Consider the following 71,247-nt stretch of genomic DNA (forward strand, 5'->3'; position numbering starts at 1 on the left):
TTCCTTGGCAAGACACCTTATGAGTTGCTCAATGGGAAGAAGTCGGACGTCTCATTCTTTAGGGTGTTTGGTTGCAAATGCTATATCTACAAGAAGCGGCAACACCTAGAGAAGTTCCAAAGACGTTGTGATATTGGTTTTCTTGTTGGTTACTCATCAAAGTCCAAAGCATATAGAGTATTTAATCATGCCACCGGCTTGATTGAAGAAACATATGATGTGGAATTTGATGAATCTAACGGCTCCCAAGGAGCACATGAGAATCTTGATGATGTAGGTGATGAACCATTGAGGGAGGCTACGAAGAATATTCCGGTGGGAGACATCAAGCCAAAAGATGATGAAGATGATGTACAAGTCATTGATCAACCCTCTTCATCAAGCGTGCCACAAGATGGTGAAAAAGATGTGAGAGTAGAAAATGAAGATACTTATATCTCCCATGAGCAAATGGTGGTACAAGCACAAGATGTTGATGCTCCACAACCTCCTCCCCAAGTGGTCAATAGAAGAAATACACCTCTCCTACAAGATCATCCACAAGATCTCATCATAAGGAGTCCATCAAAGAGAGTAATGACTCGATCTCAAAAACTTACTTCATTTATTGCTCATCACTCTTTTGTCTCTTGCTATGAGCCTACCAAGGTAGAAGAAGCTCTAAAAGATCCGGATTGGATCAATGCCATGCATGAAGAGTTGAACAACTTCACTCGCAATGAAGTTTGGACTCTTGAAGAGCGACTAAAAGGTGCAAGAGTTATTGGAACGAAGTGGGTGTTCCACAACAAGCAAGATGATTAAGGTGTTGTTGTGAGGAACAAGGCAAGACTAGTTGCAAAGGGGTTCTCTCAAGTTGAAGGTTTGGATTTTGGAGAGACCTTTACACCGGTTGTAAGATTAGAAGCCATCCGTATCCTTCTTGCATATGCATCACATCATGAAATGAAACTATATCAAATGGATGTGAAAAGTGCATTTTTAAATGGCTTTATTAATGAACTAGTCTATGTTGATTAACCTCCCGGGTTTGAAGACCCTAGATATTCTAATCATATTTATAGGTTGTCCAAGGCATTATATGGGCTTAAGCAAGCCCCAAGAGCTTGGTATGAGCGCCTTCGGAACTTCCTCATTGAGAAGGGCTTCACCATTAGGAAGATCGACACCACACTATTCACCAAGAAGCTTGATGGGCATATCTTCATTTGTCAAGTATATGTTGATGATATCATCTTTGGATCATTAAATGAAGACTTATGCAAAGAATTTGGTGAATTGATGTCGAAGGAGTTCGAGATGTCCATGATTGGTGAGCTTATATTCTTTCTTGGTTTTCAAGTCAAGCAAATGAAAGAAGGCATCTTCATCTCTTAAGAGAAATACACAAAAGATCTTCTCAAGAGATTTAAGATGGATAAATGTAAGCCAATCAAGACACCAATGCCTATCAATGGACATCTCGCCTTAGATGAGGGAGGTAACCCGGTTGATCAAACTCTCTACCGCTCTATGATTGGTAGCTTATTATATTTAACCGCATCTAGGCCCGACATCATGTTTAGTGTGTGTATGTGTGCTAGATTTCAAGCTAGTCCTAAGGAAACACATTTAATTGCCATAAAAAGAATCCTTAGGTATCGTCCGGTCGACTCCAGCAGGGTCCGGTCAGTTCATTTGATCAACAGACTATGTTCGATGCGACCGGACGCTGGAGAGGTCAAGTGACCGGACGCGTTCGGTCAGTACTGACCGGACCCTGAGGGTTCAGCGTCCGGTCGAGTCCAGTAAGGTTCCAGTAAGGGTTTCATGCGACCGGACGTGTCCGGTCAGTGCTGGCCGAACCCTGATAGCGTTCGGTCAACTCATTTTTACTGGTTCGCGGGTTGAACTGACCGGAGCATCCGGTCAACTTGACTGGAGCATCCGGTCACCCCGCAGAACCTCATAACGGTTCGTTTTTTAGGCTGCCTTATAAATAGAAGCTCCACTCTTGTGTGGAGTCACTTTTGCTCATTCCAACAGCTGAGAAACATGTTTGTGAGTGCCAAGAAGAGCAAGGTCCTAGTGAGGTGATTGAGATTTGAGAATCCAAGAGAGTAGCCTCATTAGTGAATCAAGAGTAGTCAAGTGTGCATCCATCTTCTCATTAGGCTTCGCGTGGTCAAGTGAGAGTTCGTGCTTGTTACTCTTGGTGATCGCCATCACCTAGACGGCTTGGTGGTGATTGGGAGTTTGGTGATCACCCGGCGGAGCTTGTGGGTGACTCAACTCAAGTTGTGAGCGGCTTTGGTGATTCGCCGCGACGGAGTGTCGAAGAATCAACCCGTAGAGAGCACTTGATCCTTGCGTGGATCAAGGGGGAGCTACACCCTTACGCGGGTGCTCCAACGAGGACTAGTGGGGAGTGGCAACTCTCCGATACCTCGATAAAATATCACCGCGTTCCTCTCTCTTTACTTTGGGCATTTACTTTGAGTATTTACTTTGTGCAATTTAATACTTGTCTTTACATTCATAGAATTGCCATGCTAGAGTAAGTTTGGAACATAGGTTGCAAGTTCTTTATGCGTTAGTTTGATAGAAACACTTTTCTAGGCACAAGGGGTTAATTGGGCTATCCGTAGGATTTGATTATTGTAAGAAAATTTAGAATTAGCCCAATTCACCCCCCTCTTGGGCATCTTGATCCTTTCAGTCATCATGGTCTTGTGCCCACATCGCGGTAAGGTGTGGCATGGTGCCATTGTGCTGGTCATGGCAGCACTATTAGCATGATGCTGGTTCGCCAGCCGTCCTGTGCGATGTGGTTTCTGTCGTGGTCTTCGTCATCACCTTCTGATCTCCTGGGGCCGTCGTACAGTAGTTGGTAGCCACTCACAGGTCGTCGATCGCCGGGTTTGCTTGTGGAGTTGGTGGACACGATCACAGGCTCCGGGGTCATGGCTCCTGCCGGTTTGGGTGGTCTCTAAGTGAAGACCTTCGTCGTGGATCCCATCCCGTGGTGGGTAGAATCGTACATGCATCTTGTTGGACTGTATTTGAATGATGGGTCGCCGTACTAACGGGCACACGGACAAACGGGACAAGCTAATCAGCCTGGGCGTTTTTTACCGAAAACCGAACACCGAACCGAACCGAACCGAAAAGTCGGTAGTTCGGTTTTTCGGTTCGGTTTCGGTTTCCAGTTCTGTGAAGTTCGATGTTCGGCTTCGGCTTCGGTTTCTATGCCCATACCGAACCGAAATACGGAATAAACCGAAAAGTCTGGAACCTATTTTTTTTCCTGTTGTTTATCAAAACTGATGGAGTATTGTGGTTTATTATCAAGAATGAACTGCAAATTTGTAATATTTGATTTGAGCATTGAATTGTTAAGTTTGTAACAGTCTTGAGTCTTCAAATAATGTTTGTTGTTCTAAATCCTGTCAAGAATGAACTGCAGTCAATTCTAAATCCTGTCTGTTGTTTTATTGCATCGATTTATTCGGTTTTAACCGAAAAACCGAACTAAAAAACCGAACCAAAATTGGTCGGTTTTTGGAATTTCAGCAAACCGATCGGGGGTCATTTTTTGAAAACCGAAATTTTGGAAAACCCGAAAAACCGAACCGAACCGTCGGTTAAAACCGAACGCTAGGCTGACAAGCTAAAGGTCAGCCCAGCGTCGGCGGTGACCTCCAAAACCAACCTCCGCCGTGTCCAGACGGCCACCATCCTCTTCTGTCGTCGTCGTCCACCGCGGCAGCTTCCAATTGAAATGGTACAGCAAGCTCGCGAGGGCGAGCTCTACTCGTTCGCCACCCCGAACGCCAACCCAGGACACATCCGCCGCCCCGCCCCGAACGGCAGGAACTCCACGTCCGCGCCACGGAAGTCGACGCTGCTGCCTCGGAACCTCTCCGGCGCGTCCCAGTGTGCGGGCCTGCGGGGTCCCTGCCGACCGCCCACGTCCGCGTTCACCAGCACCGTGGCGCCCGCGGGGACGTAGAGCCCCAGCACTTGGCACGGCCTGCGGCACTCGCCGGATGCAGGCGGAGGGTCTCCTTGACGACGGGGCTCAGGTAGCGCAGCTCGCTCAGAGATGCTTCGGTTACTGGCTCCTGTGAATGTTGCCCACCGCCTTAAGACGGGCCTTCTTGTGATCAACCTTGCGACAGTAATGGTTTGGCCAAGTGCACATGTTGATTGCTACAGGAACTCTCTTGCTGATGCATCCAGACCCAGTCGGGCGTTGCATCCAGAATTCCAGACCCAGTCGGGCGTGGAGAATCGACTGGAGATTCTTTGTGATGATGCCCCAGAGTAGATGGGACAACTACCATTTTTTGAAAAGAAACTTTTATCCCACAGGAGTGGGTTCGAAGCAGCCTCTCCGTAGATTTTATGGGAGAAAGACTTGTCTCGGTTTATCCCTTTCCCAAACCCTCCTCACGTGGGAGCCTCCGGCACTGGTCTGCCCTTTTTTTATATATTTCAGACTCTTCTTATCTTTCTTGTTCAGCTCTGCAAGGAAGTCTACCCTCGGGCAAATTATCTTCATCTAACAAACATCTATTGTCCGTCTTCAGATCAAAAACATGCCTCTTGTTTTGATGATCGGATATTGGTTGGGAAGAGGCCTAGCTGATCGAAATAGAGCAGGACAAAATTTGAGATGTTCAATGAATTGATCCAACTTCTTCAAAACTAACGAACAGATCTTATCATGTATTTAATAGACTGAGCCTGCAGAATCGCTCTTTTTCCAAAACAGAGTCGGGTGACATTTTTTCAATTGGCAAAAGATGGTTCAAAAAGTTTTAGTATATTATTTATACGATTTAAAGATGTACAAGCAGCACGATAACTCATCTCATGTTGAAGACCACTGTAACACAAGCGGAGGACAGATTTCATCACAAGCTGGCTGGGCTCAATGTCTCAGCTCAGGCGTTCAATACACACAAAAAAAGACATCAATATCTTAGGTGCATACCTTGGTTCTTCATCATAATTCAAAATCGAGACATTTAAAATAGGTAGCTACTACAGCAAACTCCTTTTCTCGACACTTGAACAATTTTAACTAAGACATTTAAGCTTCCACAGTCTCGGTAGGGGCCTCGATCAAAAGACCCTTTGTCGGCTTAGCCAAAAGGTCGGTGAACTCCTGGAACGGGGTCTTGATATACTTAGTCTCAGTCCAGAACTCAGGAGTAAGGAAGCCATAGGTCTTCATCAGACAATCAAAGGTCGCCTGCAATTCACAAAAATGTGAGCGTGATAATAAGCTAGTGAGTAATGAAAATAGACAGTCTACATCCATACATTTACTAAAGCTATACTCAGATAGGGATCAAGTGATTAGCAATACCAGGACATTTAGGGATCAATTGATATGATATTCCACCTCAAAGATAGATATAAAAGAAACATGGAATCACAAACTTCATGGAACAAATAATTGTAAGCAACCAAGAGTTCATTGGAACGGTTAGGTAGCTTAAAATCATGAAAAGCAACATGTAGCTTACACACTGAAATTATCTTCAATGACCAAAAAACGAGCATCAAAACATGAATGGAGTCACAAAATAAGCAATGGTTGGAAAAGGTACAAAATTTGTGTACAAATATAACAGGGCATGATTTGCATTGTGCAGACATGGAAGGAATGAGTGCATAATTCAATATAAATTACAGATTGCACAGAACAAGAAATGCACACAAGAAACACAACTCTGTATCAGTCATTTACTGGTTTCAACACCATCTGTAATAAGTAGTGTTATGGTAAGCAACAAATAACAACTGCAAGAGTGCAGCACTGGGCAGAGCCAGCCCTGTTCCATGCTTTCACTGGACAGCAATTATTTTCTGTGATTTCCATTACAAATTGATGTTCATATGTGAAGGTGAGGCATGGTGTAGACGTGTAGTAGAGATGCAATCAATGGAACTTTGTGCTGAATCTGCCACTGTGCAACAGTGACCCAATAGCAATGCCACCTTATTACGAATTCTTTGTAACAAACCATTTCAAATCAACAGTTCAAATTTCCGAGTTACTAGAACAGAAGACTAATATAGGTGGATAGCTACACTAGGTAACTTGAGAGTTAGAAATCTGAATATACCAAGGGTACAAATCTAGAGCATAAATGGACACTAAAAATCGACGACAAGATGCGCAGATTACATAACTGCCGACGCATAGTATATGGAGCAACAAAGCCAGCAATAAGTAAACAATACAGAATTAGACAAAGATCTAAACCGGGGTATACCTTGACGAAGTTACCGAGTGTCTTGGTGGAGCCACGGGACGAGGTGAAGACGTCCTCAATGCCAGCGAACTGGAGGACCTTCTTGGGCACACGGGCGGCGACGATCCCGGACCCCCTAGGCGCCGGCACCATGCGCACGGTGACGGACCCACACTTGCCGGTGACCTTGCAGGGCACGGTGTGCGGCTGCCCGATCTTGTTCCCCCAGTACCCCCTCCTGACGGGCACGACCGAGAGCTTGGCGAGGATGATGGCGCCGCGGATGGCGGTGGCGACCTCCTTGGCGCACTTAACTCCGAGCCCGACGTGTCCGTCGCAGTCGCCGACGACGACGAAGGCCTTGAAGCGCGTGCGCTGCCCGGCGCGGGTCTGCTTCTGGACGGGCGTGATCTTCATCACCTCGTCCTTGAGCCCCGGGACGAGCTGCTCCACGATCTGGTGCTCCTTGACGGGGAGCGAGTGCAGGTAGATCTCCTCGATCTTGTTGATCCTGCCCTCCTTCACGAGCCGGCCGAGCTTGGTGACGGGCACCCACTTCTCCTCCTCCTGCTGGCGGCCGCTGCGCCGGCCGCCGCGGCGCCCGCCACGGTCGCCGCGCCCGCCGCGCCCGAACCCGCGGCCGAAACCGCCTCGGTCGCCGCCGCGCTGGCCGCCACGCTCGCCTCCGCGGTCCGCCATGGTTGGGTGGGTTGGGGGGAAGGGGTCTGTCGCCGGCGTGGCGCGCTGGGAGCGGTGTGCTGGGCAGCGGCTGCGGCGGCGGCGCGAAGGGTTTGGGAGGGCGGAGGGGTGGAAGCTGGCGGCGGCTTATATACACCGGGGTAGTGGATTAGGGTTTGGCGAATGAGAAGTTGGGCTGGGCCGTGAATTGTAGTAAGCTCCGGTGGGCCAAGAATGGATGGGATCGGGCCCAGAGTGCATTGGATATGTGGGCCAGATTGGTAAAGGCACAGATTATGGGCTGTTGGCATTTCGGTTACACGTGGACTCATTTGCCGAAGTGCACTGCCTGCGAGGTTGAATGGACCCGTGAGAGGATATATTGTGGGCCACAAGTGGGACCCCCAATGCGTCTCGGGTCAGGTGTGGTCGTTCAGTGCTTTCCCTTTTCACAACTGTTCAAGCAGTAATATAGCTTTGCAGAAGCAACTGCTTTACACAACATCATAAGACCATTTTTTTTCGTGGCGTAGCACGTTTTTCATTAAGTAGAAATAGAGTTTATTTAACAATATAAAGCTTGGATGGTAATTGGTGATTACCGAGCCAAACACGGTTGTGATTACAGAATAACTACTTAGCGACCATAACGAGGAACAAACATGGCGGCAAACACCAAAGCAGGCCCTGAACTAAGCAGCTAAAGAGCGTCTTGCTCCAAGCCAGTGAAATCCAACGCCATGGACATCAGAAGACCATCTATTGCTATTCTGAAGTTTGGCATCTGAATAAAAAGTGATAACCGTAGGCTGTCCGAATGCCATCCGGTTGCATTGGTCGATGATGGCATGCAGGCTGAGCTGATCATGCCATATCTTTGTGGATAAAATGGGAGCAAATCACGCTACTATTTCTCTGTCATGTGAGTGATTGTGACTGGTACGAGAGAGACCGAAGGAAAGCTCGTAACCGAATTGCCCTGTTTATCCAAGCTTTTGCTTTCTCGGGGAAACTGTCAAGTGTGGGCTGCCTGCCTGCCTGCCTGCCTGCCTGCTTCCTGAAAAAAAGTTGCAGGGGCGACCTGACGAAAGCTACTCCTACCTGAATGGCTGGATTTGTTGCTGTTCCGCGCAACGCAAGGTTTCTGAGTATAGAAGGCAATGTGCAACTAACCGTGCAAGTGATCATCAATCATAGTATGCTAGAATGAGACTGAATTAAAAAAAACATAAATCTTAGTCAATTCGGTTTCATCATCTATTTCTTTTTCTTCGAAAGCGGCCTCTTCGGATAAAAGGAAACTTTGAGCTTATTATAACAGAAATGGGCCAAACTCAAAAACTTGAAAAATACTCACCCCAATCATTCAGCTACCCAAGAAAAGGTTTGGGCTAAGCACCCAAGGTTTGTCAGGAGTCAAGAAACACCTAAGCAGTGCAAATGTCCTTGTGTTAGCATACAAGGACACGGTAGTTCATAACATTTTATTTGTCGATTTTAGTATGGGTATTCCTAGCGTCTGGATGTCCGGACACGGCGTCCATCCGGACGTAGGTCCCGTGTGCGTCCGACGAACACAGCTCCCTTTACTCCGCTCCCATCCCGCTCCAGAGGTAGCGTCCGTCCATCCCGGAGCTCCCACGCTTGCGCCCCGACGGACGCAACTCCCTCAGAAACGTCCCATCACGCTCCCCGTCCCGACAGATACGCCGCGGCATCCCGTCCCCGCCGCTCCTGTGTTCGCGGCCTTCATCTTCACCACACCACACCGCTCTTGTGATGACGATGAAGTGCTCAACTTGGAAAAGAAGATAGAGAAAAATAAAACCCTATGGAGATCAAGGCAAAGGTTTAAATAGGGGTTTTGTTTCGGTGATCAAGACATTATAGAGAGTGTGACCACATTTAGGATAGATAGCCGTACTACTAAGAGGGGTTCTTAACTAGACAATTCGGTCATCTAGTGCCACTAGGTGTTGGACTTCATGCATTGCATTTAGGCCTAGTGCACATCAGAGAGCAAGCGAAAAATATTTATTGAAAATGTTTTGAGAAATGCTAACTTGGCTCTAACATGTTTTGGGAAAACATTTTGAGGGTTAGCAACGCTTGCAAAGGAGTGTTAGACTGCGTGTGGATCGAATCGAGAATCGAAAACGCAGCTAACGGAGGTGTTTGCCTCCGTTTGGTCACCGCCCTGGGTGCGGCGGTGCACCGCCTTGGCCTGTCCAGTGACTGGCTAACCGTGGCCGAGAGCAGCAACTTCGGGGTGGTCACCGTCCCTACCGGTGTACACCACCACTGGCACGGCGGTGCATCGTCGTAGGGCGTCCGGTGCCTCCTTCACTTTTCGGCAGAGAGTAGAGGCAACCGAGGGGGGCACCGCCATGGTGATGGCAGTGCACCGCCCTATTTTCAGAAAGGGCCGATTTCGGGAACTTGACTGGGATGGTCACCGCCACCCCTAGGGTGGTGCCACCGTCATGCCATGTCCGATGACCAATGGCTAGTTGGGAAGTGACCGTTGGATCACCGCCACCCCAAGGGCGGTGTGCCACCGCCGTGTCTGGTGCCCCCGCGTAGACAGCTCTAAGGGATACAACGGCTCTATTTGCTTGTATGGCTATAAATAGAGGATGTGGCCGGCCTTGGCCACTCTCTTGGCACCTCTTACACTTGTGCACACCCTTTGGAAGCTGAGCAACACACTCCACTCACTTGTTCACTTGATTTCATCATCTTGAGTGAGATTGGAGAGCCTCTAGTGCATTACATTGAGTTGCATCATCTTGTGGCACTAGTTAGGTGATTTGGGCTGGTTGTAAGCTTGTTACTCTTGGTGTTTGTCGACACCTAGAGGGCCCGGTGGTTGGAGGATCGTTGAGCGAAGTTGGTGATTGTCTCCGGCCTCGATCGGTTGCTTGTGAGGGGTCTTGTGCTTTCCCCAGCGGAGCGCCAAAGGCAACTCTAGTAAATTGCTCGTGCCATTGAGCTACGTCGCTTGTGGGTAGGTTCTTGCGGTGTCCAATTATGTGGACGAGGTTCGTGCAACACCTCTTAGCCGCCGAACCACCAAGTGTTGGTCGACATAACAGGGACTAGCGTGCCAGCAAGCACGTGAACCTCGGGAGAAAAACCTTGTGTCTCTTAAGTGATTAAATTTCTCCCGATGATTGGTTGCCTCCACATTGTGATTGGTTCATTCCTCAACGCGGTGGTATAATCACCCTACTCACCCCTTTACATTCCTTGCAAACTAGTTGTCAAGCTCTTTAGTGTAGTTAGTCTTTGAGAGCTTGTTTGTTTGGTTAGTGTGGCTCTTTAGTTAGTCTTTGAGAGCACACTAGCTTAGTGAGTAGTGACCTAGAGCTTGTTGTGTGTACTAGTGATCATAGCAACTAGAATTGTTGAAATAGGTGGCTTGTAACCCTTGTAGAGCTAGAGCAAAATTGCATTACGCCGCTTGTTGTACTAATCAATTGTTCTAGTGCCTTGTAGAGTTTTTAAATAGGCTATTCACCCCCTCCCCTGTAGCCATATTGGGACCTTTCAAGTGGTATTGGAGCCGTGGTCACCGTTTAATTGAAGGCTTAACAACCTCAGTGTCAAAAGATGGCTCAAGTAGTGTTCAACCATGTGAGGGGCAAACTACAGTTCTTTGATGGCACGTGCTATGATTATTAGAAGAGAAAGATGAAGATGTATCTTGGTTCAATAAATGATCAAGTGTGGGATGTGACCGAGAGTGACTATATGATTCTCTATCCCACCAATCTCACCAACCATGCAACACAATGGCTCTCAATACCATCTACAATGCCATTGATTCTCAGGTGTTTGAGCAAATCAAGGATTATGAGAAAGCTAGTGAGGTGTGGAAGAGATTGGAAGAGACCTATGAGGGCACCCTGACGGTGAAGAGTGCCAAGTTATACATTCTCAAGGATAAGTTGACATGCTTCAAGATGAAGGATGATGAGAGCATTCCGGAGATGTTCTATCGATTGCAAGTGATTGTCAATGATTTGAAGGCTTTGGGTGAGAAGATCAATGATGATGATGTCTCTCACCGATTCTTGTTGTGCTTACCTCCAAGATTTGAGATGTTGAGATTGCTCATCATAAGGGGAGGATTGAAGGAGCTTATCCCTAACCAAGTACTAGGTGATGTCATAACACAAGAGACATACCGTGTGGAAAGGGAGGGGCTTGACAAGGATGAGAAGAAGGAAGATGAAGACAAGAAGAAGAAGAAGAGTGTAGCATTCAAGGCTAGCTCATCATCCAAGAATAAGAGCAAGTCCAAGAAAGAATCAAGTGATGATGAAGATGCTAGCAACATTGATGATGAGGCCATGGCTCTCCTTGTGCACAAGATGGACAAGTTCATGAAGAAAAAGGGCTATGGTGCAAGAAAGAGAAGAGATCACAACAAGGAGTATGTGAGGAGATGCTACAAGTGCAAGAGCCCGAATCACGTCGTAGCAGATTGTCCCTACAATAGTGACAATGATGAGGATGAGAAGAAAAAACATAAGAAGGAGAAGAAGGAAAGGAAGGAGAAGGGGAAAAAATAACCTTCCAAAAGAAGAAGAAGGGTGGAGGTTATGTGGTGACATGGGATAGTGATGGCTCTTTGGACAGTGATGATTCTAGTGATGATGATAAGAAATCCATCAAGAAGGCACTAGCAAGCATCACATTTCGGTCCAGACTCCTGAAGAGGAAGGTCTGGAGTGGCACGAAGACGGTGAAGGGTCGAGATGGCGGACTAGAGGGGGGGTGAATAGTCTTTTCTAAAATTAATCATGTCGGCTAACCGATACAAATGCGGAATTAAAACTATCGGTCTAGCCAAGACTATACCCCACTATATATGTTCACTAGCACCTTGCAAAGATAACAATTATGCAACTAAGGTGCCGGGCTAGCTAGAGCTCTCCTAAACAATTCTAGGAGCAAGGTCACACAAACCTATGCCACTAGTACTTTAAACAACAAGGGAGCTCCTACACATGCTAGTAAGCAAAAGCACAAAGCTAACTAAGCTCACTAGCAATGCTCAATAACAAGGCAACCAATGCCTAATTAGAGAGCGCAAATACTTAGTTACACAAACTAAGCAATGTGACTAACAAGGTTACTAAAACCAAATTAGCCACGCAAGGGAGCTACTTCTATGCTACACAAGCAAAAAGGTAATTAGCAAGCTACACAAGCTATCTAATTACAAGAGCAACTACACAAGCTTAATATGTATAAAAGTAATTGCAAGCTTGTGTAATGGGGATGCAAACCAATGGGAAGAACAAGGTTGACACGATGATTTTTCTCCCAAGGTTCACGTGTTTACCAACACGCTAGTCCCCGTTGTGTCGACCGCTCACTTGGTGGTTCGGCGGCTAATTAGCATCACCCGCTAAGCCCGCACATCGGGCACCGCAAGAACCTACCCCTTGAGTGAGGGTAGCTCAATGACACGCTTTACTAGAGTTGCTCTTCGTGGCTCCCGTGGGGCGAGCACAATGCCCCACACAAGCACTTCTCCGGAGCGCCGCACAAGCTTCTTGCGCGCTTCGACGGAGACCACCACCAAGCCATCTAGGAGGTGGCAACCTCCAAGAGTAACAAGCACCACCGGCTTGCAACTCGATCACCTAGTGCCACTCGATGCAACCTCACGATGCAATCGCACTAGAATCGCTCACTCACACAATCGAATGATCACTATCAAGTATATGTGTGATGGAGGGCTCCCAAGCACTCACAAGCATGGACACTAAGTCCCTTGAGGTGCTCTACACCAGCCATGGCTGAAGGCCACTTCTATTTATAGCCCTAAGGGCTAAACTAGCCGTTATCCCTTCACTGGGCAACGGTCGGGCCGACCGGATGCTCCGGTCGTGTTGACCGGACGCTGGACCTCAGCGTCCGGTCGCTCGCAGACGACCACGTGTCTCGGTTCCAACGGTCACTTGACTTGACCGGACGCAGCAACTTCAACTGACCGGACGCTGAACCCCCAGCGTCTGGTCATTTCCAGTAAGCTCCCGAGCATGACCGGACGCGTTCGGTCGAACGCGATCGGACACAGCCAGCGTCCGGTCACTTTCCAGCTACTGCTACACTCCACGTCAGTGCGACCGGACGCAGCCTACCAGCGTCCGGTGCATTCAGATCCAGCGTCCGATCAGTTGACCGATGCCAGCATCTTCTCCATTCTCTTCACCCTTGCTCAAGTGTGCTAACCACCAAGAATTTACATCCGGCGCAATAGAAAATAGACATTCCATTTTCCCGAAAGTGCCGAATCCCACCGAGAGGGACCCAAACCCATCTCAACCCTGCAAACACCACCGCCTTTGTAAATGTGCCAACACCACCAAGTGTACACCACCATATGTATGTGTATTAGCATTTTCACAATCATTTCCCAAAGGATGTTAGCCACTCAACTTGCCACGCCACTCGATCCTAGCGACAATACAAAGTTAGATCACTCGAGTGGCACTAGATGACCGATATGCAAACAAGTTTGCCCCTCTTGATAGTACGGCCATCTATCCTAAACCCGGTCATAAACTTCTCTACACACCTATGACCGGTGAAATGAAATGCCCTAGGTTATACCTTTGCCTTGCGCATTCCATTCCATCTCCTTCAATGTCGATGCAACACATGCACCAACACGATCAACAATGATATGATCCACTTCATATCATCACATGATCATATTGGTTCATCGATCTTGACTCTACTTGCTCTTCATCGTTGCCATCGTCCATCGGCGCCAAGTCTTGCTCAAGCTTCACCGCCACGCGGTCCATCACTCCAAAGCCTTCAACTTGCCCTTCACGCTTGCAACCGGTCCATCAAGCCAAGTCTTGTCTTGATCTTCTCCACCTTGATCACATGACTCAATGTCATGTCTCATGTGCATTTAAGCTTCTTCATCATCACATGTGTGAGCTTTGCAACATCTCCAAGCCATTTTCACCTTCATGGCATATGTTGCTCACACACATGTACCTGTGGACTAATCACCTGTGTATCTCACATAAACACAATTAGTCCACCTAAGTTGTCACTCAATTACCAAAACCAAACAAGAACCTTTCAGACAGGAGGAACCCATATCCTAGCAAGCGGGAGCCTGGGAAACTCCAGCGAGCCAAAGCGAATCATATCGATCGAGCCCGTCATGCCAAAGATGGTGGAAAGATGAGCCATCTGATGACCAAAAGCGTGAACACACGACGTCCTCCCCACGGACGGTGCCAACTGTCGGTGCGAAAAGTGACCAACAAGTAAATATTTATAGTTTTGCCACGCGTTGTGATCGGATGTGGCCTAGCACTCAATGGCATAGGATTTATACTGGTTCAGATAATGGGCCCTACGTCCAATTGAGGTCGGTCGATGACTTTATTCCTGAGCCTAGGTGCTCGAAGTTTGTTGTGGGGTTACAAACGAATAGGAATGAGAAGGGGGGGTTAGAGGCCCGGTCGGACTCTGAACCGGGTGGCCGAGAGTGACGGGGGCTCTAACATATGCTAAGTATTGGAGCGTATGCTTTATGTGTCTCTAAAGCTTATTGAGCTATTATGCTCTCGAGTTGTCGAGAAAGTCTTTGAGAGAGAGAGCCAACCTCCCTTTTTCAGGAGAGAGCGCATCCTCTTTTATAGTTGAAAGAGGTGGCCTTACAAGTCAGAGAGAAAGTGTATACGTGTGCTGCCTAGTCTTATTGCCCACACCATCGGGTACGGGTAAGTCTGGGCGCTCGGTTAATCGAAACCGATCGATTCGGTTCTTCGGTTCTTCTACTAATTCGGTTACCTGAGAAGAAGGGACCGATCGGTTACTTTGAAAATGTAGAACCGAGGAATTTCGGTTTCGGGTAATTCGGTTCGGTTTCGGTTCTAACCGATGCAACCGAATTTTTCATGAACCAAGAAACAACCCATTCAATTGCAAATTTTGGTAGCATTTTTTCTGATTTTCATGTAGTCAAAAGGGACAATTTAAACAGCAATGCGGCATAAAACAATAGTACAACACATATATGTTATTGTTCTCTCAAATATTCAAGCATAGAGCAATATTCTAGGGGCCTTTACATAGTTCGGTTATTTCAGGTCAATTCAGTTAATCGAGTGCTAGAACCGAATTAACCGTAATAATTTTGGTTCCTAGGAACCTGGAACCGAACCTAGGACCGAATATTTCGGTTTCGGTTACTTTAGTTTCAGTTCTAGTTAGTTCGGTTCAGTTCTTGGTTTTTTGTGCCCAGATTGAGGTACGGGATGGCTGCCAGCGCCCACAATATTGTTTATGCTCAGACGCGTCTGGTAGGCTCTACCGTGTTTGCCTGGTACAGCAAATGTCGGCGCCCATAATATTGTTTGTGGTCTGACGCGTCTGTAAGGTTGTATAGTGTCTGTCTATCATGACCTGAAGGCACCGTCTTGCAGGTGCGCATGGTACGGTCCTCGGTATTGCGGTTGACTTGAGCGCCTTATCTTATCTGCTCCGCCTGCTACCTAGGCCCACATCGAGCGGGCGTCCCCGGTCGATCGTTCCCAGTCATCCCTGACCGTGTTGGTCGGGAAAGAGCAGTGAGCAGAGGTCTGGCGTATCCTTGGTCGGAGAAAGAGGTCGGGCGAGGTGGAGCCCGCGACCCAGAGGTCGGGCGAGTGCGGGGCCTGCCCCCAGAGGTCGGAGGTGCCGGTCGAGGACTGGATCATGGTCTTGGCTTGTTATTGTGTATCTAGGCCGGCCTAGGAGTGTGCTATCGTTGCGCCGCCTGCTGGACCGAGTTTTGTAGGGAAGCGGGTCCATTGGGGACCCCGGTTTATGAACCTGACATAACCTAAATAGGATCACAATATAACTTGGTGTCTCTGTGTGGCTCTTGACCAATCATCCAGTGATGCTTGTGTCTACAAACTTTTCCCAATAGCTAACATATATGTTTTCCCTAGCTCATTTTGAGCTCCCCTGAACCCATGGCTATGCTATACATACAGAGAGAGTAGTGAAGGGTTTGAAAGCATTCGAAGTCAAGATTCTCTTTTGATAGTGTATACTTAGTGTGTGCAACTAGTGTTCTTGGCTTGGAGTTAATCAAGTGAAGGTTGAAGATTTGTCACTCTTGGTTTTTGCCAGCACCTAGATGGTCTATAGTGAAGACTAGGTGATCTTTCTAGTGGACCTATATTGTGGGGAGTCTCCTAGAGTGGAGAACAGGTATGCGCTAGTAGAGACTTGAATCTTGGTGGTTCAAAGGAGCGTAATCGAGTTTTGATGAGTCTTTAGTGTTCCGACGTAGATTAGAGGTAATGAAAATTACCCTAGATGACTTGACCACGAAAAAGATATTGTTGTCGCTTGTCCATCTTTTCAATTCTCGCATTTCCATTCATATTTTAGTTTGTGCTTTGCTCTTTGTCTGAGTGCAAGAATACTATGTCGAAAGTAGGATTGTTTCTCCATGCTAGTGTGTGCTTAGTCATAGGCTGTAAATTCCGCAGGTAAGGACATTATCTTAGTGCGATATTGAATAAGAACGAGTTCACCTTTGTGGCCCTAAGGATCTATATCTTAGTGTGTCTATTTGCAATCCTAAGGTTGTTGATATAATTTTTAGAGCCAAATTCACTCCCATCTCTTGAGCCATTCGGTCTTTTCATAGAGGCTTGAAGTAAAACAAAAAACAAAAATACAGCACAGAGCATTATGTTTGTTATGTTTACTGTCCAAAATAAGTGATCTTTTAGCTATGAATCTAGACAAGCATTTGTCCATATTCATAACTAAAGGGTCACTTATTTTAGGACAGATAAAGCATGTGGAAAGCCATCTCCGATTTAACACGTGTGCTCGTATTTTAGCTAATTATTCAGTATTGATGCTCGCATTCTAGCTAATTGTTCTATAGTGATACTGACATGCCTATCAACAGCGAGATGATTCTACGTGCATGTACATGTGAGTATCTTTATATATCAATCAAAAAAAGGATGGCCCAAACAAAAGTAGAAAAAAAGGAGCTACTTGAGATGTTTTTAGTAAAAGGGCAATGTAGAGGAAAGTTCTTGTTCCTTTCAGCAAATTTGTGCCAAAGGCAAACTATACGTTTGCACAGGTTCTCTCTCCTTGCAATACAATCGGCTTGTTCGCTGGTTGGTTTCTGAGCTGATTTGGATTAGCTGATGCTGGTTTGTTATGAGAGAAAAACACTGTTGGCTGGCTGGTTTGGGCCGGCTGAAACCAAACAAACTGGGTGAATGTACGTTTGCGGTGCGGTGAATAGCAATAGATTAAGAGTGACCCTAGCCGGGTCAAAGAATTAAATAAAGTGCCCTATTGAAAATGCCAGTATTTATTAGCTGTGTCCTACAGCAAAGATTTCCTAGCTTTATTTCATCCATGTCATTGAGTGGACATGCAAAAGTTTTATATAAACAATAATGAAGCCCAATGCGTGTTCTACTAGTACATTACATTACAGTTACAGTACTAGTAGTACACTGGATTCTGACTGCCAACTCTTTTCAGTGAAATACTGACATGTGCTCTATTACCTTCTTTTCCTTTTCATTAGCTATTCATTCATAATTGCGCTATTCATTCAAAAGTTTTATATACAATTCATTTCTATATCTGAAATTCCCGTGTTAATGTGAGCCTAGTGCCAAATCAAAACAAACACACATGACCGTGCCTCAAATAATCTGCGCCCACACTAGATTTGCGCCATCATTATAACCTGCCTAACTCTACCACAAAAGGAAGAAAAAAAAGGCACAAAATTGTTCCTCCTTTTCCCTGAGTGAGATCAATCAAAAGAGGTAATCATGTGTTTAGCCACCCATTCTGCCTGCCTCGGCGAAAATCATTGCAGGTAATGATGGTCACTGGATGCATGCCATGCCATGCCATTTTTACAGGATTTTAATTAATAAGATAAACTCCTCATGACAAACAGAATAGATTCATTCTGCCGTAGCAAATGGTCCATCCAGAAAAGAAAAGATAAGAAAAAGAAAAGCGGAGGCGGAGGCGAAAGGAAAGGAGGGAGGCATCATGGAACGGAATTATGGCTTACGAGGACGTTGTAGATGCCAGTCCGCAAAAAGGGAAAGGTAAGCGTGATATCATCAGCGTCTCGTGCAGTTGTGCTGGTGGTCCGTTTGGGAAAATTAGGAGAAATCTTGATGAATCTGGAGAAATTTATGAGAAAAAATTAGTTTTAAATAATAACTTTCAGTCATAAACAATATAATTTTTTACCAGCCGAACGGCCCAGTATAGTATAATTAATTAATTAATAAGAGGCGACCATTTTTAATTGTAAAGGGCCCTTGGTGTCAGTAAGCCTAAGACAATCCGTACGTGTAGATTGGAGTAGTTTAATCTTTAATGGAGGACCTGCTTGGACCGAAACAGAGAGGGGAAAGGGTACGGAGCGCAAAGATTCACCCCGGCTCGGGGATCAAGAAATTCACCATGTCCCAACCGCAAATTGCTAGGTCCACACAGAAAGATGAGTAGTAAATGAACTAGGGATGCTTCTGATATTTTTCTTCTGTTATAAGCGAAAAACATCTCTCGTGAATTGGCCACTCAGAGGAAGGTGTACTCGATATTTTTATCATGATTTGAAGAGAGATATAGATACGTATCTCTTTTTTTCTGGTTTTGATGGCAAATATGAAGGACACCGAAGCATGTGTTCTTTCCCTTTAGAGTATGGTGTGCTTGGTGCTTGTGAAGCACCACAAGAAAAAGAAACAACAAGTGAGAAGCCATTGTTCATCTCTACTCACATGTGCATTTGTATCTGCTCAAGTGCCTTAAGCACACTAAGGTTTGTTGTGTTCCCTCGATTAGCAAAATATTGTATGTGTTAGTGGGTGCTGATATGGACTTGCATGGCAAGATAGTTGCATGTGCTAGTGGATGCTGACATGAACACTTTGCATGTCAAGATAGATCGCTAGTGGGAATTGAAATTATAAGATTTATAGATATAGATATAGATATAGATATAGATATAGATATAGATATAGATATGGTGTGCCTTTATATAGGTTAAGCAACTTTTGGTGTTTCATGATTGTTGCCTTAAATCGCCGTGTGAAATTAACATACATCTATTTTGATCCATAAAATAGTATAAGACTTTTTTAGTAAACAATGCTATCATGAACCACTATACTAAATTTAGTTCGCCCCTTAAAAAGAATGTAAAAAGCTTTTGGTGACTACTAAAGCATACAATAGCCATAGTTATTTAGCAATAATATGCATCTATACGCTTAGATAAATACAGAACGGTTTTGGTGTCCCTATAAAAACCACCTTAAAAAGTTTATTCTACCATTCAAACATTTGAGAAAATAGTAAAATTTATCTTTGCGTCTAGTAATAAAAAAAAGTGCATCATAACACGATTATATACTATCAGAACATGGTAAAGTCAATAATATAGCCATATGACTCACTGTTACTGCACGCATCGTCTTCGTGGCTCTGCACGTTGATACCTCTATAGAGTTACGACTTGGGGTGACAAAGCTCATTACCTTTTATGGCAATGAGAGATAAGAGTTCCGCTCATGTCCCTTTGACGGTGGCCCATGTATTGTCAATATGACTCAATACCTCGTCTATCCGTGGGGATCTAGAGTCAGTCAAAAGACTTGGCCCATCAACCAACAAATGAGCCCATGGTCCAGATAAAACGGTTCGGCCCCTTCTTCCTCCCGCGTCTATTCAACCTCTCTCTATTCATGGTAAGCCCACGGCCCAAATAAACGGTTATCTCCCTTCTTCCTCCCGCGTCCATTCAAACTTGCTCGAGTCATGATGAGCCCACGGCCCAAATAATCGGTTCGGTCTCTTCTTCCTCCCGCGTCCATCCAAACTTGCTCGATTCATGGCGGCAACCATCGGAAAAGAAGCGGGAGAATAATGAGGAAGAATGGGCTATTCATAGCAGAACTAGAGTATGCCAGACCTTTTCCTACCCCGTCATCTGTCATTGATCATCAAACTATCTTAGACACCCCGCATATAGTAACATACTAACATACTATCAAGTATCAACACTTGCCTCTTAGCTCTAACTCTAACCTTTGAAGCAATGTGCTATATCGGTGTACACCAATAGTGTTCACCTAGCCTCTCTTCTTGGTGGGGGTATCCCTTGCCATTTCGCACACACTGAGTAGCACTGTGGTACTACTAGAATTTCAAGTTTTCAACCCAAATGCACCGAGCACAAGACCGGCCCGGCCGCCTTCGTATCGTCCGCGCCGCTCCGTCCAAGCACCTTTCCGCCTCTCCTCTCCCCTCTCCCCTCTCCCCTCTCCCCTCTCCTCCACTTTCTCTCTCTAAAACACGGTCTTTGAGAACCCTCTCTCTCTCTCCCCCTGACGGAGTGCGAGTGGGAGCGAGCGGCGGCAGCAGGCCAGCAGCCACGGCCCCTGTCGCCGTGTGGTGTGCCGTGCGTGCCCCCTCTCCTCTCCTCCCCTCCCCTACCAGGGGCTACCACCCAAAACCACACAGAGAAAAGCAGGCGCACGCACACGCCAGGCCTGGGCACCACCACTGCCTTCCCTCGCCCGGAGCCAAGAAGAATCCCCACCCCCAAATGCCTTCCTCCTCCCCCTGCTACCGCCGCAGCTTCCTCCTCCTGGCCTTCCTTTCGGCGTGCTTCTCGGCGCCGCGGGCGGCGGACGGCGCCGGGGGAGCCTCCGGCGGCGGCGGGGATGCCGCGGCAATGCGGGCGCTGCGGCAGGCCCTGGCGCCGCTGGGCTGGGGCCCGGGCGCGGACCACTGCGCGTGGCGCGGCGTCACCTGCTCCCCCGCCGCCGGCGCGGTCATCGCGATCGAGCTGCCGCGCCGGGGGCTCCGGGGGGACTTCTCGGCCGCCGCGGCGCTCCGCGCGCTGGCGCGCCTCGACCTCTCTGCCAACTCGCTCAGCGGCGTCCTCCCGCCGGCGCTGGGCGCGCTCGCCAGCCTCCAGTTCCTCGACCTCTCCATGAACGCGCTGACCGGCGCCGTGCCGGCCGCGCTCGCCGGCGCGTCGGGGCTGCGGTTCCTGAACCTCTCCAACAACGCGCTGTCGGGGGCCATCCCCGACGAGCTTAGGGCGCTCAGGGCGCTCCAGGAGCTGCAGATTTCGGGGAACAACCTCACGGGCGCGCTCCCCGGCTGGCTCGCGGGGCTCCCGGTTCTCCGCGTGCTGTCCGCCTACGAGAACGCGCTGTCCGGCCCGATCCCGCTGGGGCTCGGGCTGTCGTCGGAGCTCCAGGTGCTCAACCTCCACTCCAACGCGCTCGAGGGGGGCATCCCCAGTAGCCTCTTCGAGCGCGGCAACCTGCAGGTCCTCATCCTCACCCTCAACCGCCTCAACGGCACCATCCCCGACTCCATCGGCCGCTGCCGCGGCCTCTCCAACGTGCGCATCGGCGACAACCTCCTCTCCGGCGCCATCCCGGCGTCGGTCGGGGACGCCACCAGCCTCACCTACTTCGAGGCCAACACCAACGACCTGTCCGGCGGGATCCCCACGCAGTTCGCGCGATGCGCCAACCTGACGCTGCTCAATTTGGCAAACAACCGCCTCGCCGGCGAGGTGCCGGATGTTCTCGGCGAGCTGAGGAGCCTGCAGGAGCTCATCGTGTCTGGCAACGGCCTCGGCGGCGACTTCCCGAGATCGATCCTGCGGTGCCGGAACCTGAGCAAGCTCGACTTGAGCTACAATGCTTTCCGTGGTGACTTGCCGGAGAACATCTGCAACGGGTCACGGATGCAGTTCCTTCTGCTTGATCACAATGAGTTCTCCGGAGGCATTCCAGCAGGAATTGGGGGCTGTACGCGGCTGCTCGAGCTGCAGCTCGGTAACAACAACCTAAGTGGTGAAATTCCAGCTGAGATAGGCAAGGTGAAGAGCCTGCAGATTGCGCTGAACCTTAGCTTCAATCACTTTACCGGGCCGCTGCCTCACGAGCTTGGGCGGCTTGATAAGCTTGTCATGCTGGACTTGTCGAGCAATGAGATATCCGGTCAAATCCCAGGTGATATGAGAGGGATGCTGAGCTTGATTGAGGTGAATCTGTCAAACAACCGGCTCAGCGGTGCCATACCGGTTTTCGGACCGTTCCAGAAGAGCGCGGCCTCCAGCTTCTCCGGCAACGCGAAGCTGTGTGGCGACCCACTGAATGTGGACTGTGGATCAATTTATGGCTCCAATTATGGAATGGACCACAGGGGGATATCTTACAGGGTGGCTTTGGCAGTTGTTGGTTCCTGTGTGCTCATCTTCTCTTTGGTGTCATTGGTGGTGGCATTGTTCATGTGGCGTGAGAGGCAGGAGAAGGAGGAAGAGGCGAAGAAGGCCGAGGCAGGGGAGGTGGTGGTGGCAGCCCCGCAGGTCGTGGCCTCAGCCGTGTACATCGAGAGCTTGCAGCAGGCCATTGATTTCCAGAGCTGCATGAAGGCGACATTCAAAGATGCGAATGAAGTGAGCAACGGAACATTCAGCACTACCTACAAAGCCGTCATGCCGTCTGGCATGGTGGTGTGTGTCAAGAAGCTGAAGTCTGTGGACCGTGCGGTCATCCACCAGCAGACGAAGATGATCCGAGAGCTCGAGCGCCTTGCCCACATCAACCACAAGAACCTGGTCCAGCCTATCGGGTATGTCATCTATGACGATGTCGCGCTGCTGCTGCACCACCATATGCCGAATGGCACCCTGCTCCAGTTGCTGCACAATGGCGGCGATACTGATGGCGAGAAGCAGAAACCTGACTGGCCGAGGCTGCTCTCGATTGCCATTGATGTCGCCGAAGGGCTGGCATTCCTCCATCAGGTTGCCACCATTCACCTCGACATCTGTTCGGGGAACGTCTTCCTTGACTCGCATTTCAATGCGCTTCTCGGCGAAGTTGAGATCTCCAAGCTGCTGGACCCTTCAAAGGGCACGGCCAGCATCAGCGCGGTTGCGGGCTCATTTGGTTACATTCCTCCAGGTCTAAACTTTGTCCAACATTTGGTAGCTATACTAGAAGTAGTTCTTGAATGTCTACAACCATGAACAATTGTTTGCCATTTTGCAATTGTTTCCTTGCAGAGTATGCCTACACGATGCAGGTGACGGTGCCCGGCAATGTGTACAGCTACGGGGTGGTCCTGCTGGAGATCCTGACATCCAAGCTACCCGTGGACGAGGTTTTCGACGAGGGCGTGGACCTCGTCAAGTGGGTGCACGCCGCGCCGGCGAGGGGTGAGACGCCGGAGCAGATCATGGACCCCCGGCTGAGCACCGTGTCGTTCGCGTGGCGCAGGCAGATGCTCGCCGTGCTCAAGGTCGCGATGCTGTGCACGGAGCGCGCCCCGGCGAAGCGGCCCAGGATGAAGAAGGTGGTGGAGATGCTGCAAGAGGCCAAGAACAGCTGAGTGATCTGTTTCTCTGCTGAATGGCTGCGGCTGGTCGCCTGCTTGGAAGCCGAGCCGAGCCTCTGAAACAAAAAAAAAAAGGTTCTGGTCATCGGTTCTGAGTATGAAATCCAATCTGTAGCGTTTGATTCTCTGTATATATTCGGTAATTAGTACCCTGATTATGCGCCATGTATCACCGGATGTTGGATCTTGGAGCATCAAAGCAGAATGCTGCTGCAGGCTTGTAGACTTTGTAGTGCTGCTACCTGCAACTTGCAAGTGAAGAAATGTCTCATACATAGGAGTATATCTGGATGTCTCTTTAGCAAGCAATTTGGTGTTCTACCTTGAGGGTTTTGTTTTCTTTTTTTTTTGGAAAAAAGGGAAAAGGATAAGAGAAATTCTATCCTGATTCCTGATGTCGTCCGCTTGAAGAGGTGGTTGTGCTGGTGCACTGAATTCTGAACTCTGAAGGTGCCGGTGTCCTTTGCAGTTAGGGTGGTCTTTCTTCTCTAGGAGCCCCTGGCCCATGGCGACGTGGCAGGGGATGGCCTCTGTCTGCTGAGGAATCCATCTTTGTTTGGAAGAAGAATATCTGTTGCATAGAAAATTAATTGCATTTTATTTTAGATCATGACGACATGACGTTACGGCATCGAAATTAACCAATCTTTGTGTCTGCTTGCTATCCTATTAGCAAGTTCTAAACGTCATGGTATCACGATCCATGAGAGTTATGAACCACTAGAGGTAGCTCTGGCAGCACTGTAGACGATGGGAATAGTTGAGGAAAGCGACCTGAGCTTCTGGCCGTCCAAGTCACGCTGTTGAGTGATTAACACCCGTGACACTTGCTCACCTTCAGAATCAGATGCCTCCTCTACTACGAGCAGCAAAGTGATGGCGACCTTCTACGGCAGCCCTCCATGATTGGGCACATCACTAGGGCACTAGGGCATCGTCATTGCTATGCTAAACAACAATCAGCTTGTTTGTCTGTTGGTTTCAGCTAGGACTTATTAGCCGAGACAGTGTTTTCCTTTCACAACAAACCAGTACCAGCCAGGCTTATTAGTCCAGAAACCAACTAACAAACAGGCTATGTTTATCATGTGTCTGTCGAATTGAAAAATCCTGCCGTTTTTGCATATGTATGATCAGGTCCTTTATATGTTTTTTTTCTTGTCAAAGAATGGAGAGCAGGAGCTCCATCTGTTGCAACATCATACTTTTTTAGGCTGTCCATGTCGATTATACAAGTTTGTCAAACCTTAATGTCCCAAGTGTCAAATGTAGAAGAACAACGCAAGAAGGGTACTGTGCTCTTGTGACTTTCAACAGCTGTGTTTATCCTATCATTGGATGGAAATGATCACCTACCGTATCCAATATGAATAAACCTTGAATACAATTGGATTATCCTAAATTTTTTTCCTTATTATTATCAAAGAATGGAGTGCAGGATCTCTGTTGTGTCATCATAACTTTCCAAGTTGACTATATTGATTGTATCAGTTTGTCCAACCTTGTTGTCCAAGTGTCAAATTTACATCACAAAAGTGGGTACTGTGCTCTCGTGTTTTTCAACAGATACAACGTCCCGTTCGCTGGTCTGAAACTTGGCTGAAAACACTATTCCGACTGAATTGTTGTAAGAGAGAAACACTGTTTCAGCTGAAAAAAGAAGCCGAACAAGCCGAATATGGGATAAGCCGAACATGGCCAATCAAGTGGATTTGGAAAAAACAAATGCACGACAAAGCCCAAAGTCTTTGCTTGGCTCTTCTCATGGATAGACTCGACATTATAGAAACATATCCAACAGCAAATTTTCCTTTTCAATTCATGTACATTGCCCTATTCGTTTCTCTTATAATTCGTCTTTTTCAGCCGGAACAATATTTTTCTCTCACAACAAATCAGCTGGAACAGTGTTTCGGTTTGTTTTTTTCAACGAAGCGAACGGAGCCATTACTCAGTTGGTTTCTACTTCTACCTGATGCTGACGAGGGAAGAAAAGGATAAATTCAACACAATTATGAGTTCATATCATCATGTGTTGGCACTCATAGAGACACCGTTGGTAAAGATGATCCAGAACAAGAAACGGGAAGCGGGAAGTCTCTTCCATTTTCTAAAAAAAAGTTAGACAGGTCACTCTTCATAAGTAAGGTTAGTCGGAAAAATATCCATAATAACAACATACCTTTTTTAGATAAAAAAAATAGCATACACAAACCAAACGGACCTCTGAGAAAGTGCGAATCCTTTCCCATCGCTCTTGCAGCGTCCACGTGTCCAATTTCTATTGGAGACGGGTCCCAACCCGCTGCGAGAAATTACCATTCCCTTTCCCCAACAGATCCCCCGCTTTCCCCCGCAACCGCGTCGGCGATGGCATCCGCGGCGGCGACGATCGGCGACGGCGAGAAGCCGCGCGCGCACCTAGGCCAGCCCCTCCTCGCGCCGCCGCAGCCTCCTCAGCAGCCCTACTACGCCTACCCGGCCGCCTCCTACGCGCAGCCCGCCCCGCCGCCCCCGACGCTCGTCTTCGTCCCGGTCCCGGCCCCGGCCCCCTGCTCCCCGGTGCTCGTGCGCCTCCGCCGCCTGCGCCCGCGCCGCACGCCCTGCCTCCGCCGCCTCTGCACGCGGACGGTCCCGCTCCTCCTCTTCCTCGCGCTCCTCGCGGGCGCCGCCTTCCTCCTCTACCCGTCCGCGCCCGCCGCCCGCGTCGCCGACCTCCGGGTCGACAGCTTCCGCGTGCAGCCGCCCGTCCTCGACCTCGGCCTCGCGCTGCGGCTCCGCGTCCGCAACCCCGGATTCGTCCTCCCGCTCCGCTACCGCTCCGTCTCCGCCGCCGTCTCCTACCGCGGACACCTGCTCGGGTCCGCCAAGGCGTGGCCCGGGTCCGGCGAGCTTGCGGCCAGGGATGAGGTCTATGCGGATGCCCAGGTGTGGGTGGACGCCGGGAGGGTGCTGGATGACGTGATCGAGCTCATCGCGGACGTGGCCGCGGGGTCGGTGCCGCTGGAGATCGTCTCTGAGGTGGTTGGCTCGATCGAGGTGTTCCGTTTCCACATCCCTGTGAAGGTAATTGCGTGTTCTCGCGATAGATTGTTACGGACTTTGTTATCCTTACCAATAGTTTGCTCAGGAGTCAAGATCGATGCTTGCAAAGACTGGGGCTTTGGAATTGGGTTAGAGAATTTCTAACACTTAAGTACATAAATGCTATAACTAACATTTTTAGCTGTTGGATTTGTTTATAAGTACTAGTTTGTAAGATTTAAGGATTTGCATTAGGCTATCAGGGGCCTGATTCAACTCTTCTGGGCTTTTAATGGTCCAAATTGCTTGACGGGATTTGCAATTTTCCATGATCATAAGGACATCTCTTCGTTCACCTGAGATGTTAATAGTGATATTGCTTCATTTTTAATGGTTCCTAGCTTTCGTGAATGATGATATTGGTTGTGAACTTGTGATTCAATCTGGATTGAAAAGAATTGGAAAGTTTAGTGGTATGGATACTTTATTCAAAGTGTATGGCAGTGATAGCTCAGATGTGGGATGGACAGCTGGAAAATAGTTCTTTCATTCCATATGATATGTCCCTAGCATCTGTATGGACAGCACCATCGTACTTGGTGGTAAGCGAATATGGAATAGGGTTCACTGGCATCTCCTTTGTTGTCAATTGTCATAGTTCTTTGGCTTGGCATTTCCATGTTAATAAAAGTAAGGGGCTTATTTTAACCTTCTTCTGTCTATATTTGTGAGAATAATCTAATCTTTACATGTCCAATAATGCATCTGTGTTTTTAGGTTGTTCCTGTATTGAGATATGAATCTGTTAGTTTGCACATAAATGTATTGGATGATGTTAGGGAACTGTCAGAAATAGTTATTTATTAGTACAAATATGGACCCAACAAATTCGGTTGAGTCCATTGGTAAAAGTATGGATTTGTTGGATGACTTTGTTAGTCTGTCTACCTCCATTGTACATTTGTACAAACAACACAGTTTTAGTCCTGAAGGGTACGTATATCTCAGAGTATTTGTGTTGAATATGGTTTAGTCTCTATATGAATGTGGCCTTAGGCAAGTTTGTTCTAACATAACAATCAGACTCATTAAAAAGCGTGTTTTTTAATGACAATATAAATATGAGAACCAATTACATAGATGTTAACTGCAAGGAACAGTACCATAAACTGCCATTGAAGAATTATTAACATGTAGTAGTCAGTCACATGATTGAGCTGGTGCCAAAGGGCGAAGGAAACAGGATGGTGGACAAATAAGAGTCACCACTCACCAAAGATCGAACTGCTACCTCAGAATCGATATTGCCCTAGAATGCATGCTGTCAACACTTCAAACTTCAATTACTAACACACAAGTATCTGTATGCCATATGGAAAGATACTAGTAGATTTATCATCAAAAGTTGTCTTTTTTCTTGATTTTATATACATAAATATTTTGATAAACCATTTGATTAGGATAATGCAGAAGTACTCGGCCATGTAGGTAATGTACTATCTTCTCCCTGAAAAGGTGGCTCCAGATTTGTTAGAGGCTTGCACTATTACAGTAGCTAGAAGATGAGATGGTGATTTCAATTTTGAAGTTTAGCATAAATTTGATGTCACATTTGATGGTGATGATTGTACATGTGCCAACGTGTACAAGTGGGAAAGACATTCTAGATTGGATAGCTAACTGATGCAAGATTTGAGTTCCCTGAAACAGAGTCATTTGAAAAATTGCGAGAATTGCTAGAATGCGAAGAATATATTCAAAAGAATTGGAATGTGTTGAGTCGTTAAAAGCAGAACAGTAAATATATAGCTCCTGAAGTATCAAATGTACTCTACTCTTGAAGTTTGTACCAGAGAAGCTATTGTTAGATGATGTTTGTACCTTATAAGGGAGCATTAATTCGCTCATCCTTTTTATTTTGTTTCAATCTCTCAGGCTTCCCATTTCTTAATGAAAATCTAAATATTAAGCTGTACTCCACAGTCCAGAGCAAAATGCACTTGCAAATTTCTTAATGAAAAGCTCTGCCCTCTTGCCATTTCAGAGTATTCATGTTTGCCATTTAGTTGTTAGTAGTGTTGGTTTCTTAACGCTGCATCTCACTTTGTATCTTTGCGTTATATGTTTTTGATGCAATTCTCGTGTGGGTCAAACCTCTTAACACTCCTGCTGATACAGGGGCTCATATCGTGCTCAGTAAATATCAGCCCAGATACTCAGAGAATCATAAGCCAGGATTGCTATTAAGGTAATGACCTTATGTTCTGTACAATTTGTTATATATAATCCTCTCTATTGATTTAGTGCAAGTTATGAGTTGTGTTATCAGGATCATGTTATGAATCTTGCGCCTTTTTTCTGCAGTGCGAATGCTCCGAGGCTCCCCATCCCTGAAGATATTATGAAACTGCAGAGCCTGCTCGATGGACCTGAAGTATCTATCTGTATATAATCTGGATATGGATATCGTATTGTGTTATGTGTAGGCTGGAATAATAAGTAACGAATAACATGTTGGACCACAAGGTATATGTTGCCTTGCAGTACATATCAGAATTCAGAACTGCCTATGTCTATTTGTAACTGGTGGATGCCACCTTCACCCATATGTACCATAGCATAGAAATTAATCATGGTGTATGATTTTACTAGATCCTGTCTGATGCATGGTGGCGGGTGGCAGGTAACTTATGATTTGTGGTGTTTGAATTGAAGCATGATAACCGAAAGATTGTTGCAGTCTATATTTTTCGTGACATTCAGCCACTACTAGTGGATTTTGCATCCAAGATCCGACAACTGCTTCCGGTGATCAACATGTTACTGATATCATGTAGCATTGTAGCTTGAGGTTCAGACTTTAGGACATTTACAGTCCAGTGAGGAACTAACTTTTTCTCTTACAGCCACCTAAAAGAGAGAAGAAACTTGGCAAAAATTGATGCAATGGTTGATCTTGCTCCAATTCTAAGTGTGGGGCCCTGTGTAAATAGACAACAAAAAGTAGTGGTCACTTGCTCCTGTTGGCCAGCCTAGGAGAAAAATTGTAGCAAGTAACTTCTTTATTCTTCTCTCTCCGGCTCCTGAACTTGCTCCGGATCTAGAATACTTTCTCATTTGTGTAACGTCTTAAAATGATCTTAGTGCCTCTTTGAGGCATGGCCGCATGGGCTGCACATGTCGTTAGACCCACTGTAATCCAATGATCGCACATGTTCAGAATCAGAAGATCTGTAGGACAATATTATGGGCCCTGAATTTGGGGAGGTCATGCGAGATTGTTCACCTTGCATGCATCATTCAGTGCACATAGTTTGGATAATGGTCATTGCCTCATTGGTCATGTTCTGAAATCTGAATGATAATGGATGTGTGCTACAGGAAACGTAGATCGTGGCATACTGGCACCTATGCTGTGGAGCTGCCGATGGTTCAGTCAGAATCCCTACTGTGTATAATCTGTAAATCAACATATGCGCACTAAGGGTAAACTGGCTCTACACTTCACGCTTTGGACATAATTGGAGTTCATGCCGCCTTAATGCACCTTTTGGAACCTCAGTACTGGCCTAGGATCAGGCTGGGTCGCTGGGACGAGTTGCAGTTTGATATCCACTAGTCCATCACGCGCGCCTTTGCGCGCGCCGGCAATTAAACGAAAATCAAACCGTGCAGGTAACGGCGTTTATACCTTGAAATTGTTGGGATGCTAAAATCTAGATTTTCCCATCTTCCACAAATAAGGTAGGCTACAACTATACTTATCATCCCGAGACATGAACTTTCTCAAGGTGCCCTCAATGAAGCGGCACTGAGAGGGAAAACCAAAGCTATATTAGATTAAAATATTATTTTCCCAGACCATAAATATCTTGCAAACATACATTTAATCACATTTAGGATAGTCAAAGGTATTGCCTACTGACCAGACTATGTTTTAGTTTGATGCTATCTAATTAGGGGGGGGGGGGGGGGGGTCTAATGGAAAAATAGTTCAGTGCAACAGAACTAATTCTATATGCAAGAAATGTATAAAATTCACAGGAATTTCTGTATAACGTATAGGTAAACTAAACTGGAAATGGGGGAAAAATGAAGAAGCATTTCAGAGTTAAGCTGTTCACCTGTCCATCCTTTTTGACCTTTTGCTTGCTATCTGATTGAATGCACCTAAACACAATAGAGGGGCAGTCGATAGGGTTTATGATATGTACGCACAACAATAATAACAGAGAAGCATCGAAAGAGAAAATGCGTTAATGGGATACCTGGCATATACAGAGTAGTTGGCCTTAAGGCCAAAAAAAAAAGATCGAGATGAGTAAAGGGATGTTACACTCTGAGATAACTTGAACAAACTATGTCATTTTTTTAACCTGATAGCAGTACTTGTATTTCTGGTTAGAAAACGATAAACCTAATTTTGATAGCTAATGAGCGGACCCTGGCAAATTTGCAATATTATTTTAAAAAATTTCACAAAGTAGAGCTTCTGCGTGAGAAGCCGTCACAATTTGTAGTGTTAAACAGTGGAAAGCGCCGTGGGAAAACGCAATTGCAAAACCGTAATGGAACGGCCAAAACTTTCCGCACTAACGTTGCCACGCTGAGCTCACGACAACTGCAGCCGAAGTGTAGAAAGCAATATCCATGAAAACATATGAAGATGCCCAAGAATAAAAAGATCATAAAACACAAACAGTGATAATCATGACTGCATATTCTCAAATGGTATAGCTGAGAAGAAGATATTTGGTGTCAGGCAACATTGGCACTGACATGTGCGGGAAAAAATTGCAAAATATCAATGGCATTTAAATATTTTCAGGTTTGACATATATGAATACCTCACTCGCAATGACAAAGCAAAAAATCATAAAAGAGTGATAATCATGACCGCTTCTTGCAGGCCGTCCATGTTAGCAAAAATCACATCATATATTTCCGATAAAGATATTTGTTTGCAACATCATTGGCAATGACATATGGTCAACCAAAAAAAATGCAAAATAGCAAAGGCACAAAAATATGTTCAGGTATACTAAAAGCACCTCACAGTCATCATCACATCATCAGCAATGGCATATGCTCAGACTTAAATAAATAAAACAGCACCATAGTCACACACTTATAATCTAGAAGAGACACATAGAGGAGATTGCAATGGGATCAATACAAAGGAGAGGGATGGTCTTGCTTCACCTGGGAGACGCCAAGAAACGAATGCAACAGAGGGGGCACCACGGTCACAACCGTCGGAGGCATTTGTGAGTAGAAGATGAAATTAGAGAGGTAAATAAAATTAATTTCTACTGCCAAAACATATATCCAATATTAGTTTGAACTGGCTGCTATAGCAGAAATACCATTTCTGAGTTGTCATTCCTTCATGAGACGAGGCACCATTATCTTAAAAAATGAGGGAAGAACCATGTTCACGTAAGTACATAGATTTATGAAAGTAACAGGGAGGTAAGAGGGTACTGGAAAATCCATTTGACATACATGTAATGATGGCAAGGTAAACGCTTTGCATTTGGCTACGTATCTTGAGTTGCTGCATAAGTGTAGGGATTTAAATTACCTTGGAAAACATACTTTACTGATTTTGAGGACCGAACTGTTTCTAAATTCTGCCAATACATGGAGATGGTTGTCCTAAAGTTGACTATGTACTGTGGGCAATGTTTAGTCATCTTATGAAAAGTACTGAAGTAGATGTTCAAGTGGAACATGGAGGCATATGTAAACTGAGAGTCTGAGACAATGGATGAGATGGACCAAAGAAAAACTTATAGAGTTACATAATTCACCGTCATATGATTGGATAAAACCAAATAATTGACCTGTTGCACACTGGAACAGGAGTCCAGTGACATTTATATGAGAGTATGAGTCTTGCACGGCATCACAAAATTATGGGGGGCACAGCAATGGCATACGCTTAATCAAGCATGGGTACAATGATAATTTCCTTAGAAATTGACATATGAAAGATGCACTATAATTCTATTTCCGTCACATAACCCAGTTTCAGTAAAGCACCAAGGGGGGAGCATCACCAAGATAGCAGATAACTGAAGTAGAAGGGGTGTGAGGTGTTTTAGATGAGAGCACTTACGTATAAGCTATGGACTCTGAATTAGCCTCACCAGTTTACATCGCGAGCTTGGGATACTGAAAGCAGGGAATTAACAAAGAAAGTCAGTAAAGCCTAAGATGCAGAACTGTAGACACATTAGAGAAGAAACAAATACATGCATTTGGTCTATTGTTCTGCAGCACAATAACACAGGCATAAGGTGATGGGCATAGTGATGCCTATCTATTATGTCTGCATTGTGTTAGAAGACTGAATCATTTTCATAGAGAGAGGTGGCTAAAAAGATATGCACATAAGTACTTAGTGTTGAGGGTGCTACTGTGCACATCCTGGAGAACTGGGGAGGTTGCTCTGGTTGTCATCTTGATACTGCACACTGCACTGTAGGGTTTGGAATATGGAGGCTCTGTCATTTTTTATATCACAATGAAAAATCCATTATTTAATTGTTGAGTTTGCACATAGCTTCCATCCAGCACATCCTAAACATAAATAAGCGGGCTGTAAATATATTATTTCTCTAAATCAGCTCAATCTGACATAAATAAACTAACTGAAGTACAGGAACGCATAAAAATCACTATTGCACATACACTGTAAAATTAGAATTCTGAACCATAGTGAAGTAATGAAAGTTTATCCTAGGACAAAACAGAATACAATCTGTGGATGCTTTGCTATTGAGCTAATATATCTGTAGTCAACGGTAGATGAATCACGCATATGGGAAATGAGGAAGGCCCATGGATCTCAACCAAAATATCATACCTGCAATGCAACAGTGCCACAAACTATGACTGAGCTGCAAATGTTCAAATGTGCAATGCAGGCTTGCAACTGGATTGATCCATGGAAGAAGTATATCAAGAATGGAAGACTCAGAAAAAATATATTGGATCCTTTACTCATGCATGACTATATAGGCACAACAAATCACCAGCTGATGTAGCATCAACTGTTGTTGACTATACAGCCGGTGTAAATCAGAAGCATATGTAGGAAGGAACGTCACCATGGAGGTAAATTGATTAATGCATCTCTTTTTTGTTGCATCTAATGCTTTGAAGCCCAAGAGGGCCTACGCAGGACCATTTTTTTTCACGATTAGGCCTACAAAGAAATTTTTTTTTCTACAAATACAGGCAGCAAGGCGCAGGCCTAAATCGTTAAGATCATCGCTGCTGAAAAATTACAATAAAAACAGGAGCCCTCAAAACACATTAGAACAATTCTTCACGGACCCATCCGCGCACACATGCAGGCAATTTCTTTGAATTAAACTTGAAGTTACTGATATCATGATAAACATAGATATGAAGAAGCGGTGAACCATACCTGAGAAATTAACTGCCTAACATTTTTTTAGAAAACAACCATATACCAGTAAAACATTAAAAATAACTTGGAATTGTATGGTTTTGTTGACTGAACCCAGTACTCCGTAGGGCAAAAGTATTTTAAATTGATTTGTGGATCAGTCCCAAGGACAAAAAAAAGGAATTGTACTAAGTTAAGAATGTAGATTGAACAAATCACCTTCTGGCCACCTACGGGAGCCCAGGACTGGTTAAGGGCCACCTGGTGCAACATGTAAGGTGAGGTCAACTTTAAAATTGGGTTTTGGTCGACCATATGATGGGACCTATGATGACTAAAAACGCTCACATAGAACATACAACTCTGTAATATTGACGGGAACCATTAATAAAAAAGGACAACGTGAACCATCTCCAAAAATTTCGCAGCACCATTCACCAGGTAGAATTTAAGGAAGGAAAGTGTGAACCATTAATCTAGATACAGAATAAAAATTACATGGTATTATGTTAGAGCATTACCCCTCTTGGTGGTGCAACCAACTGTGCATTCAACACATGGTGCAAAATCTCTGTCAAGAAACCACAATGATCTAGGATAGTGAAAAGCCCCCATAAAAAACCTGCATGGTAAACATCATCAACATAAAGCATGAGGTGCAAAGCACTTTGAAGTTACATTTTCAACAGAAAACACTTTCAAGTTACGTCTTCCTGTATTTTCATAAACTAAGGCAACTAAGTTTATTCCAATAACTCAGTCAACAGGTGTACTCGCATACATTGGGCGGAAATGGATTAGGTGATTACCTAATGAAATGTTTTGCACTCCTGATGGAAAATTCTAATTTTGTAGCTAGATGATAAAAAAGGTAGCATAGCCGTTTAAGTAATCGCTGAAATATTTAGTTTCTATATTAGAAGAAAGGTTTTTCCATGCTTCTTCGCAGCTATAGGAGGAAAAGATATCCGCTGCATTCGTTGAACCAACATTGCAAACAAATCTAAGTGAACATTGTACATGCATCAAAGAACTGCAAGGAGCATATTACTATAATAACAAATTTACACATGTATGGATACAGGCAATACATCGAGCACCTTCCATGCGCTGAGGTAGTCCTTCCCAGCAACCGCTCAGTTGTTTGCGAAAAAAGGAACGGATCTCGTGGCCAACATCTTGTTCGTGTGGAACTCCAACCTTTCTAATTGCTCTAAAAGACCCATATATAAAGACAAACTGAATACTCTGTGATAACATGTTAGCTTCAAAAACAACCGACATGTACTAATTAAGTTATGTGGCCACATATTAGGAGAAACTAAAACAAACTCAGCAAGACTACTTGAGGAGTAATCAGTTATAAAGTAAACAGCTCTATTTACCTATGCTACACATAATGAGTAACAGGTAGGGAAAAACGCGGAGTATGCACAAAAAGAATTTTAATTCGATGCTGGCTCTGAATCTTTTTGCTAGTCATAACAAAGATATATAATGCTAACACTAACATGTCTTGCCTTTGACACCAGCGTGTAAATAAAACTTTTTCTCAAAAGCAATACATCCCTGTCAATGAACTTGCAAAAAACAATGAGTATGCACGTCCACCATAATCCACAATGCACCGTGGTGTCTCTGGACATAATCAGGAAAGGGGAAAAATGAATAAATGGATAAAGCAGCAATTACCAATACGACAATTTGTAGAGAAGGAAGGGGGAGCCAGCATCATCAGGAAGGGACCTTGGCACATTAGTTGGCACACCAAAAATAAATAGACAACACATCTCCACTAGATCCCTGGAAACAAAACTCAATAGTGAAAACCAAAGCTGAATCAATACGAAAGGAAAAGATCCTGGACATCTAGAATCGTTAATCGGGAGCAGGCACGCACATGGCACAGTTTGCTCGGAGACGACGACATGTGCCGACGACTCGTGGGGATCGTCGTGGTGGCGGCGCAGGTGAGGGCGGCCAACCCTAGGGCATGTGACGGCGACGCAGGCAAGGGCGGCCAGCCCTACACGACGTCACGGCGGCCGGGGTGACGGCAGGCAGCCCTAGGGCACGGCGACGAGGCAGCGCGGATCAGCGCCGCTACGACCACCGGCTGGTGCGCCACCACATGGGGAGAGGAGAGAGAGGACGCACGCACGGCGCGGGGGAGGGGACGCGGGCTGCGGCAACGGCCGGGCCCTGGCCGCGCCGGTGCGCCGCCGAGCTGAGCCGCCGGCAGCTAGGATTTCGCGAACCGCATGCGGAACGACTGGAGGATGCAGCGCCGGGGAAGCTGCGGAGCACGGCAACTGAAGGAGAAGAAAAGGAACCTGAGTTAGAACCTGTGAACGCAGGAGGCCGGGACCCAGGTACGCAGCAACGACGGCGACGGCAGAGGCAACGATGGCGACGGCGAAGAACGCTGAGCGGGCGAGGACTGCGGAGGCATGGAAAGGGAGAGGGCGACTGGAAGGGCCGAAGGCGTCGTGGCAGTGGGAGGGCAACTAGAAAGACCGAGAGGAGTCCCAGGGGTGCGGCGGCGGCGGCACAGTAGGGTGGACGAGCATCAGGCGTTGACGCGAGGATCGGACAACCAAAAATAGGTGTGCTACCGTGGCCACCCTGAGGAGCGGCCAAACCTCCCTGCTTTGATAGTAAGAGATGTCCAGTTGGATTAAGCTTTCACTAGTTGAGCAGCAAATCTGAAACTTTCTCCAGAGTTTCTAGTTCATTAACAGTACCATTTTCTCGTTTTCTTTTCCAAAACCACTCTCAGTGTCAACAATGGTTTGGGGAGGGAATTTGCAATTTTTTTTAAAAAAAAACAACAGGATGAACCTTCCATGTCGAGCAGCTTTCACTCCATGGATTTGCCTCTCCATAAGAGAAAGGAAACAGAAGCACTAGGTAGGGAATCAACAAAATAGTTTGTTCAAAAATCCAATTTAAAACAATATTATTTACCAATTGTACCAAATAATGGCGAGTTCTCATAGTACCAGTCACGGTTGCCACTAAAGCAGCTGCGGCTTATTCCGTAGTCAAGAAAAGGAATTATGGATACAAGAGACATTATTCCTCACCACTCTGACAAAAATAAATAGATTCGATGATACAAGCTTGCGAGCATAGTTTGGGCACAGCGTTCCTCAGTTCTTCACGGTGGTGACATGCCTCAGAAGCATCTGAATGACATCTGGGGATATGCTTGCAGCTTGCTGGTTGAGCTGTTCGATTTTCGCCGCTGTCTCTTCCTCGAGGCGCTTGACGTTTGCACCAGAGTCACCACTGCTCTGTAGTCACAAAGACATAGAAGTGAGGTCCTGTAATCCCACGGGGGGAAAGGGAACGGGATTGTGCAGGTGTGCATACCTCTGCGACCTTCCTCTGGAACTCAGCCTCCATCTGGGCACGGTATTCAGCTATTTCCCGCTCAGCCTCCTCTTTCGCTTGCTTAAGCCTCGCTGACTTAGCTATTGAACACAGGAAACATTCATGTTCATATGACAGAATATTAAGAGGAAGGAAGGGGGGTTAAAAGGGGTTGGCTTTTTAGCTTCCTATTAGCTGACAGTTTGCAAACAAGTTTAAAAGACATTTGTGCAGCACATGGTTCACAACGGAATTGCTAATGGGACCGATAAAAGCAAGCAAGATTTCAACCATTTTTTATTGCGACTTAGCTGTAGAACACACAAAAACATTCAAGTTTATACTGCAGAGAGAACATAGTAGTACTTTACATTTTAGCTTTCTTGTTACATTTCACCAGAAAACACTTCACAGTTAAACATGCTTTTGCATACTGGAAAAAGAAAAGTAAACTTGTTTTTTCCCATTTTGACTAAAGATTGCTTTTGTACTGAGCTGGACACTAAATATATCATGATCTCAACTCAGGTAGCTATATGCAAATTTATACATTGTAACTTTGGCGTGAGAGGGCATGGCCTAACAATCAGAACAGGTGCTGTATATTTGGTGGGAATTCTATAGTAATATCATGCCGTTTTTTTTTGCCACAGTTCACAAACGAAGCAATACATTACCTTCACTCTCACTCTACAAGCATTAATTGAGGATCAGAGAGAAGGATGTCTAAGTGAATGGATAAAACTCATTCACAAGGTTTTTGCTGTCTAATAACGCTATGCTAGATTTGCAATGACTTGTACCAAAAAAAGATGAGGAAACAGTACCAGCTCTAGCCGCGTTCACAATTTGCTGAGCCTCCTGCTCCACAGCCAGCAACTGCTGGATCCCACTCTGGCGCCTGTTCGCGTCCATCTCTCAGCTCCTGGGCAGAACAAAAGGACCGTAATTTACAATCAGAAGACAGACATTCAGATCAAACAAAAGGCGCATATATATAAACCTAAATCGCCACAACACATTATGCCAAATATGTACTTCCATGCCATTATCCAGATATTGCGGCACGCAGGCAGAGGGACCAACAAATCCGCCGCGATGTATTACAATTAACAAGAGCACGCATCGCAGTAGCCCGCCGAGAAAGATTTGGGATCCAGGAATCGCGTCAGCGAACCGATCCCGCGGGACGGGACGGGAACAGCGATCCGGGCGGACAGAAGAGATCCCGACTCCGCGGCGAGCGATCCGCGAGGAGGAGGAGGGAAGAAACGCAGGGATCTCGGCGCGGGGTTACCTGATCTGGATCGGGGCTCGGCGGCCGGAGGAGCGGAGGGCGGGGGAGCGGGTGCCGAGACTGGGGAACAAATCGACTTCTCTGGAGGCGAGGCGAGGCGAGAAGGACGGTGATAGGTGATCCGCGTATAATACTGTGCTAAAACGTACGGACTGTGTCACATAGCAAAGGTGAAAGAGCGTATATATATATATATATATATATATATATATATGAGAGTTCGATATTGTAATACTTGTAACAACCCGGGTTTTTGGAGAAGCCAAAAATACGAACTTTTAAAAAAATTTCTTGCAATTGAGTGAAGCATGTAGATGCTAGGTCGAATTAAGAACAATTTATAAATAAATTGTTGCATGCATATAGAATTACTTGTAGAAGTTCGCCGGAGTTCCTTTGTGGGTTTAGTGTTTTGTGTTGGAGAGCACAAGTCTGTAGCAAATCCTTTTGATCCCTTCTAGAATAGCTTAAGAACCCATTTTCATCTCTCTCAATTCATCTTCTTGCTTTTGAACCTTATTCGAATCCCTTGATCTAATTCATAAAGTCAATCGACCTTCCTTGTAAATCAATGCCCATCGATGCCAACCCTTGACATGGACCCCACTACCCTAGTTGACCTCAAGTGGACCCCACTAGGAAGTGTACAAGTTGGCGACACATGTACACAATATAAGAGCCTTAGTTAATTTGGAAAATAGGAAATGAAATGGAAAAGCCTTTGGCCCGTGCAAGCAGCAGGCCCAGCCAGCCTCTCCCACTAAAAGCCGTGGTCTAGCACTGCCCCGCCAGCTCGGCCTGCCCCTCCCTCCTCCCTTCGGCCCACCCCGCCAGTGCCTTGGCCTAACCGGCCCAGCTCGCGCGCGGCCGTGCCCATATCACCACGGAAGCACCGCACGCCCCTCCAACCCTAGGGCGCACGCGCCCTGGCTCCCAGCGCCGCCACCGCTCGTCCGAGCTTGCGTGCGCGCAACGCAAAACCCCGCACCTCACCTGCTTCGCTCCTCGATGCGCGCCGCGTGCCCCTTCTCTGCACGGAAGCCGAGGATCGCCGTCCGTGGCCCCTGGCTGCCCTAGCCGCGAGCATAAAAAGCCAAGCCGCCGCCGCCCCTTCTCATCCATTTCTCAGCCGCCGCCGCCATCCCTCTCCCTCTTCCTCCGCACGAGCCGCCATCTTCCGACGCGCCACCAGTCGCCTCGCCACCGCAAGCCCTACTCCACCTTGCCGTGCCCCGCATCTCGCCGGAGAGCGCGCCGAGCTGGAGCCGCTGCCGAAGGCGCAGCGCCACCCGCGACGCTGTGCTCCCCGGCCGCCCGATGAGCGCCGTCCCGGACCTGAGGGTGAGCCCGAGGCGCCGTCCTCCGTCCGCCACCGCGCGTCTGCCTCTGCTCCGCGCCTCGTCCACGGCTGCGACCACGCCAAGCCCCGACCCTGTCCCGGCCTTCGACACCGGCTTGACCCCGGAGCTACTCCACTCCAGGACACACACGCGCACTCACGTACACGGCCACGGCCTTGCCTTGCCGGGCCGATGGCACCCGGGAACGCAGCCGGCCACCTAGAGCCCCAGCGCCGCCTTCCAGCCCTGCGTCGAGACCAAGCCACCGCCGTGCCGCGGACCTTTTCCCCTGTCTTCGGCCACCCTGTGACACGAGATCCGGCCGTCGAGATTCGCCTTGATTCCGTGAACCTAGCCATGAAGAAGATGAGGCCCTAGCCCCCTCCTTGCCTCCAATCGTTGTAGCCATGACCTCGTCGGAGCTCCGTCATTGACCTTGCGCTGCTGCGGGCTCCGTCGTGAGACCCTGTCTCCAGTGAAGCCATTGGGCATCACCAGGACCTCGGAGGCACCCTAGGTACCCTAGCTTTCCCTCGGACTCACTGCAACGTGTGGAAGCGCGAGCTCATCGACGGCGACAGCGCCGCCGCGAGCAGGAACTAAGGAGCAGAGGAATGGCGACCACGCCCTGAGCCTGCCCACCGTGAACCAGGAGGGGAAAGGGGGGGGTGGACATAGTCCACCATGGACCCAGTGTGCAGTCCATGGACCCGCACACACACATCCACCATGAACCGGTCCCACGAATCGGAACCAGGAGAAGCACCCGCCTGGTGGACTTGCTCCACCGTGAACCTGAGAGATAGGAGGAGAAAGTGAGCCTGGTCCATGATGGACTGAGTTAGTGGTCCACTGGACCCTGCTTGACGGTGCATCGTGAGCCAGCTCCATGCACCGAAGCCCGTTGGAGGCCCAACTAGCCACGTGGATGGCCTCCCCGCGCAACACGTGTCCGGGCTGAGCCCAGCCCGTATCCAGGCCCAACCGACCTAGTTTGGGCCCGACCTGTAATGGCCATTGACCGATCAACGTTGACCATTGATCGGGCCCACATGTCAGCGACACAGAGCCGCTGGACCCACTTGTCAGTAGGTGACGTCATGCTGACGTCAGCGAGACCCACCTATCAGCCACGGTTTAGCCCTGATGACGTCATGCTGACGTCAGCATGACATGTGGACCAGTCACTATGGACACGTGTCAGCCCTAAAATAATCAGCCTTTATTATTTTTAGAAATGGATTTAATCTTTGGAAATTCATAGAAAGTTCATACGACCTCAGAAAAATGTGAAATCAGTTCCCACATTTTTCTAAAATCAAGCCCTACGATGTGGACCAACCCTTAAGTACTTTTGACCCCTCGAAATTAAAGAGCCCACTCTTTGCTTGCGCCCACACCGTTCGCGGAAGACATGTACGATGCCCAGGAATGCCACCATATGGTTCCAAGCACCCCTCGACCATGATCTATGACTAAGCCACTGACTCAATGCTCTTAGCCATGCTCGGCCCCGTAGCTAGCCCTTGGCCAACCTTAGCCACTTGTAGCCAACCGCAGCTAGCCACAGTGAGCCGTAGCAAGCCACAGCTAGCCACAGCAGGCCGTAGCTGGCCTCAGCTAGCCAAAAGAAGCCACAACCCTCCGGGACAAGTTATAACAGCCCTTGGGCCTCCACATCTTCTACCATCGTTGTATGGAGTCCGTTCCCGACATTCTGGCTGCCTTGTTAAAAACGAGGGCGAGCCGTTGAGAAACCGTGTGAACCCTAGCATCGTACCGATGACAAGTGGAGTTTTTCCGACGTTCCGGTCACCTTGCCTTGCAAGTGCGTGCCGTTGAGGAGATATCGAGACCACCGTTGCCAAGACCACCGTTGTCGAGACCACCGTTGCTGAGACCACCGTTGCCGAGACCACCGTTGCTGAGACCACATGGCCTCGCTGGTCGAGACCACATGGCCTCGCTGGCCGAGACCACATGGCCTCGCTTGCCAAGACCACCATGACCTCGTCTACTGCGAGCTGTACCCTCTGGACCATGAACCCTAGTCGTATGTCTTACCGAGACCATGGGAAGCCCCATCTCGCATCTTTCCGTATACGCATATCTACCTTGTTGGGCCCTATTCTTACAACCTATATGTCCATGACTATCTTACAGGAATTCACCTATCACCCAGCTATGGAATGTGCTACTCCGCAGTCGTGTCGAGTTGTTGCGTCTTTCGGTCGTGTTTGGTTCTTATCGCTGGTTGTTGGTGTTGTTGCCTGTGTGCCGAGCCTTCGAGCTGGCCGAGGTGAAAGCATCTAGGCCCCTAGTTGGATTTTGGTGATTAATGTCAATACAAGATTACTATGACTAACGTGTGTTTTGCAGAGGCAATTAAGTTAGGTCATTGTAATAGAGATCGATTGGGCAATCGAGGTTGTCATGCCCCTACGATGGATATCATTTCGGTTTTCAAAGGACGCACGACAAGGTTAAGGATAACTAGTTCTAAGTGTCAATTGGAGTTGGAGAGACACTTAGAGTAGTTTAGGACTTTGTTTTTCCTTTGGCCGTACTATGAAGGGGGGTATGAACGGGTAGCTTGACCTAGTTGAGTCTAGTGAGTTAGGTGTGGTGCACACTTGTTAAAACTAGCTCGAGGCAGCTCCTATGAATGCCTAAGATCCTTTGGAGCAAACTTCATTCACATATGTTCGAAAGTTGGAAGTGAATGGAGGGTCAAACACTGACCGGACGCTGGCTCCGGTGCGACCGGACGCTGGCCGCAGGGTCCGGTCAGTTCATTTGACTGAGGTGGTTAAGTCTGTTGTGACCGGACGCTGGAAGGTTGTGTGATCGGACGCTGAGGGCTAGCGTCCGGTCGACTCCAGTAAGGGTCCAGACTTGGAAAAGAGTGACCGGACGCGTCCGGTCAGTGTGACCGGACCCTGTGTATCCAGCGTCCGGTCGTTTACAGTAAGCATCCAAGAGCGACCGGACGCGTTCGGTCAGTACTGACCGGACCCTGGCAGCGTCCGGTCATCACTTGAAAACTGGTTCGCGGGTTGAACTGACCGGAGCGTCCGGTCATCACGACCGGAGCGTCCGATCACCCCGCAGAAGCTCATAACGGTTAGTTTTTCAGGCTGCCTTATAAATAGAACCTCCACTCGTGAGTGGAGCAACTTTTGCTCATTCCAACAGCTGAGAAACACGTTTGTGAGTGCCAAGAAGAGCAAGGTCCTAGTGAGGTGTTTGTGATTTGAGAATCCAAGAGAGTAGCCTCACTAGCAAATCAAGAGTAGCAAAGTGTGCATCCATCTTCTCATTAGGCTTCGCGTGGTCAAGTGAGAGTTCGTGCTTGTTACTCTTGGTGATCGCCATCACCTAGACGGCTTGGTGGTGATTGGGAGTTTGGTGTTCACCCAGCGGAGCTTGTGGGTGACCCAACTCAAGTTGTGAGCGGCTTTGGGTGATTCGCCACGACGGAGTGTCGAAGAATCAACCCGTAAAGAGCACTTGATCCTTGCGCGGATCAAGGGGGAGCTACACCCTTGCGCGGGTGCTCCAACGAGGACTAGTGGAGAGTGGCGACTCTTCGATACCTCGGCAAAACATCGCCGCGTTCCTTTCTCTCCCTATTTACTTTGAGCACTTACTTTGAGTATTTACTTTGAGCAATTCAATACTTGTTTTACATCCATAGAATTGCTTGCTTGAGTAAGGTTGGAACATAGGTGGTGAGTTCGTTGTGCATTAGTTTGATAGAAACACTTTTCTAGGCACAAGGGGTTAATTGGGCTATCCGTAGGATTTGTTTATTGCAAGAGAATTTCGAATTAGCCCAATTCACCCCCCCCTCTTGGGCATCTTGATCCTTTCAATTGGTATCAAAGCCTCGTGCTCACGTTTTTAAGCTTAATCGCTTAGAGCAAGATGTCTCACGGGGATGGACCTCCTCCTATCTTTGAGGGAGATGATTTTCTATATTGGAAAATCCGCATGGAGGCATACTTAGAAGCTCTAGATGTTGGAATTCTTAGAGCCGCCTCTCAAGGGTTCCCCGCACCTAGGAATGCCGCACAACTTCAAGGCGATGAAGTAAATTATGAGAAATGGAATGCAAAGGCTCGCAACACCATTTTTAGAGGCCTTTGCAAAGAGGTGTTCAATCGTGTAAGGAACCACAAAGACGCCCATGCTCTATGGTCGGACGTTTGTGCGCTCCATGAGGGAACCAAGAGTGAGCGTGAGGAACGCTATCATCTTGTGATTAAAAAGCTAAATTCTTTTGAGATGTTTCCCAAAGAAAGTGCTAATGAGATGTATTCTCGATTAAATGTTCTTGTAGAGGAAGTCAATGGGCTTGGACTTACTCAAATGTCACCATCCGATGTTGTGAGAAAAATCTTGAGTGTCCTCCCCATTGATAAATATGGGCACATTGTGACCGTGCTACATCAAGGTGATCTTTCCACCGCTACACCGACATAAATCTTGGGAAAGATCAATGCTCATGAGATGTACATGCACATCACACCACAAGATGGCTCATCCTCTACAAAGAAGAAAGAGAAGGACTTAGCATTCAAAGCTAGGCAAGACAAGGGCAAAGCAAAACTTGAGTATGAGAGCTCAAGTGATGAAGATGATGAAGAAAGTCTTGCCCTCATGGTGAAGAAGACCACCAAGATGCTAAAAAGGCTAAATAAGAGTGGCATCAAGTTTGATGGCAAGAAGAAGAAGTTCTTCACAAGCTCAAGAAGAAAGCCAATCTCCGAGATGGATTGCTACAATTGTGGCGAACTTGGCCATCTAGCTCATCAATGCACAAAGCCCAAGAAAGACAAGTTCAAGAACAAGGGCAAGAAAGATGACTCAAGTGATGAAGATGAAAAGAAGAAGAACAAGCCATACAAGAAGAGAGATGGCAAAAAGAGGGACTTCTACAAGAAGAAGAAGAGTGGCAAGGCCTACATTGTCGGTGATTGGCTCACGGACATTGATTCATCAAGTGGATCATCCGATGATGAGAGTGACGATGAAAAGGTGGCCGCCATTGCTATTGATCTTGCATCTTCACCGCCACCATCGCCATCATCCTCTACACACCTATGCCTTATGGCCAAAGGTGAACGCAAGGTAACTAAGAGTGATGATAGTAGTGATAATGAACATGCTAGTGATGATAGTGATAGCGATGATGATGACTCACCTACATATGATGATCTTGTCAAAATACTAAGAAAATATACTAAGATCATTAGAAAGAGTAGAGCCACAAATGAAAAACTTGATGCTAAAAATGATTCACTCTTAGCTAAGTGTGATACATTAGAAAAGGCTAATGATGAGCTCAAAGAAACAAATGATTCTATATCATCCAAACTCAAGGAGCTCAAATCTTCTAAGAAAGAGCTTAAAGATAAAAATGATAAACTTGAGTGGGTGCACAATGAGCTTGTCACTAGTCACCATAAGCTAAAAGATGAATATACAACTCTAAAGATCAATTATGATACCCTTATTATTGCACAAGAATTCTTACCAAATGAGCCACATGATGCTACTAACCATGTTGTTAAGATTGATATAGCTACCTCATGTGATGATTTAATTGATGAAAGCATTGAGCATGGATCTAGTAGCAAGGGCAAGCAAGTGGTTGAGTGCAATGACTATGATGAGTTTGTCAAGCTCAAGAGTGACAATGAGAAGCTCATGAAAGATCTTGAAGAAATAAAAAGTCACAACACCATTGTGCTAGAAACTCTTGATCATGACAAAGAGGTGATCCTTGAGAATGAGAAGCTAAAAGAAGAAATCAAGAAACTCAAGGAGGAAAAGAACAATGATATTCTCAAAGAAGAGAACAAGAAGCTCAAGATGGAGAAAGAGCATCTCAAGGTGGGATTGAGCAAGTTTGCTAGAGGCAAGCATCTCCAAAGTGAGCTACTCATGAATACCGTCATGAAGATGGATAGAAGTGGCATTGGATACATGGCAAGTGTAGAGAAGAAGAAGGCTCAAGCTCAACACCAACAATCAAAGCCAAAGCCAAAGCCAAAGAGATGTTTTGAGTGTGGACAAGAAGGCCACTTTGCTCATGAGTGTCAAACTCCACCACCACAACCCTTGCCCAAGCATGCTAGACCCTTTGCTTTCAATGCTCACTACATGCTTAGAAAAGATTCGAGTGGAAAGATGAAAGTCATGTTCTTAGGTCCCCCCAACAAGAGTAGGCCTAAGAAAATTTGGGTGGCTAAGTCACTTGTTGAGAAGGTGAAGGGCCCTCAACAAGCTTGGATCCCTAAAGCTTGAATCTCTTGTGTGTAGGTGAACTACAAGACCGGTGGAAGTCATTGGGTTATTGATAGTGGTTGCACTCAACATATGACCGGTGATCCACGTATGTTCACCTCACTAGATGAAGAGGTAGATGGACAAGAGAAAATAACATTTGGAGATAATTCTAAGGGCAAGGTCAAAGGATTGGGCAAAGTGGCAATATCAAATGATCATTCCATCTCCAATGTGCTCTATGTCGCTTCATTGAGCTTCAACTTGCTATCCGTTGGGCAATTGTGTGATCTTGGCTTTCAATGCTTATTCACCGAGAAGGAGGTTGTTGTATCCAAGGTAGATGACAATCAAGTGATATTCAATGGATTTAGATACAACAATTTATATCTAGTTGACTTCACCTCCGAAGATGCAAACTTGAAGACTTGCCTATTCACCAAAACAACACTTGGGTGGCTATGGCATAGAAGACTTGCTCATGTTGGGATGAGCTCACTCAAGAAGCTTATGAAGAATGATTTGGTGAGAGGGTTGAAGGATGTGAAGTTTGAGAAGGACAAGCTTTGTAGTGCATGTCAAGCCGGCAAGCAAGTTGCAAACACTCATCCAACCAAAGCTTTCATGTCAACCACAAGAGTGCTAGAACTCCTACACATGGATTTATTTGGACCAACAACATATAAGAGTTTGGGAGGAAATCTCTATTGTCTTGTGATTGTGGATGACTATTCAAGATATACATGGGTGTTCTTCCTTCATGACAAATCCGAAGTTGCATCTTGTTTCAAGAAGTTTGCCAAGAGAGCTCAAAATGAATTTGAAGTGAAGCTCAAGAAGATAAGAAGTGACAATGGCAAAGAGTTTGACAACACAAACATAGAAGCTTATTGTGATGAAGTTGGAATCAAACATGAAGTCTCCGCAACCTATACTCCTCAACAAAATGGTATAGTTGAGAGGAAGAACCGGACTTTGATCACTCTTGCAAGAACAATGCTAGATGAGTACAACACTCCCGAAGCTCTATGGGCGGAAGCAATCAACACCGCATGTTATGCATCCAACCGCCTATTTCTTCAAAAGTTCCTTGTCAAGACACCATATGAGTTGCTCAATGGGAAGAAGCCGGACGTCTCCTTCTTTAGGGTGTTTGGTTGCAAGTGCTACATCTACAAGAAGCGGCAACACCTAGGGAAGTTTCAAAGGCGTTGTGATATAGGTTTTCTTGTTGGTTACTCATTGAAGTCCAAAGCATATAGAGTATTTAATCATGCCACCGGCTTGGTTGAAGAAACATATGATGTGGAATTTGATGAATCTAACGGCTCCTAAGGAGCACATGAGAATCTTGATGATGTAGGTGATGAACCATTGAGGGAGGCTATGAAGAATATTCCGGTGGGAGACATCAAGCCAAAAGATGATGAAGATGATGCACAAGTCATTAATCAACCCTCTTCATCAAATGTACCACAAGATGGTGAAAAAGTTGGGAGAGTAGAAAATGAAGATACTCATATCTCCCATGAGCAAATGGTGGTACAAGCACAAGATGTTGATGCTCCACAACCTCCTCCTCAAGTGGTCAATAGAAGAAATACACCTCTCCTACAAGATCATCCACAAGATCTCATCATAGGGAGTCCAACAAAGGGGGTGATGACTCGATCTCAAAAACTTACCTCATTTATTGCTCATCACTCTTTTGTCTCTTGCTATGAGCCTACCAAGGTAGAAGATGCTCTTAAAGATCCGGATTGGATCAATGCCATGCATGAAGAGTTGAACAACTTCACTCGCAATGAAGTTTGGAATCTTGAAGAGCGACCAAAAGATGCAAGAGTCATTGGAACAAAGTGGGTGTTCCGCAACAAGCAAGATGATCAAGGTGTTGTTGTGAGGAACAAGGCAAGACTAGTGGCAAAGGGGTTCTCTCAAGTTGAAGGTTTAGATTTTGGAGAAACCTTTGCACCGGTTGCAAGATTAGAAGCCATCCGTATCCTTCTTGCATATGCATCACATCATGAAATGAAACTATATCAAATGGATGTGAAAAGTGCATTCTTAAATGGCTTTATTAATGAACTAGTCTATGTTGATCAACCTCCCGGGTTTGAAGACCCTAGATATCCTAATCATGTTTATAGGTTGTCCAAGGCACTATATGGGCTTAAGCAAGCCCCAAGAGCTTGGTATGAGCGCCTTCGGGACTTCCTCATTGAGAAGGGCTTCACCATTGGGAAGGTCGACACCACACTATTCACCAAGAAGCTTGATGGGCATATCTTCATTTGTCAAGTATATGTTGATGATATCATCTTTGGATCATCAAATGAAGACTCATGCAAAGAATTTGGTGAATTGATGTCTAAGGAGTTCGAGATGTCAATGATTGGCGAGCTTACATTCTTTCTTGGTTTTCAAGTCAAGCAAATGAAAGAAGGCATATTCATCTCTCAAGAGAAATACACAAAAGATCTTCTCAAGAGATTCAAGATGGATGAATGTAAGCCAATCAAGACCCCAATGCCTACCAATGGACATCTCGACCTAGATGAGGGAGGTAACTCGGTTGATCAAACTCTCTACCGTTCTATGATTGGTAGCTTGTTATATTTAACCGCATCTAGGCCCGACATCATGTTTAGTGTGTGTATGTGTGCTAGATTTTAAGCTAGTCCTAAGGAAACACATTTAATTGCCGTAAAAAGAATCCTTAGGTATCTTAAGCACACACCAAGCATTGGCCTTTGGTATCCCAAAGGAGCTTCATTTGAATTAATTGGCTATTCCGATTCGGACTACGCCGGATGCAAAGTTGATAGAAAGAGCACATCCGGAGGGTGCCATTTGCTTGGTAGATCACTTGTGTCTTGGTCCTCCAAGAAACAAAATAGTGTGACTTTGTCCACCGCCGAAGCGGAATACATTGTCGCGGGTGCTTGTTGTGCACAAATATTATACATGAAACAAACTTTACTAGACTATGGAGTAGTTCTAAAGAAAGTACCTCTTTTGTGCGACAATGAAAGTGCGGTAAAACTTGCAAATAATCCGGTTCAACACTCTCGCACCAAGCATATAGATATCCGCCATCACTTTCTAAGAGATCATGTAGCTAAAAATGATATATCACTAGAAGGTGTAAGATCCGAAGATCAATTAGCGGATATCTTCACTAAACCGCTAGATGAAGCTACATTTTGTAGATTGCGGAACGAGCTCAATGTACTTGATTTTTGTAACTTCACTAAAAATTGAGCTTGTGTTGTCCCTTGCATTCATTGTAAAATACGACATGTTTAATTTGTGGCAATGCATATAGGGCTTGTCTAACATGGTTAAGATAACCGCCGAAAAGCGTGTGAAGAAGCTTAACCTTGGATCAAACTTAACAAGCAACTAGATTTACTTACAAATATTACATATGCATGAATGTTGTTTTGTCATTTTGTTCCATTTGCTTTCTTGTTGCCTATTTTCTTAAAAAGAATTATAGCCTAAGGCAAAATATTTTGAAAAATATGAGGGTTTGAGAGAGGTCACTCACATCAGTCCCAATTGGTGTTTATTTGGATCTTATTCAAGTTGGGACTTGATTGGGAACAGGTAGCGCGAAGGTATGTTGAAGAATTGCTGGGAAAGGTGCACCGGACGCTGCACCGGACGCTGCTGTCCAGCGTCCGGTCAGTTCACAGGAGGTGAACTGCTGTTGAAGGAGTGACCGGACGCTGCGTCTGTGCGTCCGGTCAGAAAGGGCTCAGCGTCCGGTCGATCGGAGGATGACAGAGTTGTACTGACCGGACCCTGCCTACGTCCGGTCATGGAACACCGGATGCGTCCGGTCGCGATTCCAGAGGATTTGGACCTCTCTGGAATCGACCGGACGCTGGGTGGTAGCGTCCGGTCGCTACCACCGGAGCGTCCAGTCAGTGGATCTCGCACGACTTCATGTCTCTATTTCGATTTCCTTTTCTGTCACGGTTTGGGGGATTATATTATCGGGCCTTCAAGTTTTTCTCTCCTCTGACCTAACCAGTGCCGCCACCTCCTCGCGCCCAATCTCGCGCACGCGCCGCCGCTGCCTCACCAAGTCGCCGCCGTCCTTTTGCGCCACCGCGCTCAGCCCTCTTGCCGCACCATTGCGCCGCCATCTCCTCGCGCCTCACCTGCGCCCGCGCCTCCGTGCGCCTGCCTAGCCGCGCCGTCGTGTCTTCGCCTCGCCGCGCCTCCACGCTCGGCCCTCGCTCGCCAGTCGCGCTCCAGCCGAGCCACCGCGCCAGCTCGCCTCTGCTGCACCTCGCTGGTCACCTCGTGCCCAAGCTCGCTGTCCAATCATTGCCCAGGGCCATCCTCCCATTGATTGGTATGGCAATCTTTGTATTTCAATCTTGATCTCAAATTATGACCTAGATCAAATTCTAATCGCACTGATTCCCCATTGCATTCAGGGCGTCTGACCTAACCCTAACCCGGTTCCGAGAATCCCCCGCGTGATAGCTTATCTCTTCTCGGATCGCTGATCGTCAGGTAGAAAGCCACTCGATTCAATTTCGCATCTACATTGCTTTCTCTGTTAGGATTTCGCATCCATTAGATATATGGTATTTATTTGTATATCCATCTATTCTATCGTGCAGCGAGTCGGTTCCGTTGTGTTTCGTCTAGCAGTTGGCAGTAAACTCGGAGCCAAGCTCGCGAGTAAGGATCGAGGCCAAGCCTCGAAAGCAGCAGTTTGACAGTTGATCTTCATCAGCGACAGTTCACCATCTTGTCAGTTCAGATGGCTCGCACCAAGAATGTTGGTGGTGGTCCAGGTGATGATGATCGGAGGCCCCCGCCTCGACAGCCAGCCGGATCCAAAGGCAAGTCAACCAAGCAAGTAACATCCAAGAAGCGGAAGTACCCCGACGTAGAGACAGCAAGAGCAGCAGCTGTTGCAGAGGCCGCAGAGCGTGCCGAGAGAGGTGGTACCCGCAGCGGAGTTGTCATTGCAGATCAGCCAGTTTCACCCGCAGTCAGAGCTGCGATTGAGGAGGCTGAGCGTCGTCATGGTAGTCCAGCTGGGACTGCCACGTTGGCAGGACGACGGGTTGCCATTGAGGAGGGTCCGTCAGCACAGGAGCAGCCCCCACCAGCAGAGCCTCAGCCAGCCCAGGAGACTCAGGAGAGTCAGGAGACCGAGCCGGCACCTCAGCTACATCGCTCGAGTCGTACCAGTGCTGCAGTTCCACCGAGGCCAGTTACACGGCGCAGGGGTTCACGTCCCCCGCCCAGACCAGAGGGTCCGCCTCCAGTGGTACACCTCGACTTGAGGGCCGCTACAGCCAGGCAGGTTCAGCAGCTGCGGTTTGTTGAGTTTGAGATCTGGTTTCCTCCGAGGAGGGATGAGAGAGCAGCTGAGGGGTTCTACACGCCACTGCATGAGGATTTCTACAATGCATATCTTAACAGTGGGGTAGTGTTCAGATCACAGAGGGTCTGTCAGATAGAGTCCATTGTGGCAGCAGCCGGAGAGGGCATTCGGCAATACTTGTCATATTTGCCAGGACTGTCAGATCTGATTGGACGGACAGGGATATATGTACCTTCTTGGGTCCGTCAGTTTTATGCCTCGCTCTATGTTGATCCTCATCACAGATTCATTCACTTTGCTTTCAACGGCAAAGACCACAGAGTGACTAGTGGCAGAGCCAGGGAGATACTGAGACTACAGGAGCAGCCTATAAAGATGCATGAGGTTTGCTATGGACAGCAGGGGCCTCCCAGGCGTCCTCATGGAGGGCAGGTGCCCCCTACAGATTTAGTGCGGCATTGCTTCAAGGAGCCGTTTGGTGAGGGGTCGAGCAGGAACCCCAGTGACTTGACTCCTACAGCGAGGATACTAGAGGCCATCATCAGGAGGACACTGCTTCCCAGGTTGGGATACAGGGAGGGCCTGACTCACTTACAGCTCTGGCTTCTCAATGCCATCATGCAGATGACAGTGTTTGACATCTGGGACCTCCTTCTTTCTGAGATGGAGGATACTATAGCTGAGGGATTCAAGGGTCGCAGGCAGCTTCCCTATGCTCACTGGATCACCTTCCTCATTCACAGAGTTGTGATGGATAAGCCCCCTAGCATGATGGATGAGTATACAGGTGCCACCACAGAGTTCCCAGCTTACAACCTGTCACAGCGGATCAGACACGCCACTCCTCAGGCACCCAGTCAGCCTAGCCGTCGCCCCGACGTGCCAGAGTCTGCAGCTCAGCAGGATGAGATCATCAGAGGGATTGCAGCTACTGAGGAGGAGGAGCTAGAGGCACAGCAGGAGGTGAGCGAGTACAGTGATAGCTCCGATGACGACTACCAGCCTATACCTCAGATGCCTCCACGCAGACACGATGCAGAGGCCGGTAGCTCCAGTTCTGCTCCACCTGCTCCACAGACAGACCCCGCTCTCATTGCTATTCTTGAGCGGATGCAGCAGGATCAGACACGACAGGCACAGGAGACAGCTGCCAACTTCGCATAGTTTCAGGCTCGTCAGGACGAGTTCCAGCGGCAGCAGCAGCTCCTTCAGCACCAGCAGCTACTAATGCAGCAGCAGCTCATGGGATTCATGCAGCATGTAGTGACAGCTATTGGGGTCCCAATGCCACAGCCTTCGCCCCAGCTTGCACAGCCTCCTACCACTTCGACGACTCCAGCAGTACAGCCCATCGGGCTTCAGAGTCAGGGACAGCCTCCAGTTCAGTACACGTCACCTCCAGTACAGGTGTCCTAGTGGTTAGCCTCACCGGGTGTTGCCCCGCAGTTCACGCCTTTTCAGACGGGCTTTACACCAGAGCAGTCTTCCTCGCTGTTCGTGCCTGAGTCGTCAGTCTCCAGGAGTCTTGGAGCATCATTCAGCGAGTTGACCGGCATGCCTACTCCGCCTCACATGCATACTGCCGGACCGTCTACAGTAGCTCCAGCTATCATGACCACTCAGAGGCTCCCCTCGTCTATCGCCTCGTCAGATCCTACGACAGACTTACTTGCAGCGTCACAGGCAGCACCAGCCCCAGCTCAGACCCAGACCGCTTCAGCGACACTTCCTGCTTCAGAGGGTCAGTCAGTTCAGAGCTCAGGATTAGATGATGATGCCGCCCAGTTCCATCTTGCTCCACGTACTTCAGCGCCCAACTCGTCCGCTGCAGCCCCGCCGTCCGACCCTTAGGTTTTGGTGTTTGACGCCAAAGGGGGAGAGGGTTTGAGTATGTAGACTCAGGGGGAGCGAGTTTTAGGGGGCTAGTTATCTAGTATTAGCTTATTATATACATTTGGAGTTTCATTTGTGTGATACACTATTACTTATGCATTCGTGTGTTTACTTTCATGCATACTATTATATATATGTGATAGTGCTATCTACGTGATTGTGATATTTGACATGTGTGATTTCTACTTTGCTTTATCTATATGTCATATCACTTGAGTAATGCTCATTTGCCCTTTGCTTCCGCGGTTATACTTCGAAGCAAATGAGCTTTGTAATTAGTACTCATGCTTAATTCATATCCTTTGAGTACATTGTGTTGGCTTGGGTCATATAAGCTTGACTAACTCTTTTGTTCTTATTGACAAAAGCTTATATGAACCAAGCCCGTCAAAAACCTCACTCCATAACATACTCGAGGTGGTATTGTCATCAATCACCAAAAAGGGGGAGATTGAAAGCATCTAGGCCCCTAGTTGGATTTCGGTGATTAATGTCAATACAAGATTACTATGACTAACGTGTGTTTTGCAGAGGCAATTAAGTTAGGTCATTGTAATAGAGATCGATTGGGCAATCGAGGTTGTCATGCCCCTACGATGGATATCGTTTCGGTTTTCAAAGGACGCACGACAAGGTTAAGGATAACTAGTTCTAAGTGTCAATTGGAGTTGGAGAGACACTTAGAGTAGTTTAGGACTTTGTTTTTCCTTTGGCCGTACTATGAAGGGGGGTATGAACGGGTAGCTTGACCTAGTTGAGTCTAGTGAGTTAGGTGTGGTGCACACTTGTTAAAACTAGCTCGAGGCAGCTCCTATGAATGCCTAAGATCCTTTGGAGCAAACTTCATTCACATATGTTCGAAAGTTGGAAGTGAATGGAGGGTCAAACACTGACCGGACGCTGGCTCCGGTGCGACCGGACGCTGGCCACAGGGTCCGGTCAGTTCGTTTGACTGAGGTGGTTAAGTCTGTTGTGACCGGACGCTGGAAGGTTGTGTGATCGGACGCTGAGGGCTAGCGTCCGGTCGACTCCAGTAAGGGTCCAGACTTGGAAAAGAGTGACCGGACGCGTCCGGTCAGTGTGACCGGACCCTGTGTATCCAGCGTCCGGTCGTTTACAGTAAGCATCCAAGAGCGACCGGACGCGTCCGGTCGGTACTGACCGGACCCTGGCAGCGTCCGGTCATCACTTGAAAACTGGTTCGCGGGTTGAACTGACCGGAGCGTCCGGTCATCACGACCGGAGCGTCCAGTCACCCCGTAGAAGCTCATAACGGTTAGTTTTTCAGGCTGCCTTATAAATAGAACCTCCACTCGTGAGTGGAGCAACTTTTGCTCATTCCAACAGCTGAAAAACATGTTTGTGAGTGCCAAGAAGAGCAAGGTCCTAGTGAGGTGTTTGTGATTTGAGAATCCAAGAGAGTAGCCTCACTAGCAAATCAAGAGTAGCAAAGTGTGCATCCATCTTCTCATTAGGCTTCGCGTGGTCAAGTGAGAGTTCGTGCTTGTTACTCTTGGTGATCGCCATCACCTAGATGGCTTGGTGGTGATTGGGAGTTTGGTGTTCACCCGGCGGAGCTTGTGGGTGACCCAACTCAAGTTGTGAGCGGCTTTGGGTGATTCACCGCGACGGAGTGTCGAAGAATCAACCCGTAAAGAGCACTTGATCCTTGCGCGGATCAAGGGGGAGCTACACCCTTGCGCGGGTGCTCCAACGAGGACTAGTGGAGAGTGGCGACTCTTCGATACCTCGGCAAAACATCGCCGCGTTCCTTTCTCTCCCTATTTACTTTGAGCACTTACTTTGAGTATTTACTTTGAGCAATTCAATACTTGTTTTACATCCATAGAATTGCTTGCTTGAGTAAGGTTGGAACATAGGTGGTGAGTTCGTTGTGCATTAGTTTGATAGAAACACTTTTCTAGGCACAAGGGGTTAATTGGGCTATCCGTAGGATTTGTTTATTGCAAGAGAATTTCGAATTAGCCCAATTCACCCCCCCTCTTGGGCATCTTGATCCTTTCACGAGGGATCATACCTCATTCGGACGTTATGATCGTGGGATCCGTCTCACCATGACCGTGATGCCAAGTGTAACTCGACCCCTTGCTTTTTAGTTGACTTCATAGTACCACGAGTGTTAGCTCCTGTCTTTGGCCCTAGAACATGGTCGTGATGGATTCGATGTCGATACTAACATCGATGCGGATATCACCCGCACGCCTTGAGCCCTTAATGACCAAGTCCTATGGGAGATGACCTGGGAGATAACAATCATGGAACGATGGATGCCAACTCGTTGGTGTAGCTTGTGGCCGCGAGTTCGCCTCGCTATGACCATGGAGCTACGCCTCTCTTTCACTTTTGTTTGCTTCTTCGTGCACAAGCCCTTGTATGCTTGTACCCTGTTTGACCATCGCGTTTCTTTGATTCTCGTGGTGACCACCGCACCGCTATGAATCAGAGAGATGACTTAGTGCCAGTGCACCCAGGTCGGGTACCCTACGAGTGGCTTACGTACTTGGTGTTCTTGAGTGTCGCTCCTTCCGATGCCCTGTCTTTGTCGTGGCGTGTGTGTTAGAAGAAGTGGACCTTGCTCTTGGTTGTTCTTGCTCTTATTGCCCCGATAGCCTGCTCTGTTCGATCTCGTCTTGCCCGTGACGATTGGATCAAAGACCGGACTATTTCCTTTTGTTAGCAAGGCTATGGTCTATGTCATGCCTCGGACCCGTGCGTGTTGACCCGATCGACCGTCTAAAAACCATCTTCCCCGAAGATGTGTCTGGGAACATAACATGGACATGCCTAGCTAACCCCGCTGCTTTTGCCGTGTTGAACGACTGTCTCCTCGGCTCCCGACGTTGATGTGTCGTGTGGATCAAGAGGACCCGTCGCTGTCCAACCTCTTTGCGCTACCGCTTTCTACCATAGCGGGCGAGCCGAAGAATGTTGGAGCCAAGTTACAATAGTGTTATTCGTTCTTGTCTGCTTCTTGTATCCAATAGTGACTTATGGGATAAGACTATAAGAGCCGAACCCCGTCATTCTTCCTTCGTTGGGCCCGTCCCCCGATTTCCGTCCTTTTCATGACGCCCGGATCGAAGGACGTGAGCCGTGGTATTGCTATGGATAAGCTTTGGCTTAAACTATCTATCCTAAAGCCATACTGGCTTGGCCATGACCTAAGCTTGTGCTTAGCAAACCACCACTTGTGATTCTTTGGCCCGAGGAAATCGGACAACCGCCGAGAGGGCTAAGCCGTGTATCTCTTATTGCCTCGCTGGTGTTACTAGATTTTCCTGCGTCTTGTCGTCTTTTCGAGTGTTGAGTGCTCTCTTGCCTTGCGTGTCGCTTCGCGGAGTAGCTGACGATCGGACCAAGAGAACGTGGACGACGACAAGGACTACGGAATGAAGTCAATGCAGGAGGAGGTGACCCCGCTAATGGAACACCAATGAATGGAGAACTGTACCGCTACTACCTCGACATCGCAGGTGTCATGGCAGCACCCTCTTTTAGAGAATCCTATTAGACATTGCATAATATCTAGAACTGCTAGCGCTTTATAATTATTCCTTTGCTAGAACTTTGATGCATGCTACTACCTGAGCCATTATTACCCTGATGCAACCCATTCTACCACGTCATCCTGCTTTGCGCATTCGCTCGCTTATATATGCTTACTTGCCTGCTTGCTTGCATATTTCACCACTATATTTATTATTAACTCCACTTCGCATTACATCGGGGATGTGATGCTGGTGGTGAACCCCCCCTAGGAAGGGTTAGGCTATGTGTGCCGAACTTGGTGGTGTGTGAGCGTGCTGCGTGTGTCCTGGGTGCGTGGAGAGTGAGGGTTGTGTCGACCGAGCCGGAATAACGACAAGCCTGGGGCGAGTCTTGCCATGCGGTGCTACCTGGGCACTTGGATATGGAATACCTGTGGTGGGTAAATGGTAATTGGAGGTGGCCTTGGGTGTGAACCTCGGAGAGGTGGAGCCCAGGGTAGAGGTGCTGTGGTGGCACGTAAAATGGAAACCCTAATGAAGATATTCTGGCTTGGTCAATCCCTAAGGACTTACTAGTACTCAGACTCACCGGGAATCCTTTACATCCCACTCGCCCTATATGGTGCGGGACGGTCGGACTACTTGGTAGAACAATGCCACTACTGCTAGGCGAACGTGTGCAAGGAGGTACGGGGCGCGCGGTTTCCCCCACACCCTTCTGAGACTTTAGGAGATCTTGTGGACCTAGCTCTTGACATTCGGAGGGCCCTGGCTCTGTCTATGACTCACAGTATCAGCCATCCCAGACTAGACTTGGGATGTTCTAGGGCTGAGAGGTAGGGTGGCATCGTTCTAGGCTAGCAAGCGGCCGGAATCTGCCTAGATGGGGCACCGTCGAGGATGGCTATCTTGTGGGAATGTAAAACCTCTGCAGAGTGTTTGGTTGATCGATCGATACATATGCCGACCTGTCGGCTATGGATCTTTCCTGGGTTTCGCTTAAACTAGATAGGAGATGAGTCCTTCTTTTCTCCCTCCAGGGTTGGGGTATTTTCCGGTCGTGAGCCTTGGGGCTGCGGGCCGTTGAGACATGGCCGAGAGGGAGTTGGCCTGTCGACCTGAGTGTGTGAGATGAGATACGATGTGGTGGTGTGGAGATGGTTTGGGATGTATGGTTGGTGGATGGATATGGATGGTGTGGTGGTGAATGTGTTAAAAACTGGATATTATTATTATAATACAATTGTTATTTACTTCTCACGCGCTAAGAATGCAAACCACAGCCAAATATTAGGATCGCCATATCCCTTGTTTATCTTTTTCCACTAAAGCTCATCGGTGCTGACCATGGCCTGCACACATCTGGCGGTGTGCAGATTTCCTGCTTCTCAGAGATGCTGATTTTAGAAGGATTAGGAGGTCTCGTGCCTACGCTCAAGTTTGGTTCGGAGATGGAATCTACGCTGCACTACGCCAACTCTGATGATGCCCATGAAGGAGGAGCCTTCACTCGATAGTCTTCCGCTAGATTAACTCTGTAAAAGGTGTGTTTCCCTAGTGAGGTAATATCTCGTATTCTTATAATCTTACGGTGTATGACTGTGACATCGATTGAAATATGATAATATGATGGAATCGGTTCTTGGTTTTATCATATTAAAATTCATTCTGTGGATTTTCCCTTCAAAGAAAATTGAGGATGTTTCAATACTCTTATCAACTACGTTGATAATGAGAGACGGAGAGAGGAAGATCCTAACCGCTGGCAACATGTTTTATAACACGTTATCAGCACGACAAGCTCTTCGTCAACATCGCCGTTGAAGCCATCGCCGTCTTTGATGCCGGTGCTCGTACCGTCGACGTTTGACTGCGACTACTTCGGCGACGTCGACATCCCCAACGTTGTTAGCGGAACGGATCTGCTACCTCTACATGAAACTAATCTATACTGTATTGACATGCACCGTCGTCGTCAAGCAGTTCTACGACAATGCCAAATGCCCTATGTGGTATGTATCTATTAACGAAAAAATTGTAAAAATGATACTCGAAAGATTGATTTCTTGATTATGATGACACTTAGGTGCAGTGGCGTAGCCACAGGGTATGCCGGGTATGCACCGGCATACCCTGCAAACCCGGCCAGCAGTAGTATATATATATACTATTATATTGTACATACGCTGTATTTGTTAAAAAGAAAAAACATATGTGGACACCATCACATGATGACGGGAGGCTCATATGATGCACTGACACGGCCCATGCGGTAAGGGAACTCCAATTCTCCAAAGTCCAAACGTCCGGTATGTACGCTCCATATACGACCCTTTGAATTTCCTAATCTAATCTCAATCAGACGGAGAACCACGGAGGAACACGTGTGTCGCCACCTGACAGGTGAGTCTGTGATGCCCCGGCCAGCCGCGGCCCTTGGTGCCCTGCTGCCCTTCGCCATGCTCGGAATGCTGGATCGGAGGATCGCTGTCTAATTTCCATGTCCTGTCTGCAGTATATACGGTTGCGCCGGTCATGACTTATCGTCTTGATTCGCTATTTTGGTTAGGTAAATTTTAATCTTTGCTCTTCGTCTTTTTAGAAAATTATTTTCTACATTCATAGTTATTTGGTAACCTTCATAGCCAGTTGAACCTCCTAATCCCCCACCTGATCAGGTTGAACAAGCGGTGGAAGAGCAGTGGTTGATCGGGTTGATGAAGAAGATATAGTAAGACATTCATATTCCTTGGAAAGTGTCGAATAAAACAGTCTAAAAAATAGCATTGTAAGCCTCCGGTACTCTTTTATGTCTATATTTAAACTATCAATACGTCTTTTGAACTTTTTATATTGTATTTAGTAGATGGTTTCAACTTAATTCTTAAATTTAAGCCTTATCATGTTACTTAGTGCATGAATATCAAATCACGTTGTAAAATTTACAATTGTTACCGAATTGCTAAAATAGATTTATCGAATTGTATATGAAAATATTTTGGCGGCATATCCAAAATTAAAATCCTAGATTCGCCACTGCTTAGGTGGATGACAAATGGACCCATCTCCTACGCGGCATGTGAGGTAGATCAAATTGACATCCTCATCTCGCTTGACCATCGAGTGAGAAAAATATTTTGCGCTACTTATTTCTACATGAAGTAGATATATGTGCAAGAAGTACATTGCATAAATAAATATGTAAAAGCAATTGCATCTACAGCATCTAGGGTCAATAAGAAAACTGCTTACTGAGATCCACATGGCACGAAGACCGGTTCTCATCGATCGAGATCTACTGGTAGTAGAAGTTCTATTCACCAATGTCTAATATTAAAAAAAAATCTCCACTTGTTGCCGCCGAATCGGCACATCGCAATGAGGGCCATTACTCGCACGAACGCGAGCATCCGCACCTGCGCAGGCCACCAGCAAGTGACCGCCGCGTAGACATCATCCCGCCCACGTACATGTGACCGATGCTGCCTGAACAAGCACGACTGCCGCCGGCCGCTTGCATGCGAGCCGTCGCTGCCCTCCGGTTCGCCCGCACGCGACCTATCGCCTCGGCAACTCGAACGCGCCAGAAGCCTTGCCGTCGACGCACGGATAGAACAAGGCAAGTCGAGAAACGGAGAAAGAGAAAAAAGCAGCTACAGCCTAGACACACGGACTTTTGCTGGACCTGCAGACCGGCTCGAGTTCAGTCCATATTGAAAAGAAAAAGAGAAGCATATTGTATATAAAAATATCCAGAAGGACGAGAAAGGCCAAGTAAATCTGAAAGTTTAATATTAACGTCACGTTCGCTTGGCTTATAAGCTATACTTTTAAGTCAACGAATAATATTTTTCTCTTACAACAAATCAGCCAAGGGTACTTTCAGCCATAACTTATCAGCCAAGCGAACAGGATATAAGCCGTGAATCTTGCAGATTCTAGAGAGATGTCTTATTCTTGTAGAATAGTGCATATACTTTCTAGAACAGATGAAATTAGGTTGTTTTCATATAACCCCTTAGAAATTCAGTTTTACCATAGTTTTGAATTTTTGACCCTAGATCTCTGTTCATGCATATTTGTGTTACCCTCTTATATTTTGAATTGAATATATAAGAATTAGTATAAATCTGCAGTTTAATTGTTATTTTGCCTATTTTTTCTGAATTAAACAGTAGATTAATTCTGAAAATTTTCTACACTTAGAATTTAGTTCTGAAAAATGCTAGTGCAATGTCATTATGAATTATATACCATGTAATTGTAAGAAAAAAAATCTTGAATGATTCCAGAAACATGGTATAAGGTATATGGGCTCTTTAAATCCTGCAGACCTTAGACATATATCACTTTTGAGAAGCTCATATTTGTTTTTCCTAGCATAATAAATTTTTAGGATGAATAAATAATTGGTATTAATTCTAAAAACTTGTATATACCATAATCCTGAAAAATGGTTGGAGGCTTTTAAGAATATTTGTATAACCATCCACTATCTTTTTGCACCTTACTACATGTTTACACGCAGTAAACCTATATGCACATGATGATTTTCAGTTATAATGATATATTGCATACCTTCGTGAAAAAGGAATATCCTGGACTTGCCATGAATGATAGAATTATTTGTTATGGCCATTATTAACTCAATGTAGGATATTTTGCTACCATTGAAGTATAGTGAACTCAGAAATATTTCATGATTATACTCTCTAGAATGAGTACATGGTCGAGAGAAATAACAAATGCATTGCGGGACTCACTGCATGAGAAAAATCCTAAATTATAATTATAGAAGAATATCATATTGCATTGAAAGACAAATTTTTAAGCTTTGTATGCATATAGATTGACGTATAATGCTGATCTATAAACAATAGCTTGAAGCTTTGTATTGAATGTCTAGAAGACAAGATAGTAAATAATATTTTATCAATATATATTCTTGAAGAAATGTATAGAATATCAAAGAGCAACGTAATACATGAAGTATTTGAATTTATCATCAGATATCACTCAAATAGAAGTTGAGTTAGAATTTTTAGACAGCTCTATGAACCAGGATATATGACATGCATATGTTACACTCCTAGAATTATCATGATTACATATCACCACTATGAAATAAAGCATGCATGAAGTTGCTAAATGTCAAGCATAGAAGCTAAGACATGTAAGAATGGATAAGAATTTTTAAGCTTTTTTCAGAAGAACTTAAATCATGTGCTTACAGACTTATTTTGTCTTTAAAATTACTATATAGAAGTATTAGTAGTAGCGGTGGTGCATTAAGTTTTAATTTCCGTTGAATTAAGTGGTTAATGGTTAATTTATTAGCTTGAAGACTAATACAAAACATTTAATATTCTTAGTTGCATTTCTTACTTGAAGTAATATTGTTAACTTCTCATGGAATAAGTTAAATTTATATGTTTCACATATAAACAATTGCCTAATTTAGCCTATCTAAATAAATTTTCTTATTTCAAAAGACTGAAATTTTGGGTGTTACACATTTGGGGAATTTTGCATTAATGGAAATTAGAAAATTCGAGAAGAAATTCCATGTGAAGTTTGAATGTTGTGTATTTTATACATTTGAAGTATATGGTCCATTTTTTATGTATGAGTAATTGGATCAATTTTTTTAGCTAAACAATAAATAAGCTAGACAATAAAATAGTTATCTAAACTATGATATGTGCAAATCAGGGGAAGAACGTCCCTGAGTTTATAGGAATGCTGAACATTCTTAAGTGCACTTTATGTATTCTAAGTCGCTGTATTTAATGAATACTAACCCCCATGCTTAAATATGTGCGTGAATATTTCCTATAAAACTTCATCATAGCATACATAAATGGGCATCCATTTGTAGTTGAAGATACATTAATTTTAACTATTTTAAGCTCATGATAGGGGATATTTTTTGAAGTATGCGATTAAAGATCTAATATTGGCATTAAGGGGAGAGAAAGGCTATTTTTAATACCAAATATTATTTCCATGGAAGGAAAATGATAATAAGAGAAAAAATATTCCTTGAAGCTTGAAGTAGAAGTAGTATCACGCATTAATCAAATAATAGTTTGACTAATGCTCTTGTGAAGCATGAAGCGGAGCATATGCTAGATATTTTTGAAAGTGAGAGGAGCAACTTGAAGTTATAAACCAGAAGTTGTGTTTACTAGTAGTAAACTAAATGTTGTATACTATCAAGCTAAAATATATGAGGACACCTGTGGAATCTAGTTTAGTGTATGAAGAAGGTTAAGAACCTCATGAAGAGGATCATCATGAAGATAAAATTCAACACATTAAGCGTGCACATCATTAGTGTTGGGATACAGAACAATAAATCATCTCTTATTTGGAAAATAACAAAGAGACAGAATAATCTCACATTGTGAGAATATTGGGAAAAAATAATAGTTGTCGACAACGCTACCTCTATAATTGCAAATGTTTCTCTTACGAGAACTCGAATCCGAAGAACAAAGTTCATGGCAAAGTCGCCTATAGCGATTATATTGGGTCAATGAAGAAAGTAATTGAGGTTGAATCTTCTACTAAGAAGAAATAAATGTTCTGTTATATCTCTGACAAATGAAATAAACGAATATAAAATAGGCAGTTAATAAATGGATTATGAAGATCCATATATAGTTCTCAAAGAATATAAATCGCAATATATGGAAATTAAATCTTATACTAAGTATTAAAAAGTCTAATGTAAAATATATATTCCTGTATGAATATTGAAGCCTCAAGAAGAGCATGTCCTAGAAGGAAAAAAGTCATTGAACGACTTTGTAGTGAATATCACTATTTCATTATGTATATCACATAATAATCTCTCATGTAGTAGAGAATATATCTCATAGAAGAGAAATGTTATTCGTTAAGAATGTGAATATCTTTAAAGGAATTAATCCATGAATATTTTATCAGTTGATTCTTAAATAAACACCATTAATCCCTGAAGTGAATATAGACCCGAGAGAAAGCAAATTAGGAATCAGAAACACCATGAAGGTGTCATATAAATACTTAGAAAGTGCATATTGAAAAGCTAGCATTAAAGTGATGATATCTTCTAAATACCATAGAAGGTATAAGAATAATGGTAATTTTAACAATAGAATTATCCCCTAAATGCCAAATATAAGACTAGATTTATTATTTAGTGGTACAATCAAAATCCTGAAGATTTGTAGAACATTTAATTTGAAAATACACTAAAAAGAATTATAAGTATTCAAACTTTAGTATAAGTTTGATACACTATCCAGAAGATATTGAATATGAACTTATTTACCCCCATAATCCTCTGAAATGATTTATTATCCTGAAGGATAAATTTTATTTGTTTTGCACGACTAATAAATGGTCATTATGCATGAAGTATATTGCTCTTATTTATACCCATATAATTCATATGAGGCAACTTTTTGAAAGATATAGTATTGTAATACTGCATACCTTTATTAAGCATATATTTATGAAAAATGTAGTTTGAACAATGATGTTCAAAGGATGGCTTATGAGGGAGAGCAATTTGATTGAATCTACCTTGAAGGTAACTAAAACCACTTGAATTATAAAGATCAAGTAGATTATATTTGCTAAAACGTTGAAGTTTATGCATTTATCATGAAGATAAATATCTATTCATGAATAATAGAATGTCCTGAAGAATACATGACCTAGAAGATTAAATGTTGTACTCTTTTTCTCTATATGAGTTTTTTACTTGAAGGTTTCTCACATAAGGTTTTTAATGAGAAAACATGTGCAATGCAATTAACGAATGCGATGTACTTTTTTCTTCAAGAACCGTTTTTTCCACTGGGTTTTCGGATGGAGTTTTTAATAAGGCATGTGCATATCGTGGTAATCGCCCAAGGGGATGTGTTGTAAAACATACGGATTCTATTCGAGACGGAAAGGAGAAAGAGCAATCATAATCCTAGTCCGTTTGTATGTGGGCTCTTACCCAACTCTTAGACCTTGGTAGGACTATAGATATATGGGAGGTCTATGTTGTAATCACCAGTATTTAGAGAAATAAAGAATATTGTTCCTATCTTGTGTCTATTTATTCTTCTACTTTTATTTACTACGTTAATAATAAGAGATGGAGAGAGAAATGTCCTAATCATTGGCAACATGTTTTATAACAAATACAACGTGGCTCCACCTACACGGGAGCAGGAGCACGGGCAGAACCGGTTTGGTAATTGTACGGTCCACGGGAGCTAGATTTGATTTGTATCCAAAACTTCTTTGTGGAATCGAATACGAATTGGAATATGGGGCAAACAAAAAATCAGAATCAGAACAGCGCAAACAATGGCCAATATTTCTCCAAAGACAAAAATGCTCTTTTTTTCCTTTCAAGAAGTATACACAAATAAATAAGACGCAATATTTTTTTGGAATAGAATACGAATTGGAATATGAGGCACACAAAAATCGAAATAAGAACATCGCAAACAATGGACAGTCTATATACATCTATACCTATATATATAATAATAATATAAAAAAGTAAATTTTCTGGTCTTTTTTCGTCCAGCCCATTCAATCCATGCCCAACCGTCACCCCACTCGCTCATGGGCGCTCGCGTTCCGTCCGAATTTTTTTTAGCTTTTTTTAAAAAAGCATTCATAAATGTCCCTAGATGACGCCGAGCTCTGGATCTCTACACAGACGTAACGGTGACATAATAGGCAGCTCGACACCGTAGATGTTGACGTCGAGCTCGTCGCCGTTCTTACCGGGGCCGACCCTATCTGTCTGGGCAACCGTCGCTTTTCAACCCCGTCTGCAGCCTGTTCGCTTGCTCGTAAACGATCGTAAATTTCCAGCCACGAACAGTGTTTTTCTCTCACACTAAACCAGCCAACAGTAAATAATCCACGATCGTTTACGGCCTCCCGAACAGGCTGTGGTTGCCCATAGCGTTCGTTCTGTTCGTACACGTGCTGACATGCACAAGCAGCGTTAGCCACGCAGGCAGGCCAACCAGACGGGGTTCGAAGCATGTGAGTGCATTTTCCGATGATGTGCGCACGGCCTCGTTCGTTGTCAGGAACGGTCGGCGACCACTGAAATGAAGAGGAACGTCTTGGCTACGGAATAGTACTACAGGCAGGCGAAGGCGGCCACTGTGATACAGTGGCATGGCAGTGGCTGTGAAGTCTGTGGCAGGAGTTGAAGCCCGTTCTCCGGTGCTCACGCACTGACGGTGATGCGCGCACACGGCAATCGGAAAGGTCCTGCAGTCGGGGAGAGTCCAGTTGTGCGGCGTGCCGGCGTTGAGGCCTCTGACGCCGCGTCGGAACAGGGACGAGGAGCCGGGTCGACGAGGGCCTGCTGGTGCGCGCAGCCTTTTCGTTTTGTTTTTCGTTTTTGTTTGAACCTAGCGTCTTCGTGCATGGCTATGGAATAACTAAATCTTTTGTATTAAAAACGCATAGATCATACGATAAGATAATAATATTATTAAATTAAATACTGACGTTAAAGTGACATTTAATTCAAAACGCAAAGTTCGTGAAATTAACACAGTCACGGAGAGCGTGACGTCGTAGGCTCACAAACTCTACTGTATAGATTTTTTGTGATATGGCTAAGATAATATTTTATATCGACAAAAAGAATTCTACGGTATCCATTTCTTTCATCCGCCAATAAATCCATGAATAAGTTCCGCTGCATCTCCATATAATCATGTACACACAGGTTCGAGTATATATGCAAATAGGTTCGTGCCCGAGTATTGCTACGGGACAACTAAACTTTGTACTAAAAACACCCTGATCGCACGATAAGATAATAATACTGTAAAAGTACATAACCGACGTTAAAGTGACATTTAATCCAAAAAGTTAAGTTCGTGAAATTTACACAGTCACAGAGAACGTGGCGTCGCGGCTCCCAAACTCTACTGTGTAGATCTTTCCGTGATGCGGCTAAGATCATTTTTTATACCGATAGAAAGAGATTTCCGATATCCATTTCTTTCATGCGTCAACAAATCTACGAATAAGTTCCACCACATCTCCATATCATCCTGTATACGGCGCTGCCAAGCGAATTAGCCACAACTTATGTAATTAGTTTTATAATTAGCTTATATTTAGTCCTCCTAATTGATATCTAAAAATTCAATCTAACAGGGACTAAAGTTTAGTCTTAGGATCCAAATACTCCTGACTCTCGACTCCTGCTGGCTGCTCACTTGCACCACCATACCTATGTGTCTGCACGTATATACTATAATGTCAGAACATCTAAGATGATCTTTATTATTCATCATTTAAAAATATCATAACTTTAAGGTTGTCATTTGTGTATACTGTAGGATTGAGATGCTTTGCACTGATCTATGAGGGTGTCCATAAGAGTCGAAAGTTTTGATGCCATTATAATGTCTAAGCTTACCAATCAGACAGAGATGAACTCGATTGTTAAAATATTTTCAACACTACTTTCATATACTCCATCTGTCACAAAATAGAATTCATTCTTGTTTCCCGAGAAGTTAATTTTTTTAACTTCGATCAATTATATATAAAAGAATATTAATATTTATAATACATAATTAGTATCATTACATAGAACATTGAATATATTTTTATAATAAACTTATTTAGAGATATAAATATTGCACATATTTTTTACAAACCTAGTGAAAGGTCCTAATGGCTAGAGGGAAGGTGAATAGCCTAATAAAATTTCTACAATAATACTTAACAAAGTGGTTAGACAATTATGAGGCGAAGCGAGTGTTACGCTAGCCTACTTAAAATACAAACCACTTACCACAATTCTAGTTTAGATAGTGTTTATTTACACAATAGTAAAGACACTATCCTATGTTAGTGTGCTCTCAAAAACTAACTAAAGAGCCACACCAACCAAGCAAGCAAGCTCTTATAACTAGCTACACTAAAGAGCTTGTCAACTAGTTTACGGTAAAGTAAAGAGAGTGATTATGATAGTTATACCGCCCTGTAGATAAAGTACCAATCAATCACAAAGATGAATAACAATAAAGACCAATCACATCAAAATTAATGATAAACACAATGATTTTTACCAAGGTTCACTTGCTTGCCGGCAAGCTAGTTCTCGTTGTGGCGATTCACTCACTTGGAGGTTCACGCGCTAATTGGCTTCACATGCCAAACCCTCAATAGGGTGCCGCACAACCAACACAAGATGAGGATCACACAAGCTACGAGCAATCCACTAGAGTACCTTTTGGCGCTCTGTCGGGAAAAGATCAAGAACTCCTCACAATCATCACGATCGGAGTCGGAGACAATCACAACCTCCGCTCGACAATCCTCACTGCTCCAAGCCGTCTAGGTGGCGGCAACCACCAAGAGTAACAAGCGAAATCCACAGCGAAACACGAACACCAAGTGCCTCTAGATGCAATCACTCAAGCAATACACTTGGATCACTCCCAATCTCACTATGATGATGAATCAATGATGTAGATGAGTGGGAGGACTTTGGCTTAGCTCACAAGGTTGCTATATCAATGAAAATGGCCAAAGATGTGAGCCACAGCTGACCATGTGGCTTAAATAGAAGCCCCCACGAAATAGAGCCGTTGTACCCCTTCACTGGGTACTCTACGCTCTGACCGGACGCTCCGGTCCACCTGACCGGACCCTAGACCAGCGTCCGGTCCATAGATGGACGCCACACGTCATTAACTTCAAACTGATTCTAACGGCTATGAAGTTGACCGGACACTCCGGTGAAACTGACCGGACGCTGGAGCCTCAGCGTCCGGTCGAGTACAGTAAGGGTCGAAACCTGGTTTTTCTCGACTGGACGCGTCCGGTCCATCTTGACCGGACACAGCCCAGCGTCCGGTGGTAAACCCTAGCCACCGTACCGACAGTCAACGCGACCGGACGCAGGCAGTCAGCGTCCGGTGCTCCTGGATCCAGCGTCCGGTCACTGGACCGACGCTGGCATCAGCTCTGTTTTCACTTCTATCTTCTCCACCCTTGCTCCAATATGCCAACCACAAGAATTTGCATCCGGCGCAATAGAAAATAGGCATTCCATTTTCCTGAAAACGCCGAGAGAGGGACCCAAACCCATCTCAACCCTGCAAACACCACCTTCTTTGTAGATGTGCCAACACCACCAAGTGTATCATCTTGTGCACAGGTGTTAGCATATTTTCACAAACATTTTCAAGGGTGTTAGCACTCCACTAGATCCTAAATGCATATGCAATGAGTTAGAGCATCTAGTGGCACTTTGATAACCGTATTCCGATACGAGTTTCACCTCTCTTAATAGTACGGCTATCAAATCTAAATGTGATCACACTCTCTAAGTGTCTTGATCATCAAAATAAAATATCTCCTATGATTTATACCTTTGCCTTGAGCTTTTTGTTTTTCTCTTTCTTCTTTTCAAGTTTAAGCCCTTGATCATCTCCATGCTATCACCATTGTCATGCTATGATCTTCATTAGCCTTTCTACTTGAAGTGTGCTACCTATCTCATGATCACTTGATAAACTAGGTTAGCACTTAGGGTTTCATCAATTTACCAAAACCAAACTAGAGCTTTCACCTAGTCAAAGTTAAGAAAGTTTGACATACACATATCCCATAATGACTTATATTTTGGGATAGAGGAAGTATATGCTAATGGAAGTAGTCAACTGGAAGTGGCAATGAACACAACAATACTTTCATATTATATGCTAATAAGAGCACAAAGAAACATAGGAGAATTGACTTATATACTAATGGTGGAAATATTTGTTTAGAAAATTGTAGAAGGTTCACCAGTCTCACCATGTATAACCTGCACATCTTTTATTTGGCACCACTGATGTTTCCTTCCATGCATGATTATTGTTTCCTTCCATGCATGATTATTGTTTCATGTATGATTATTGTTTTCTTTCATGTATGATTATTGTTTTCTTTCATGCATGTGGTCTCAGGTGATCGATTTGTTTCTTTCAAATCAGGCGGGGATCGCAGAGATGATAATTTCTTTTTCTATTCGCGCCTTTCTTTTTCTCGCTCGCCCGTTGGACAGCGTGGGAGGTGGGATCAATCGCATGGAGTGGCAGATGAACGAACCAAGGCAATTATCGTACCAAAACGATGTCAACACTTTATTCTTTTTAGTTGTAGAAGATTGACGGAGCACGAGCACGCACACTACTTTCAGCATGGCAGCTAGCGCGTGCACGGGCACCCGTGCGGCCGTGCCCGTGCCGGCATGGGTCCGCGAGACCGCGACCACGTGTTTGAGGCAGCGGTGTCTGGTCTAGTGCCGAGCGGGCGGAAGCAGAACGGCGCAGCGTTAGAGGCTGGCTTGGCGCTAGTAAGAACGGCGCCGAGCTCGGCGTCAAGATCTACGGCGCCGAGCTGCTTGTCATATCACCGTCACATCTGCATTGAGCTCAAGAGCTTGGCGTCAAGCTAAGGGTTTAGGTTTTGAAATTTTAACTCTAGGATATATTTGTGATTTTTTTTAAAAAGGGCTAAAAATAAAAAAAATCGGACGTTCCGTCGCTGCCAGCCCACTTGTTGCCTCACGTCCGCACCCGTCCCTGGCTCGCGCCCCAGCCGGCGCAGCCCAGGCGACGATGGGAACAGAGGCGCTCGCCGCCAGCCGGCGCAGCCCAGGCGACGATGGGAACAGAGGCGCTCGCCCAGGCGGCCGGGCCAGCGGCGCTCGCCCAGGCGGCGGCCGGTCCTGCAGCGCTCGAGGAGGCCCATGCGGCGCATCTTAAGGAGGACGCTGTCGGCGACGCGCAGTGACGAGCAGACCCTCGAGGACAGCGTTGTAGTGCGCGGTGTCGATCTCGGCGGCGGCATCGGAGCCCCATGGCGCGGCGGCAGCAAGGCAAATCAAGGCGCTGCAGCGGCGGCGACCTCCACCTTAGTTGGTCGTGGCAGCAACAGCAAGACGGCAGCCCAATCCCCTTGGTCACAGCAACGGGTTTGTTTCTTCCCCAATCACCTACACTTAGTTTGTTTGCCAATCTCCTACTATATAGTTCTTCCCAATCGTTAGCAGATGTGTCCGTTTCTTCCCCAATCACCTGCTATATAATTTCGTAGTGTGTGGCCAGAATATGCAAGCTTTTGACTCCTGGATAAGTAGATAGATAAAGTGGCCAGAATATGAATTGCAATCACCTGCTGAATAAGTTCCATTGCTAATTTCCCTGTAACTAAGTGCATGTCTGTTTGCTCAAACCGTGCTGCAAGAAAAAATATAGTGCCTACATTCTGTTATCAATAAGTGCTCTCTGTTATGATCCTGACAGC

At 45.9% G+C, this 71,247-nt stretch overlaps 4 protein-coding genes and 1 long non-coding RNA gene across 11 annotated transcripts; 2 read left to right on the plus strand and 3 right to left on the minus strand.

The window, feature by feature from the left end:
* Positions 1-4,855: 4,855 nt before the first annotated feature.
* Positions 4,856-7,043, minus strand: LOC136545478 (small ribosomal subunit protein uS5x-like). Its single transcript, XM_066537495.1, has 2 exons — positions 6,270-7,043; positions 4,856-5,239 (listed from the first exon to the last, which is right to left on the minus strand). Exons 1-2 carry the CDS (start codon positions 6,945-6,947, stop codon positions 5,078-5,080), a joined length of 840 nt encoding a protein of 279 aa, XP_066393592.1. The 5' UTR covers positions 6,948-7,043; the 3' UTR covers positions 4,856-5,077.
* A 13,280-nt stretch (positions 7,044-20,323) lies between these two features.
* Positions 20,324-23,685, plus strand: LOC136545479 (leucine-rich repeat receptor-like tyrosine-protein kinase PXC3). The gene is made up of 2 exons (XM_066537497.1): positions 20,324-22,969; positions 23,071-23,685. Exons 1-2 carry the CDS (start codon positions 20,584-20,586, stop codon positions 23,394-23,396), a joined length of 2,712 nt encoding a protein of 903 aa, XP_066393594.1. The 5' UTR covers positions 20,324-20,583; the 3' UTR covers positions 23,397-23,685.
* Positions 23,686-25,729: 2,044 nt separating this feature from the next.
* On the plus strand, positions 25,730-29,182 carry LOC136541580 (uncharacterized). The gene is made up of 3 exons (XM_066533517.1): positions 25,730-26,468; positions 28,605-28,674; positions 28,791-29,182. The coding sequence occupies exons 1-2, from the start codon at positions 25,773-25,775 to the stop codon at positions 28,671-28,673; spliced, it is 765 nt and encodes a 254-aa protein (XP_066389614.1). The 5' UTR covers positions 25,730-25,772; the 3' UTR covers position 28,674; positions 28,791-29,182.
* Positions 29,183-32,192: 3,010 nt separating this feature from the next.
* Positions 32,193-36,313, minus strand: LOC136545480 (uncharacterized). 7 transcript variants are annotated; one of them, XR_010781046.1, is made up of 7 exons: positions 35,747-36,313; positions 35,539-35,649; positions 34,947-35,046; positions 34,368-34,417; positions 33,123-33,297; positions 32,849-32,935; positions 32,193-32,603 (listed from the first exon to the last, which is right to left on the minus strand). It is a non-coding gene; the product is annotated as an uncharacterized lncRNA (long non-coding RNA). The 7 variants fall into 7 exon arrangements; XR_010781041.1 differs by lacking the exon at positions 33,123-33,297 and adding an exon at positions 34,066-34,107; XR_010781044.1 differs by lacking the exon at positions 33,123-33,297 and adding an exon at positions 34,066-34,107 and having other exon boundaries at positions 34,368-34,468.
* A 463-nt stretch (positions 36,314-36,776) lies between these two features.
* On the minus strand, positions 36,777-38,675 carry LOC136545481 (V-type proton ATPase subunit G1-like). Its single transcript, XM_066537498.1, has 4 exons — positions 38,519-38,675; positions 38,049-38,146; positions 37,222-37,322; positions 36,777-37,142 (listed from the first exon to the last, which is right to left on the minus strand). The coding sequence occupies exons 2-4, from the start codon at positions 38,134-38,136 to the stop codon at positions 36,999-37,001; spliced, it is 333 nt and encodes a 110-aa protein (XP_066393595.1). The 5' UTR covers positions 38,137-38,146; positions 38,519-38,675; the 3' UTR covers positions 36,777-36,998.
* Between the last annotated feature and the right edge of the window lie 32,572 nt (positions 38,676-71,247).

This window comes from Miscanthus floridulus, chromosome 3, assembly GCF_019320115.1.
Source record: "Miscanthus floridulus cultivar M001 chromosome 3, ASM1932011v1, whole genome shotgun sequence".
Lineage (NCBI taxonomy): Eukaryota > Viridiplantae > Streptophyta > Magnoliopsida > Poales > Poaceae > Miscanthus > Miscanthus floridulus.

Excerpts from the sequence above, each read along its gene's own strand:
- LOC136545478 (XM_066537495.1), bottom strand. The coding sequence starts at position 6,947 with ATGGCGGACCGCGGAGGCGAGCGTGGCGGCCAGCGCGGCGGCGACCGA. Across the intron at positions 5,240-6,269 it reads CACTCGGTAACTTCGTCAAG|GCGACCTTTGATTGTCTGAT; the intron begins GTATACCCCGGT and ends TGTGAATTGCAG.
- LOC136545481 (XM_066537498.1), bottom strand. The coding sequence starts at position 38,136 with ATGGACGCGAACAGGCGCCAGAGTGGGATCCAGCAGTTGCTGGCTGTG. Across the intron at positions 37,323-38,048 it reads TGTGAACGCGGCTAGAGCTG|CTAAGTCAGCGAGGCTTAAG; the intron begins GTACTGTTTCCT and ends TGTGTTCAATAG. Across the intron at positions 37,143-37,221 it reads TCCAGAGGAAGGTCGCAGAG|AGCAGTGGTGACTCTGGTGC; the intron begins GTATGCACACCT and ends TTGTGACTACAG.
- LOC136545479 (XM_066537497.1), top strand. The coding sequence starts at position 20,584 with ATGCCTTCCTCCTCCCCCTGCTACCGCCGCAGCTTCCTCCTCCTGGCC. Across the intron at positions 22,970-23,070 it reads ATTTGGTTACATTCCTCCAG|AGTATGCCTACACGATGCAG; the intron begins GTCTAAACTTTG and ends GTTTCCTTGCAG.
- LOC136541580 (XM_066533517.1), top strand. The coding sequence starts at position 25,773 with ATGGCATCCGCGGCGGCGACGATCGGCGACGGCGAGAAGCCGCGCGCG. Across the intron at positions 26,469-28,604 it reads GTTTCCACATCCCTGTGAAG|GGGCTCATATCGTGCTCAGT; the intron begins GTAATTGCGTGT and ends CTGCTGATACAG.